Source organism: Mesoplodon bidens (genome assembly GCF_964165515.1).
Source record: "Mesoplodon bidens genome assembly, chromosome: 10".
Classification (NCBI taxonomy): Eukaryota; Metazoa; Chordata; class Mammalia; order Artiodactyla; family Ziphiidae; genus Mesoplodon; species Mesoplodon bidens.
The window spans coordinates 83,623,810-83,695,898 of NC_138172.1; the positions used below are offsets into that span (position 1 = coordinate 83,623,810).

The 72,089-nt window shown below is 41.8% G+C and overlaps 1 protein-coding gene and 1 pseudogene across 2 annotated transcripts; both read left to right on the forward strand.

The window, feature by feature from the left end:
• The first annotated feature begins 7,145 nt into the window (after window positions 1-7,145).
• LOC308624318 (ubiquitin-like FUBI-ribosomal protein eS30 fusion protein) lies at window positions 7,146-7,564 on the forward strand (annotated as a pseudogene). The gene has a single exon. The product of its transcript is annotated as a ubiquitin-like FUBI-ribosomal protein eS30 fusion protein (transcript).
• Window positions 7,565-15,815: 8,251 nt separating this feature from the next.
• TRIM27 (tripartite motif containing 27) lies at window positions 15,816-30,690 on the forward strand. The gene is made up of 8 exons (XM_081245922.1): window positions 15,816-16,585; window positions 17,793-17,888; window positions 19,390-19,620; window positions 23,327-23,349; window positions 25,667-25,782; window positions 25,902-25,934; window positions 27,483-27,509; window positions 29,039-30,690. Exons 1-8 carry the CDS (start codon window positions 16,166-16,168, stop codon window positions 29,632-29,634), a joined length of 1,542 nt encoding a protein of 513 aa, XP_081102048.1. The 5' UTR covers window positions 15,816-16,165; the 3' UTR covers window positions 29,635-30,690.
• Window positions 30,691-72,089: the final 41,399 nt, after the last annotated feature.

The window sequence follows — 72,089 nt, forward strand, 5'->3', positions numbered from 1 at the left end:
TTGACAGAACCTAAGAGAAAGCCAACTGGCAAAGTTTTAGATATGTAATTTGCAGATGGCCAGAGCCAACATCACAGAAGAGGGTGAATTTGAAGCTGAGCGGGAATGGATTAATAGTAAGGGACACAGCTTTGAACAGTGCTTGGCACGTAGTAGGTGCTCAATAAGTATCTGTTCAATACCTCCCACTCAACAAACTGAGATGTTAAGAGCTGGATATTAAATATCAATCTTGCTTTTTTAAAATTAATTTTTATTGGAGTATAGTTGCTTTAAAATGTTATGTCAGTTTTCTGCTGTACAGCAAGGTGAATCAGCTATACATATACATATATTCTCTCTTTTTTGGATTTCCTTCCCGTTTAGGTCACTACAGAGCATCGAGTAGAGTTCTCTGTGCTATACAGTAGGTTCTCATTAGTTACCTATTTTATACATAGTAGTGTATATATACCAATCCCAAGCTCCCAGTTCATCCCGCCCTCCCTTCCCCCCTTGGTATCTATACGTTTGTTTTCTGTGTCTTTATTTCTGCTTTGATTCTTGCTTGTTTTTATTTGAGTCAGGTGCTTATCCTGTCTCTCTAAATGTCACTTCTTCTTTCTTCATTTCCTGTTTCTCTTGTTACTCTTTCCTGTATTTTGCAGTTTGGATGACCTAGAGACCCAGTCAAGAACACTGGAAGCAGGAAAAGAAGTTCAATGCAAAGAGATTGAGGGGGGGGAATGTTTTTTCTTTTTCATGTAGGATGGCGTTTCTGATCTGGTGGTAATTCCAGAAGAATGGCAAAAGATAATCAATAATTAATAGAAATGTTTTGCACATCATACTACATCTTCCACATCCCCAGTGTAACCCTCCATCCCCTTCTCCCTCTCAACCAGTAAGTTTCTTGACCTTAATGTTTTTGTAACAAGTCAGTCTAAGAATCTCCTAGCTCTATCTACAATTGGTATAAAAAGACGTTTGGAGTATTTAATCTTACTGAAAATTACAATTTTGTATCTGAACAGTACATGGTTCTGTTAAACAAAAAAATTCCCGTTTAGTTTCATCAAAGCAATTTCCTCCGAATTTTCCTTTTCTTAAACACAAACGGAAGAAAAACTTACTGTTGCCCCCTCTGAGGTTCGAACTCAGGACCTTCAGATTATGAGACTGACGCGCTGCCTACTGCGCTAAGGAGGCAATTGCTTACCACGCTTATACAACACATCTACCAATTTTATTAAAAGACTCATTTTAGAATTCTCTGAATCCCAGTGCTTCAAAGGAAGGCGGAACCATGGTTTAATTCGCGTCTAAAATATTCGAAGTTTGGATGGCAAAGCCACACAGAACAAGGTAAGGGCCCGACTACCGGCCCAGCCCCGTTTCCCCTGCAAACTTTCCTGCGAAGACTTTAGGGGCGGTGAGGGCAACTGAGTGCGGACTTTGCAGAAGTTCTGTTCGGTATGACCGGGGCCTGTGGAGATGGGCTACCTTCTGAAAGGCAAACAAGACTTAAATAACAAGGACCGTACTCTTTGCCTCCCTCGTGAGGTTCCATGGAGGAGCTTGGTCTCCTGAGATGGATGAAAGAGGGCGAGGAAGGGAGGGGACCTCAAGATTCTTTCCTCATTTCTCCTTGGCAGCTCCCGGGCTCAAACCAAACGCCCAGACTTGCTCACTCCTGAAGTCCGGGGGCTTACTCCCTGAAGTCCAAGTGGATCTGGAACCCACAGCATCCACTGGAACTGTCAGTCTGCGTGAGTCCTTTTTCCTATGCTGATGACAGACGGGGCAGGAGCCTCCTCCCGCGCCACCTGCGCCGTCGCCGTTCACGGTGAACCTGGGAGCTATGAGAAAGGAAAGTGTCAGGGGTCAGGGGGTTCTCGGGTTGTGCTGGGAGTGGAGAGGGGAACGCTGGAGGAAGGGCCCGCGGAGACAGCTCAGAGTGGCGGGGGCACGGGTCGGGTGGGGGAGAGAGAAAAAGGACCTGAAACTGACGCAGTTTGGGTCAGATGGCATGCATGTAAAATCATAACTTGGCGAAGGTAGCGTGGCCGAGCGGTCTAAGGCGCTGGATTAAGGCTCCAGTCTCTTCGGGGGCGTGGGTTCGAATCCCACCGCTGCCAATGTTTTTTTGCCCCTCACCGTTGTCTGAGTAGGTACTCTTTCATGTCCAGTATACACAGTTCGCACAAGCTCCAAGTTCAGGTAGGTCCCTCTCCTACCACTTCTGCTTTTCCCAGAGGCCAGAGATAACACCCATATGCACTGTCCCCCAAAACAGTGTTCATCACATGATAGGCCTTCAACTGATTATTTCAATTAACAAAAAGCTAATGAGCATCTACTGTGCGTGGTACTTACTCCGTTATTGTAGTTTCATCACCCAATAGTTTCGAACGTATAACAGACCTTCATTAAATTCATTCGTTCATGTAAAAAAAAAGAAAAGAAATCAGCGCCTACTATGTGTTACCTACTAGGTACTTAGGCCCCGTAGATACAGTAGTTCTTACTTATTACCTTATTCAATAAATGGTGGACCAGTGAGTAGCTGTCAGTCTCCCTGAATCCACTTGCAACTGGAGACAGGTCCTGCCCGGCCGCGGCTCTCAGCATCCCCGAAGCCTTCTCATTTCACATTTTGAATCCTAATTATGCTGATCTGAGCTGTGGCGACTCTACGCAAGGCGCCTCGCCTTGCCACTCAACTGCCTCTCAGGTCACACGGTCTAGAGGCGCTTCCCCCTTCACTGCGCGCGTCTCTGCGTCTTCCATTGGGCGCCCTCAGTCTCTGCTCCAAGCAATTCTCTCTGCCCTCAAAGCTTCTTATCCTCTACCCCTCAGCAAGGTAGTTGCTCTCTCCTGGAAGCCTCCCTTGATCTCTCCCTCCAGAATTACAATTAGGCACTGAGGATCTGGAAGGAAACAAAGGAGAGGGTCCCTGCCCTGGTGCAGTGTAGAGAAGACAAGCATTAGACGCATAATGGCCCCAAGATGATACAATTTCTACGGTAAAGAATGCAACTGAACTATGAATTACATTGTAGATATATAGTTACCAAAATAAAGGACAGTACAACAGTACAATGTATAGAAGAACACACTTCAACGTTTCCAGTGATAACAGTGTCAGAGGATAGGGAAGGGGGAGATTATAAATTCTACTTTAGGCACTTTTGTTTGAGTTGTTAGGATGAGTAGATATTTATTTCATAAGTCGAATAAGTGAATCCATGAGTCCACAAATGAATTGTTTTAAAAAATCCCAGTCTGATAAATACCGCGAAAGAGAAATGGAATGTGCTGGGGAGCCTGTAGCAGGCCTCAGCTTAGCCATCCCTTCTTTGGCAAGCTTTCCTCATTGCTACCTGCCCTTAATTGGGTATTCCTGTTGGCATGCATTGGCCATGCTCTGTTATTACTTGATCCATCACTTATTTTAGCATTTACCATAACTCAGGGAAATTTTTGTGAAATCATCTGCTTTTCCCCATGCGTCATAAGCTTTGTCAGATATAGAACCATATTTCTCTCACTTCCCCACATCATGAAAACTAAATAGATATTTGTAGTAAGTATCAGTGAATAAATATATAAATACATGAAAGAATATCTTTCTAATTGTGAAATGAGCAAGGTACACAGAGCTGAGGATCCAGGAAGACCTTGAGGTCTTCAGTTTGAGGTAGGGTCATGTGTTCTGAAGCCCCATTTCTACAGGACACTCCAGCTAAACTTGGTTCTTGACTCTGATTACGCCACACTGACTTGCTCTTTCTGGATTCAGCTCTGCTACCAGGTTACTGCAAATCATTCTTGCGCAGATTGCCAGGGATCAGATTGCTTCTGGATTGTGGGTCCCAGTCATCTCTTCCCCCAGTCATCCCCCTCAGCAGTCTTTGTTTGCATTCACCTTGCAGTATTTATGAACCAACCATGAGTGATTCCAAGGGAAAAGTGTAGTCTTCTGAACTCCAAACTCACAAATAAATAAACCAACCCACGGCCATCTGTACTATCTTCCAGCTCTATACTCCCTACCCTTTCCTGGGATATAAATGTGCTAAGACTGAAAAACATTCATTTATACCCCTTCTGCCTTGCTTATCCTCAGAGAGCAGTTTAAAGCTTATAAGTGAATAGTGGGCTTTTGAGGTTCTGGTGTAATTTTAAAACAAATGGACATTTTTCTTTAAGAAATAAGCTTGTGGTTCATGGAATAAAAAGTGTGCCACCTATACTGGGGAAGAAAGACTTGGTCCATTATTCAGCTGGATCTGAGATAACTTAGACCATCTTTTAAGGCTAGGAGACTCAAGAAGATAGAACGGAGAGTTTATGTGCATGGAGGGAAGGAATAGACACTTAGGAGAACTCTATGGTGACCTGGCCAAAAGTCTTTGAATTTCACTGCTTCCTTCTCCACCTTCCAAAAGATATATGCACTTCAACCCATATTTATTGAGTAGCTATTTCTTGACAGGCACCTTGTTTGGATGGAGTTACAACAAAAGGATGAAAGCCAGAATATGATTCAGGGATTCCTAAGCAATTCAGCCTTGGGAGACTACCAGAGGCACATGAAGAATGACTGGCCAGTAATTAATATTTAGACTGACTAAAGTAGTAATTTATACCTGAGTATTTCTTCCAGTGATGCTACCTGTATGATCTCTTTATTATATGTTGTTCTTAGCAGTTAAATAATCATGCTATGTTAATAAAGTTAAAGTTTAGAGAAATAAATGACTATACCCAGCACTATGACGTCCTCTCTTGGCCATCCACACTCGAGGACACATTTGTGTGGCCATATGAATACTGGAATGTCCACCTGGGAGCTAGGACCTGGAAAGGAACCCCTCACCCCCAAAAAAGCAACAGTCATGCCCTTTAGACTTGTCAGATTTAGCCTATGGAGAGAAGGAAAAAGAAACATTCAAAAAAGTCCAGCGCTGGGCTACCTGATTATTTATTTATTCACTCGTTCGTGCATTCATGCATTCATTCATTCATTCAGCCTCTCATCTAGGCGTTCATACAACTAGCCATTGATTAAGCTTCTACTATGTACCAGACCTTAGGGTGTCAAAGAGGAATGAGAACCGGTCCTTCACTTAAGGCATCTCGGAGAGGGAGGACAGATTTTAAAATGGCAAGCCCATGATTACAGCTAAGCAGGAAGCACCAAGAAACTCCAAGTTGCTCTGGAGGCGTCTGCAAGTATCCTAGAATGAATAAGCGAAGCTGTAGAAAAAAGATGTTAATGTTTTTCTCCTTTTTGAACGGCAAGATTAAAATCCAATTTGCCTTTGCGTGGGTCGGAAATGAAGGCAAAATCAAAACCTCCAGAGGTATCCCTCTTCTTGGATCAGGATCCTGCCCTGACCCTGACATCAAGGGATAGAAATCTGGGAAGCAGGCTCAGTGGAAACAATCAGTGAAAGTCCCCTCCCACCTGCCTCCCATCCTTGCTTTTGGCTTCTCCATCGCCCTTCGGCTGAAAGAGCAGAGATTTTCCATCCCTCCAAAAAACGCCCCCGTAAATGAAAACAAACAAATCAATTAGGAAGAAGAGGCAGCGCTTTCGGTTAAAGTGGCACGTTTCATTTTAAATTGTTTTCTATACATCTCTCTCATCAAAAAAATTTTTTAATTAAAAAGCACAAGGGTAAAATAGTTTTAAATGAAGTACAATCTATAAAAATTTTGAATCACTATATTGTATACCTGAAACGAATATAGTATTGTAAATCAACTATACCTCAATTGAAAAAAAATAGAAAGCACAAGGAAAGAGATATCAGGTGGACAGTGTAGAAACCTGTGCGCGAAGGAGGTTCCATGGTGTAATGGTTAGCACTCTGGACTCTGAATCCAGCGATCCGAGTTCAAATCTCGGTGGAACCTTACCTTTTCTTTTCACATCCCAATCCTGTAACAGAGTGGACCACGCTACTTTCAATTTCCGCACTTTTAGTTTTTGATGGGTTCGGGCAGTGAGAAAGGACAGGAGACTACGGTCCTAATGGCCCGTGAGCTCAGGAGCAGCCTATAATCACCGAGTCTGTGTACATGTCTTTCTGTTCCCACCAGACTCATTTTTCTCCCAGGACTCCCCAGGGTTAACGAGCGTTTAGTAAAAGCGCCTTTAATGAACAAACCAGAGTGCAGAGCAAAACTTGATCCGTGATAAGTAGCAACAAAAACGGAAAAGAGTCTTTCTTTTCCTAATTGAGGGTCCGTCGTTAGGACTGTAAAAGGGAAAGTAGAGAGAAGAATGAATGGAAACAAAAAATGGCTGAGAAAGTGGTAGTGGTTGCTTTTAGAGCAGGAGGAAAAACAGTCTGTCAGAAGTGGGATTCGAACCCACGCCCCCATTCGGGGACCAGAAACCTCTCCGCGAAGGAAGCTTCAGAAGACTTCAGCTTGAGTCTGGCGCCTTAGACCACTCGGCCATCCTGACAGCCCGATGTCATTTTCCCAAATGAGTAAAATCTGCAATTGTGCTGAAAGTGCACTCCCCATGAGCTGTTAAATTCTTTTGCAGTCTAGGGTTTATCCGAAAAAACGGGAATGTAAATCCTTAAAAATTAACTGAACCTTCTTTCTCAGTAGAGCCAGCAACTTTGACTGAACTCGCGAGGCTTTCCTCTCAGTCCGGGGTACAATTTGGCATTTCTCTCCTCTCCCTTCTTTCTGCCTTTCCCTGCAAGCCCCGGGGCACTGAGGCTCAAGGATCCTAACAACCCCGAACCGACCCCCGACTGGACAAGAGAGAACTCCCCTTATTCATTCCCAGAAAGGACACAGAGCGCGGGCTCTGTTCCCGAGAAGGTGCCTGGCAAACCAACCGAATTGGCGGGAGCTCAGCGGGGAAGAAGTGAGCGAGCCAGTGTAGACCTGGGGAGAAAACTGGCGAGTTAGTATAGACCAGAAAGGGGCATGGTGAGTGGGGTTTAGGGGCCTAGAGCATGAAGACTGGATGTGGATGTGAGTTGCAGAAAGTAGTAACCAAAAAGAAAAAAAGTTGCTGAAGTGAAATTCATCAAAACTAAAAACTTCTGTTCATCAAAAAACGCCGTTAAAGCTCTTTCTTCACGACTCATTTTCGCGGTAGCGGCAGTGGTGCCCACGGTTCAGTGGCCGACATGCAGTTCTGTGTCTTCGCCCAGGAGCTACACACCCGCGAGGTGACGGGCCAGGAGACGGTCGCCCAAATCAAGGCTCATGCAGCTTCCCTGGAGGGCATCGCTCAAGTCGTGCTCCTGGCAGGAGCATCCTCATCCTAGAGGATGAGGCTACCGTGGGTCAGTGTGGGGTGGAGGCTCTGAGCACTCTGGAAGTAGCCAGCCACGTGCTTAGAGGTGAAGTCCATGGTTCCCTGGCCGGTGCTGGGAAAGTAAGAGGTCAGACTCCCAAGGTGGCCAAACAGGAGAAAAAGAAGATGGGCCGGGCCAAGAGGTGTATGCAGTACAACTAGGGCTTTGTAAATATTGTGCTCACCTTTGGCATGAAGAAGGGCCCCAATACCAACGCTCAAGTCCTTTGTAATCCTGGCTTTCTCTAGTAAAGTCACTTAGCCCAATCAAACAACTACAACAACAAACACTGTTAAAAACGTGTACAGGAAAGGCCCTGTGAGAACACAGAGACAAGGTGGCTGTCTGCACGTCAAGGAGAGAGGCTTCAGGAGCAACCACCCCTGCTGACACCTTGACCTTGGACTTCCAGTCTCCAGAAAATATACTGAAAAAATTAATTTGTGTTGTTTGAGCCACACAGCCTGGTGTTTTGTTATGGCAGCCAGAGCAGACTAATACAAACATCTTCCATGGTGGCTGAGGACTCTTAAGAGTCCAAGGCAAAAGATGTCAGTCCTCTTGTAGGCCAGGCCCAGCATCAGTGTAGAATCATTCTGCCATACTCTCTTGGTCAGAGCATTCTGGGCAAGTCCAGATTCAAGGCAAGAATAGGTTGTACCTCTCAATGATGCATGTCACATGCATATGGAGAGGAAAGAAACTGATGGTGACCATGTTGGAAGTAGCTACCATCCCTGCCCCTACCTAGCCCCAGTGGCCTGTAAACTTCATAAGGGCAGGAAGCAGAGGGTATTTACCAGGCACCCTCTGCTCATATCAAAGTGCTGGTATTCAACGAAATCCCCCAAACTCTTGTTGTTTGAAATAATGGGTCAGATTAGCTTTTCCCCCCACTGTCTCCAAAGATTTTATCCTCAGGAAATGGAAGACAGTTAAATGTCGGTAAGCTAACTGCCAATTCAAAAAGAAATAATATTCAGGGAATTCCCTGGCAGTTCAGTGGTTAGGACTTGGTGCTTTCATTGCTGGGGCCCAGTTTGATCCCTGGTCTTGGAATTAAGATCTTGCAAGTTGCACGGTGCAGCCAAGAAAAAAAAAATTTAACGACTAAAGATAATCACATTTTTCAGAGACAGCATTACCTGAGTATGCCTTGAATTCTTCTATCCTGTATCATGTCTTAGATTGCTCTTTAATCTAGGACTCTTTACATTGGTCACTAAAGTAATAACCTACACCAGGGAATGTTGTTATGAGAATTAAACGAACTCAGCAATACTGGTATCTGATTAAAAAAAAAAGTTATCTAGCAGACACCTGGGTCAGATAGAGAGGCCACTTACTGTAGTGGTTAGAGCTTAGACTCTGGAGTCAGTCTACCTGGATTCTAGTCTTGGCTCTGTCATTCACTGACTCTGTGACCTTAGACAATTTAGTTAACAATTTCCCCAGCCATAAAATAGAGATCATGATACTAGCACTACCTTGTAGGATCTAGAAGGATTTTGTGCTTTAATGAACAGAGCCCAGTATATACTAGCTTCTAAATAGATACTTATTAAATGAAACACCCATCTCTCCTTCTCCATCAACCTGAAAGAATAAAAGGAAGAATATGTGCAAATCAATTATTCTTAAAGTTTCCTGATTTCTTCCCCCTCCTCTTTATTCTCAGTCCTCCTTTAGATCCATAGTAGTCCATTCTGAGAGTTTGCCCTATGGGTTGTTTCAGTGGGGTTGCTGGGAGATGGTCGGAAAACTACAAAGCCACACCTGTTCAGAAGGAGATCTCTTCCCAAAGTGCAAGCAAATTCCTCTCCTTTATCAGACGTCTTACTCTCTCTCTCTGCTTCCTGCTCACTTCATGACTGCACACCTCTTAATTTCTCTGTTTTAAGATGATTCTCTCCTCCTTGCCTGTTTCAGCTTCCTTCTCCATAGAAATAGCTGAGAATGGCACTGAGTATCCTGATTTTTTTCCTGCTTACCTGCCCATTCCTGTGTTTCTATTAGCTCTTAGCCCACTAATGTCCTCTTGTGTCATTATTGCAATAGCCCCCAAATCGGTCCTCCTGATTGGTATTGCCTTTACTATGGCTTGCACCATCAATACGTCACTCCTATGCTCACAAAGCTTCAATGGAACCTCCCTCCTATAAGGGTTCAGGACGCAGAGTCTGTCCTCCACAAGCAACTTTATTGCCATTGCTTTGTTTTCATGAATTTATCTAGCCAAATTTATCAGTACTGCCTGTCCAAATTTTCTTCCACGTAGTCACTCCTAAACTTATTCCAAAACAGATTCTCTCACAGCTTGTCAATATCCTCCCAATAGTTTACTTATTAATGTTCTTATAGGTGCCACAAAGGATTTGAGGTAGTTGAAAAGAGTATTAACCATACAATAAAGTATTAGAGTTTTAAACTTTGAAAGAAAAAAAATGTCAGAGAGCATATGCCTTGAGTTCTTTGCTTGTAACCCTTTGTAGTCTCTTGCCTAGCTCTCTATAACTACCCCTCCTTTTTTGGTAACTTTTAAATTATCTGTACTGTATTTTCTGCTAACAAAATAATATGTGCTTTTAGTAAAAATAAAATATGTATTGCAGAAATGTATAACCTAAAAAGTAGGGAATTCCCTGGTGGTCCATTGGTTAGGACTCCCTAAGATTCCACAAGACGCATGGCGCAGCCAAAAAAAAAAAAACCTAGACAGTAAAAAAGTCACTCATAATCTATCCTCTCCTCCCAGTCTTTCCAGCACACCACACACTTATTAGTTTTGTTTATATTCCTCTGGTATTGTTTCAGTATTTACATTAGTATATTATTATTTTACAAAAAAATTAATTTATTCTACATAATGTACTGCAACTTGTTTTAACATGACAACGTAAGTTGGATATCTTTTCACATCAGTATACACATTTGTTAAAATCACATATAATGACAATAACATTGTAGTATGTACCATACTTTTTTTTCATACTTTTTAAATTAATTTTTTTGACAATTTTTTTCTTTGCTGTTTTCTTTATAACAACTTTGCATCTCACTGCTTGTTTTTCTCACATAGTCTCAACTAGACCAAAACCTAGATTTGAATAGTAAATATGTTTTAAAATAGCAAGATAAATGCTGTCTTAGAATGGAAAATTTCAGAGGATGTGGATTGAACAGACCACTATCTCAAAATGAGATACCTCATGCTTTTTTACTGTTAAAAGAAATTTCAGACCTTATTTATAAATGAGCCAATATTCCTCAAAATCAAAAAGTAAATTTCTGAAACTAAAGTCATTCTTCTGATCAAGCAAAACCATTTTAAAAGTTTAAAATTTAAAACAGAATATCCATTTCTCTGTGCAGAAAAAAGTGATTTAAATACTTGAGAATTCATTTGTGTCCTTATTTCTTAATTTAGTTTGTTTTGCATAATTAAGGCATGCACATGGTATAAACTTCAAAAGGTAGAAAAGATCCACCCACTTTTCACCCCAAAGCAGAAAGTCCTCCATATTACTGGGAGTCCTTTGATCACTTCTCTCCAGGGCTCTTTAATTGTGGATGTAGTGATACCCACCATTTTGCTTTCTGCATCCCCCTCCCCAGCCATCCATCATCTCCAAGTCAATGAGAGAGCAAAAAACAGCAAGACGCTGAAAAGGAAGGGAATATGGTGTTTCTTACTTTTTCTCCTTTCACAAGCTACCCTGAAATGCTCTTCCAAGCTGGGATAAAATGAATGACGAAGAGCAGGTTTTACTTATACTAATGATGAAGTAAAATTCATATTTTATGGCAAGACAAGAAAAATTTAAACATAAAGCTTTTCTTTGCCTGTTTGGGCTTCCTCCCTTCCCTTTAGTGTATATAGTGTGTCTGCATTAACCAGACCTCCTCAGGAGATAAGATTCCTTCTTAATCTTGTAAAGGCTCAAGATGACCCTCTACTCACTTTGTACATGCAGATCTGGATTATGTAAACTGTCAGTATATCATTTGATGTATAACTCTTTGTCTCAAAAATGTATATAACTGTACTTTGACCTCTAACCGTGTTCCTCAGAGCTTTCTGAGAGACTCTGGGGTTATAATCTTCAGGTTGGCTCAAATAAAATTTTCTATTGCTTTCTTAGATTGACTATTAATTTTTTGTCAACACTAAGTTTGAAACAGTTCTAATTTTTTTTTTTTCCTCACTATTGTGTCCTCTCCTGTTGTGGAGCACAGGCTCCAGATGTGCAGGCTCAGCGGCCATGGCTCACGGGCCTAGCCACTCTGCGACATGTGGGATGCCGGACCAGGGCACGAACCCATGTTCCCTACATCGGCAGGCAGACTCTCAACCACTGCGCCACCAGGGAAGCCCAGCAGGAGGATTCTTAATCACTGTGCCACCAGGGAAGTCCAATCAATCATCTTTGTACAGATGGGAGAGAAGAGTAGATGGTTCAAAGAGTATGTGCATTAAAATTGTTTTTTTTTTTTTTTTTTTTTTTTTTTGTGGTACGCGGGCCTCTCACTGTTGTGGCCTCTCCTGTTGTGGAGCACGGGCTCCGGATGCACAGGCTCAGCGGCCATGGCTCACGGGCCCAGCTGCTCCTTGGCATGTGGGATCTTCCCGGACCAGGGCACGAACCCGTGTCCCCTGCATCGGCAGGCGGACTCTCAACCACTGCGCAACAAGGGAAGCCCCTAAAATTGTTTTTTTAAGCTATTACTAAGTTGCTCTCAACAATGTTCTCCAAATTTACCCTCTCATGGTATACTGGAATGCCTATTTCCTCATGTTCTCACCAATAATGAGTATTGTTGAGCTTTTTAGTCTTTACTCATTTCATAAATTAAAAGCAACATCACATTAATTTATTAATAGTGAGTTAAACTTCTTTCCACATGTTTATTAACAACGTGTTCTTTTCCCCTGTGAAACGAGGCAGGACCTGTGGGGCCCTCCCTGGTACAAACCCTTCCTATATCCATAGACTTCATTCAGCCTCCTTGAGCTTCCCTGAGTTCTAAAAAGCAGATTCAAACAGTTGCTAATCAGGAAAGGGAGGGAATGAAGAAGGAAAGGCAGAGCAGTCACGAAACAGTAGTGCACCTTTGGGGCAGGGTCCTGGTTCCTCCTCAAGGAATATACATGACAACATCTTTGAGTTCTTCTGCCAGAACTAAGGTCCTCACCCAGGTGGAGGGTGGTAACTTCAAGCTGAACACAAGATTTCTGGAGCACTGCCTGCCCTGTTACCTCGCCACCAACCAATCAGAAGAAAGTCACACACCCTGCAGGCCTCACCACAAATTTTGCCTATTAAAAACTTCTCCTCTGGGCTTCCCTGGTGGCGCAGTGGTTGAGAGTCCGCCTGCCAATGCAGGGAACACGGGTTCGTGCCCCGGTCCGGGAGGATCCCACATGCCGCGAAGCGGCTGGGCCTGTGAACCATGGCCGTTGAGCCTGCGCGTCCGGAGCCTGTGCTCCGCAATGGGAGAGGCCACAACAGTGAGAGGCCCGCATACCGCAAAAAACAAAAAAACAAAAAACTTCTCCTCCAAAACCATTGGGGAGTTTAGGGGTTTTGAGCACGAGCCACCCGTTCTCCTTGCTTGGGTCCTGCAATATAAACCTTTCTCTGCTCCAAACTCTGACATTTTGGTTTGTTTAGCCTCACTGTTTGTCGGGCACAGGAACTTGGGCTTGAGAACAAGATTTGGGTTTACTTCTTGGTTCCCAGTCTATTCTATTGATCTATCAGCTTATTCTTACTTTAATTATTGTAGCCTTGTATTTTTCCTATTTTTTTATTTTTATATTTCCAGACTAACTTTAGCATCACTTGGTAAAGACAGATAAAAGAGGAGAGAGTGGAAGCAGAAATATCTTAGGTCTTATCAGGTTCTACTCAGTTTGGTGCCTGGAAGAAGAATGGTCCAAGGAGAAAGGGGTCAACAGTGTCAAATGCTTCATGAACATTAAGATAAAGGCTGAAGAGTATCCTCTGGATTTAGCCAATACTAACAGAAACTACTGGCACCCTGAGGGCAGATAGGTTGTGTTGGTAGGGAATTTATTTTTAAATAGGTGGGAATTTATTTTAAAATAAAATACTTTATTAATAAAAATTGTGTTTATTAGTTAGGTTTAGTTTCCGTTGCATATGCAGACAATCCAAATAAGTGGCTTAAACAGGACAGTTGCTTTAGTCTCTCTTACATATATAATTAGATGCAGGCACTCTGCAGTGAATAAGGACCCAGGCTTCTTTACCTTTTACTATATCATCTTAGTGCAGGCTTCCACCCTCAAGATTGTCTCATGGTTCAGGACAGCTGGTCAACCTCCTACCATCATGTGCACATTCCAGGCTGGAAGAATTAGGAAGGGGCAATGTTAAAAGAGTATACTTTCCAGCTGAGTAGTCTTCCTTTAAGAAGCTTTCTCAGAATGACCACCCAAAACCTTCCACATAGATATCACTAGCCACCCACAATCTCAGGGCCATGTTGAAGTATGAAAGAAGTGCTAGGTGAGTTGGTGTTCCTGAGCACATCCATAACCAGCTGGACAAGATTTCATACAGCAGAGCTGCCTTCATGAATATACCACAGTATTGGCAGTAAAAGCACCTGGGAAGTATCTTTCAGCTGGGCATATTGCTACCCGGAATAAAACTTTAAGGAAGGAGTGGAGATTGTCTATAAAGTAGTCAATGACAGTCCCTTCCATGTTGTGTTAAGGTTGAAAAGCACTTATTAAAATAAATAGCTGTACTAGAAGTCCCAAACTGGAGGTGAGGAAGTCAATTTCATCTTGCAGAGATGATTTTTACAATTTTTAGTTAGTTTCCAACACTTGAAAGTCAATCAATTTCACATAAATCTCTAGATTTCTGCTTTCTCTTGAAAATCAAAAATTTGGCAATATGCTGGGCTCACATTCTCAATGAGAAGTAGCTGCCTCACCTGTCCTCCAGTTATTCGCTGTCCCCATCTTTCCCTGTTGTGACCCTGGACTGGCCTGCTCATTTAAATCACCTTCTTGTCTCCAGTAGGCATTTGTGTTTGCACCCTCTACAAATGAATAACTGTGATAAAGATAAGAAGTATGCATAAAATGTGACAGTAGAATCATTAAGTTAATTATTAGTCTAATAATTCAACAAGTGTTGAAGTCCTTTCATATGATTAAATCTATGTGCAAGGCGTAATGGAGATCATAGAAGGTCTGGAGAGAAGTCTCTGTCCTCATGGAGGTACTAAAGTATCTGATCTCAGTTTATTTATGTATACTTTATACTTGACATATAAAGTATGCTGGGCTATGTGAGAGCACACATCACTTCCTATTCTAAAAGTGTGCCCTGAATTAGAATCTTGACAGACATGTAAGAGTTATTGAAGTGTTATGTAAATAGGTTAGAGGAAAAGACTAGAAACAGGGAAACTGGTGGAATTGGTCACATTCAACCAGTTACTAACTCATTTAAAACACATTTGCAAACTGACATTGTTGAAATCATTTAGGTCAAAGTATAGTAATGTAAATTAAATTAACACAGGCAAGTCTGCCCAAATTCAATTAAATCTAGAGGAAGGACAATACTGAGAAAATAGCAAGGGAAACTAGGAAACACCAAGGTAGGGATGAGGGAACAAAGCACAAGTTTTTTAAGTTTACTGGATAATGAAAAGACCCTGTGTCACCCACAGGATTACCAATCTCCCTATACTTCAGGAAGGAGCAAGCATGTTTAGGTTCTATTCAACACAGCTCTATGCAGGGGGTACTTTATTATTTTAATGGATAAACATACTTAGGGTTTAAAAAGTAAAAGTTGTAAGGAAGTCTCCCTCCTTGCTGGGGTATAATTATTCCGATTTTCCTCCCGGAGAGGAAACTGAAGCTCAGAATGGTAAACCACTTTGCTTAGGCACAATAGGAAGCAGCAGAACTGGGCTTGTCAGTTTCTGTCACAGAAATGTTGCCGCCTGATAATTAAGCCTTTCTTTTTCGAAACAGAATTGCGAGCGCCTGTAAATGGGGTTTGTTTGATAAAGCTCCTCACAGGCCGGGTGGGGCTCAGTCTGCAACCCTTATCCCTCGGGCCTCCCGGGGAGGCCAGATGTCTCTTCTTACCACACCAACACAAAGCTAGCTTTCTCTCGCCTTTGCTGAGGCCTGGGCACCAGACAGGAAACCCAACAAAAGACCAGGGATCCAGGCCCAGGGCCGCGGAAGCTCGGCGGCGGGCCCGGAGCGTGCAGGCAGGGTATCCCCTGTCCCCGCCGCACCCCGCGGACACCGCCTGCCTCTGTGACCGGTATCCAAGGCTCCCGCGCCCGCGCGTTCCGCCCCAGGGCGGGCTGCCAGGCCTCCGCGGTCCTCTGCGGAGGAAATCATCCCGGCCTGAGTCCAGGAAATCTTGCCGTGCGCAGGAGGCCTGGGCCAAGCCCCGCCCCCGAGCCGCCCCTTCCGCTCGCGCCGGGGTGAGGTCTGCGGGGCTGCCGGGATCCGCTCGGACGCGGCCACGTTGTCCTGCGCCTTCTGAGCGCCTGGCTCTGCGAGTCCAACCGGCGGCGCCCGACCAGCTGCCCCCTCGCATAGCCGCTGGGCTAGGTGGGGTCGCAGTATCCCCACGCTCCCTCAGCCGGGCGCAGCGGCGCCGGGTTCCAGCGCGCGGGCGCGTCTGGGATCAGGGCCGGGGAGGAGCCGCCCTCCGTCAGCCGGGCTCGCCTCCCGGCGCCGCCCAGAAGGAGCGAACGGGAGGGAGCGCGGTTCAGCTGGGCTCTGCGCAGGGCTGGGCGCCGGGGCCCATGCCCGTGCGCCCCCGCGGGCCCGCGCCATGGCCTCCGGGAGCGTGGCCGAGTGCTTACAGCAGGAGACCACCTGCCCCGTGTGCCTGCAGTACTTTGTCGAGCCCATGATGCTCGACTGCGGCCACAACATCTGTTGCGCCTGCCTCGCCCGCTGCTGGGGCGCGGCGGAGACCAATGTGTCGTGCCCCCAGTGCCGGGAGACCTTCCCGCAGCGGCACATGCGGCCCAACCGGCACCTGGCCAACGTGACCCAGCTGGTGAAGCAGTTGCGCACCGAGCGGCCGTCGGGGCCCGGAGGCGAGATGGGCGTGTGCGAGAAACACCGCGAGCCCCTGAAGCTGTACTGCGAGGAGGACCAGATGCCCATCTGCGTGGTGTGCGACCGCTCCCGCGAGCACCGCGGCCACAGCGTGCTGCCGCTCGAGGAGGCGGTGGAGGGCTTCAAGGTGAGGGCCGGGCGTGCAGGGCGGGGAGGGGCCGGAGCGCGAGTCGGACAAAGGGAGGAGAGAGCCAAAGGGGCTTCCTTTTTTCCGCCTAGAAAATGGCTGAGCCGGACGTGTGGTTCACAGCCGTCATTTCCTCTCTGTCCGCTCCAGAGCCTCGGCACTCAGATTTGGGAGGAAAACCTGTAGCTGGTGAGGAAGCCAGAAGTCTCCCCACCCCCACTCTCATTTCCTTATGTGCCTCTATGTTTACCCGCTCACGGGCACATTATACATAAAGACGGCCCATGGAGACCCCTCTTGAAGGTATAAAAGATATGCGTAAAACCACGTCCACAACGACAAGCTTCAGAGACGCTCGCACTCCTGTCGGCTCCTAGATGATCTGAGACAAAACACAGTCGGACGTTAACTGGCTGTATACACATCAAGCAGAGGCCCATCACCTCTCCATTCCCCAGCACTTCCTTGTGCTCCGTCCTCTTCTAGAAGCTCACGGAAAAGAACGAGCTCCTTACTACCTAAGTCATTTAACCACCGTGAGACTCATAGGAGATAACACAGTTATGAAGATTGAGTGAAATAAAATGATGTGTGGATCCCCTTGTGAACTCTTGAACCAACAGACTGGCACAGCTAAACAATAACGTGGAAACAAAGTATTAAATATAAAACAGTTGTAAGGCAACATTCAAGGAGTGCATGATCTGTGTGTTTGAGGACTGCAGGAATATGTACACAATTATGTACATGTTTAAATGTGAGTACATTCATGCAAAATTATTCACTTAACATTTATGGTGCTTTCAAAAATATTCTTTTACTCACACTGGTGATAACCCTCTAGTAGGTTGAGAAGGTGGTGTTTGCCCATGTCACACCAGAGGAAAATAAGAGAAGTTAAGTCCTTTTCTCAGTACGCGTCTGTGAAAGAGCGACAACTTAAAGCCTCCTAGTCCATTCACCTTTCCACTAAGCCATGCAGTATCCTTCCAAGGGCAGGTAGGTGACCCACCATTTAAGATACAAACTACCAAAGGAGAGGTCTGGTGACCCCTGTGCCCTGGTGATGGCAGTATGGTCCAAGGATAGGCTCTAACCAGGAACTTGGCATCAGGAATGTGGGTTGCACGTGTGATAAGCAGAATAGCCATATTGATGCTATGGTCTGCCTAATCTTGAACTGCCCACCTGTTTTTGCTTTTCTTAGGAGCAAATCCAGAACCAGCTGGACCACCTAAAAAGAGTGAAAGACCTAAAGAAGAGGCGTCGGGCACAGGGGGAACAGGCACGAGCTGAGCTCTTGGTAAGGTTCTTTGGAATTCACAGGTAATATCAGTTCTGCCGGTCACTCTCTTTTTTTTGTGAGGCTGTTAAGCTCCCCTTAACCTTGTGCACTCAGGTCGCCCAGAACTTCTAGGTGTGGGTGGAACAACCTTATATGGCAGTTGGGAATTCACCTGGAGAACCAAGGGATTCCCTCCCACATTTTGGGAGAAAGGATGGAATAGCTGAGTTTAGAACCCCTAGAGATCTGACCTATCAAAAGTTTAATCTGCTAGCTTTGTGCAGATCAAGGTTGATCCCTGACAAAGCTAATACAGGTGAAATTCTTGGGCACAGTTAGCCTCCTTTTGTACCATTCTGCAGACAGTTGCTGACAGTGGCTTTCTGTAAGCCCGCCTGTTGCTTCTTGCTGGAATGTTCCTTTTCTTGACAGTTCAGTTCTGAACTTTTCAGTTTGTTCCCTTCCCCTAGTCTCCCACAAGCCTTAGCAAGTGACTGATGTGCTGATTTGTGATAGGGATATTTGGGGGGGTTTGTTCTGGAAAAAAAAATTGAGACTTTTATAATATATACTTGTATGTCTACCATCTAAGTGTTTAAGCATCTTTTGAACAATAAATAAAATATTACAAGTTCCCATCCATTAGAGGTATTTGCATCTGAAAAGCAAACTCTTAGACTAGTAGTGTCTAGCACCATCTCGTGAGAAATTTTGTCAGTCCTGGCCAGGGTGTAGTAAAGAACTTTTGGACTGGGAACTTATTCCCATGATGCCGTAAGATCTCACCACTTGTTCTGCTCACAAAATCCACTGAGACCTCAGCTCCCTTTGCTTGAAAATAGGTCTGATTGAAGGAGAATCTTCTAGTGAGCCTGAGTGGACTTAAATCATTAAGCACACCACTGTGTCCTCTGTGGGGGGATTGTCAAAGGGGGGAAACAGCCCTTCTTTGAGAATCAGGGCACCTGGACATACTTCTTGGCTCTGTCAGTAGCCAATTGAATAGATGGAGAGAGTAATACAACCTCTCTAGGCCTCAGTTTCCTCATTTGTGAAATAGGTAGGTTGGACTAGACTTTTGGTTCTTCAGCGAGGTGAGTACTGCCCTCTCCTCCTCTCCGGGGTGTGTGGGTGTTTGGTTGGAGTGATTGGGGAGGGTTGGGCAAGGATGCTAAATGTCCTGCAATGCAAAGAACAGTCCCATGCAGGCAGAATTCTCCCCCCCACCAGGGTGCCAATGGCATTCTCTTTGCAAAGCACTGAATTAGTTGAGCTTTAAAGACTCTTTCATTTCTAAGATTATATTGTATTGTTTATGCATTGAAAGACCTGTCCCGCTCAGAAGTATAAGCTCATGAAAAGGATTTATAAACAAGGTGCGTGTGCATCACTGTTGCACAGTAAATAGTATACCTGAATGAAATGATGAGGTCTTGGGGTGGATAGCCAGGGGAGAAATATGAAGGGCTCTAGAAGTAGCCTTTCCTCTCTTCACTGCCCTTGCCTGTCATCCACACAGAGCCTGACCCAGATGGAGAGGGAGAAGATCGTTTGGGAGTTTGAGCAGCTGTATCATTCCTTGAAGGAGCATGAGTATCGCCTCCTGGCCCGTCTCGAGGAGCTAGACTTGGCCATCTACAACAGTATCAATGGTGCCATCACTCAGTTCTCTTGCAACATCTCCCACCTCAGCAACCTGATCGCCCAGCTGGAAGAGAAGCAGCAGCAGCCCACCAGGGAGCTCCTGCAGGTAAGGCTTAGCGCGCCCTGCCGAGACAGCTCCTGCTAAAAGGTCTCCCTTCTCTCTTTGCCAAGCAGTATCCAGGACCCCCTACTGCCTTGCCAACTCTGTGGGAGTAGCAGGGGCTTGCCAAGCTCTATGTTGGGCATGTTGGAGGAGGAAATATACAATAGAGGACCTGGTTGACACAGCTTGGGTCAGTCAGTTGCACTGTCTCATGGAAAGGGCAAAAGGGAGGCCTAATGCCCAGGCCTGTCCTTCACTGTTAAGTGGTCTGATCACAGGCTCTCGACCTCTCTGGGCCTCAGTGACCTCATCTACTCATTATGTAATGAGGGGTTTGGCCCACATGTCATTTAAAGACCCTCCTCACCCCAGTTATCCTGTAATTTTAACACGTATGTGTGCATTACCACAGCCACAAAACAAAGAAACGCTTGAGTGGGAGTGGTCAGCCCAAGCAGTCTTGTGATTTAATCTTGGTAGTGCAGGTGATAAAGCTGCAATACACGCAACCCAGGAAGACCACTGGAAATGAGCTGATGATGCCTGACTGTCATTTGTTCATTCAATGCAGATGAATTGTCTATTCTGGGTCAGGCACTAGTCTAGGCACCGGAATTTAAGTGGTGAATAAGCTCTCCTGAAATTTAAATTCTAATGTTGAGATCATATGATCTCAAGTGAGCAAACAAGTATCATTGGTGTTGATAAATACCATTAAAAAGGGGCTGATAGGATAGGGTTAGGGTTAGCAAATTATGGCCCGCCACCTGTTTTTGTATGTTCTGCAAGCTAAGTATACTTTTTCCAGTTTTGAATGGTTGGGAAAAAATCAGAAGGATGTTACTTCATGATATGTGAAATTATATAAAATTTGAATTTCATTATCCATACTTTTTATTGGAACATAGCCATGCCCATTCATTTACGTATTGTCTGTCGCAGCAGAGTTGAGCAGTTGTGACAGAGACTGTATGGCCTTTTCCTTAGAAGAAGTTCACTGACTCCTGCTTTAGATTAAAACGGAAGTCTTAATCTTGAGCTTTAACTAACACCAATATTTAATTGCCAGGGAGAGAAGGAAGAGCTTGCAAAGGGAACAGTTGACCAGAGAATGTGGCCAGGGAGGAAGAATGTTTCAGGAAGGAGGGAGTGGACAACAGAATCTAATGCAGTTGAGGTGAAATAATATAAGGGCTGAGATCCATTTAGTTTAAAAACATGGGCATCACTGATAATCTTGATAATAATCATTATCATCTCAATGATTTTCATCTCAGATAATCATTGATATTCTGCCACAGTGGAATAATTTGGTCAGGAGCCACATGAGGGAGAGTTGTGGTGACAGAGGGTGAATGGAAACTGGAAGAGTAAATGACTATTTCAAGAAGTAAGACTGTGAAGGAGATATTAAAAAAAATACTCGGAGATGAGGTAGGATTGTGGGGCTTTATGGGGAGGGGATGCTTAAAGAAACTAGCTAAAAACATTATAAAAGAAAATGTGGAAAGGAGCACCTATGTTGTAAGGATTCAGGTGAAGAAAATCACTGAAGCTATAAGGATGAACTAATCGCTAATGTGCTGTTTCTGAGAAGGCAGAAGGGAAAGGTAACTAAAGCATATGTGTGGGACTTAGTTTTGGAAGATCCTCTGTTGTATGGGAAGAAAGGACGGTGGAGGCAGGTAGATGCAGGCAGATTGTGCACTTTGATAGCTAAAACCCGTTGGCTTTTCTTTTTTTTTAATAAATTTTATTTATTTATTTTGGCTGCATTTGTGTCTCCATTGCTGCGTGAGGGCTTTCTCTAGTTGCAGTGAGTGGGGGCTACTCTTCGTTGTGGTGCACGGGCTTCTCATTGTGGTGGCTTCTCTTTGTTGCAGAGCATGGGCTCTAGGTACACGGCTTCAGTAGCTGTGGCTCGTGGGCTGTAGAGCACAGGCTCAGTAGTTGTGGCGCACAGGCTTAGTTGCTCCGTGGCCTGTGGGATCTTCCCGGACCAGGGCTCGAAGCCATGTTCCCTGCATTGGCAGGTGGATTCTTAACCACTGTGCGACCAGTGAAGTCCCTATCATCGAGTTTTGATTTCACGGTCCATGTGTTCAAAAATATTCTCACAAATACCTTCTACCTTAAAAAAATGGGCAAACCCATAAAGATACATAGCAAATTAGTGGTTGCCACTGGGTAGAAAGGAATGAAGAGTGACTGTTTAATGGGTACGAGGTCTCCTTTCAAGGCAATGAAAGTGTTCTGGAATTACATAGCTGTGATGGTTGCACAACACTGAGTTTACTAAATGTACTAAGTTGTACACTTTGAGATGATTAAAATGGTGAATTTAGGTTATGTATATTTTATCACAATCAAAAAACAACAAAACAACAAAACAAAAACCTCAAATCTTGCAAAGCCCTAATCCTGGATGAGCCCAACTACCTTCTCTCCCTATGCCTGGCACCAGAGCAGTCACAGTCTGAAAAAGCAGGGACAAGAAAAAGGTCACACAACTGGGCAGACGAGTCCCAGTATAAACTGACGTTCACTGACCAAGTAATTCTAATACATCTCACAAACCAGATGGCTTTCCCATACTCTGAAACAATAATTTCAGAACCTTCCCACATTCTCCAAAGCTCATATTTTCTCTAACCCCTGCTCAGTGGGAGCAGACAGTCCTGCTTTGCTAACTTCAAAAGAGAATAAGAGCCAACGGGGACTTCCCTGGTGGCGCAGTGGTTAATCCGCCTTCCAATGGCGGGCTCTAGTTGTGGCTCACGGGCTCTAGAGCACAGGCTCAGTAGTTGTGGTGCCCGGGCAACAGAGTAGCCCCCGCTCACCACTACTGAAGAAAGCCCGCGCGCAGCAAAGACCCAACACAGCCAAAAATAAATAATAAATAAATAAATGAAGTAAAAAAAAAAAAAAAAAGATAGTACACTTTAGTTTAATCATGACAGCAATATCTGGGAAACCCAAATGGAGAGATATTCTATAAAATAATTAGCCAGCGTTAAGGCAATGTGTCACAAAAGCCACTCCAGACTATAGACACATGTCATCATAAAAATGCAATGAATGATCCTAGATTACCTGAGTGGGGAGGGGAGGGGAGTAGCTGTGAAGAATATTAATAAGACAATTAAATTAGGTTATGGACTGTCGATTATACAAATGTATCAATATTCAGCTTCCTGAGTTTGATAACTGTACTATAGTTACATAAGAAAATGTACTTGCTCTTAGGAGGTACAGAATCATAAAGGGGTAAAGGGATATAATATAAACAATGACCTCTCAAACGATTCTAAAGATAAATATGTCTGGGAAAAAGAGTATACAGGAGCTCTTTGTACTAGCAGCTTTTCTGTGTATTTGAAATGATTTCACAGTAATAAGTCAAAGAAATCAAGCTAGACAGGCAGGCAGTTGTGGTCCAAGGGTGGGATGCTTGAGTCAGTAAATTTGAAATCTTGAGATCCTTGACCAGTGTGCAGGAGGAGAGCGCAGGAAGTGCTAGAATAGCGAATAGTGTGCATCCCAGTTCCCTCTGCCCAGTTTTTAGCTCCTGGACTGTGAGTTGTGCTCCTTGTCTCCCTGGTTTCTCCCAGGAGAGCCACCCCATAGTTGGGTTTTCAACAAACATCTGTGAGAGAAAATGGAAGTTAGGAATGATTTCTTATGCTTATCCTTTTCCTTTCTCTTACAGGACATCGGAGACACGTTGAACAGGTACAGTTTTCTCTCTCCCCTGTGCTAAATCAAGCCTGAAAAGATTTTCCCTCATACTTAGAAATTCTGGAAGGAGCCCAGAGCCTGAGGATATCTTACCAAGTTGACACACGTCCCGCCTGTCCCTGAACCGAGTCACTAGTGTGCAAAGAACTAGATGGAGTGCAGCTCTTCTCAGTAAAACTCAGGAATTATTGACAAATTATGAGGGTAAGGGGTGGAGTAGGGGGTCCATTTGGGAGGTTGCTGGCGGTTTATGAGGACACTTCTATGGAGAGGGTAGAGACTGACAGGGACTTGGGCAAAGTGCAAGGGTATTTTATAGTTTTTGTTTCCTAAACATTTCAGAATCCTTTCTTTTTTGTTATCTCTGTCTCTCTGTGTCTCTGTTTCTGACTCTCTCTTTTTTCTGTAATGGGGAAAATATGGTCTAAGAAAAGTGAGACCCGCTCAGTTATATAATGAGTGATGAGTTACCTGGATTCTGGCTCCTGTTCTCATTATTTCTCTACTGTTATCATCAGATGGAAAGTGAGGAAGAGCTACCTGGGAATTGGGACATGACCGAGCAGGAGAAGCCCAGAATGTGCAAGAAGCCAAGATTAAATTATGTTTTCAGGGTTGGATGGCAAGGACAAATGGGATAGGCCTTAGGGGCATAATGTTTGGTACCTACTGGGGCAGAGCCTGACTTTGAGGGAACTGAACTTTGAAGCTAATAAAAACCCTGAAGGCTGAAAACCCTCCAGAGGAAATGCAGCTTGATTATGCGGGAGCATCGGAGGAGATATGGGGTGGGTGGCACATAGATGGGGTAGGATGGCTGCGAGGGCTATGTGGACAGAACTGTTGATAGAACTGAGCTTTTTGAGGGCCGCTGAGATGGGATGCTGATGAGCTGGAACTCGTACTAGTCCCTGCCAAGTGACCCCAACAAATACTCCCTTCACTTTTACTACTATGTTTACTTTTTGGTACCAGTCTAGCTCTGAACTAACAGGGAGATAGATCCTTTAGATTCTAGCATTTTGGGATGTTAAGGTCTGGGTTTGGCTCTCTGAGTTAGGAAACCCAAAATTTCATTGGCTTAAGGCTTAAACATAATTTTAAAATTTTGTCACCATTAAAAAATGTGCAAGTAGGTAGCCCAGGGCTGGTTTGGTGGCTCCAGTGATCATTAGACTCTGAGGTTTCTTTCCATTTACCCTTCTGCCATCTGTAAGATACAGTCCTCATTCTTACAGTCCAAGATAGTTCCTAGAATGCTAACCAGCAGGAAGAAGATAAGTCACATCACATACCTTTTTATTTTATTATTTTATATAACCAGAAACCTTTCTTTAAAAAAATAATAAATTTATTTATTTATTTTTGGCTGCACTGGGTCTTTGTTGCTGTGCGCGGGCTTTCTCTAGTTGCGGCGAGCAGGGGCTACTCTTTGTTGTGGTGCACGGGCTTCTCATTGTGGTGGCTTCTCTTGTTGCAGAGCACGGGATCTAGGCACGCGGGCTTCAGTAGTTGCAGCACATGGGTGCAGTAGTTGTGACTCACGGGCTCTAGAGTGCAGGCTCAGTAGTTGTGGCGCATGGGCTTAGTTGCTCCGTGGCATGTGGGATCTTCCCGGACCAGGGCTCGACCCCATGTCCCCTAGCAGTGGCAGGTGGATTCTTAACCGCTGAGCCGCCAGGGAAGCCCCGCATTCCTTTTTAAGCAGACTTCTCAAATTGCCACAAGATACTTCTTACCTCTCATTGGCCAGAACTCAGTCACAAGGTCAAATTTAGACCAGTCAGGCATGAACCCAGTAAAATTTGGAAGATGGGAGAAGGCATATTGGGTGGGCAACTAGCAGTCAGTCTTTGCCATAGACCCCTTGAGGGGGGTGGTGGGTAACTGGGTATTGTCCAGAGAGTACCTGTCTGTCTGAAGATGTCATTCTCGCCATATTTGGGAACCTGAGGATTACGGGTCATTGCCCACCACAAATATCAAGGACTTTATCATGGAATCTAGTGCTTTCTGGCAAGGTCAGGCTTATATTCAGTTTAATTCAGTAAATCTTTGAGGACATGCCATGTGAAAAGCCAGAAGCTAGTACTGTGGGGGAATAAGAAGGTGAATAAGATGTCTCTCCTATTCTGGTCCAGAGGATCATAGTCTAGAAGGAGAATAGGAAAAAGGCTAGAGTGGCTGCTTTTAAAGACTGTCCACCTGTGTTGGCCAGTTTAGCCCAGGTTTGTCCTGGACCCTGAAAGGTTGTGGAGTTGGGGGAGGGATTCACTTGTTTTTTTGTTTTTTTGTTTTTTTTTAAACTTAGGGCTGAAAGAATCAGGATCCCTGAACCCTGGATCACACCTCCAGATCTGCAAGAGAAAATCCACATTTTTGCCCAGAAGTGTCTGTTCTTGACTGAGAGTCTAAAGCAGTTCACAGGTAATGTAAGAAGAGGGATCCATGAGGGTTTATGCTCTCAATAACTATATTGCCTGAGAGGATGTATTTTCCAGCCAGATAATGGGATGCAAACTAAACATCTTCTTTTCTCCCCTTAGAAAAAATGCAGTCAGATATGGAGAAAATCCAAGGTAAATTTATCTACTTAATGGGCTTTTGACGTTGAAGTTTCCTGGGAAGATGAACATCTGCACTAAAGTGTGGGAAAATGGGAAATGCGCGATACCCGCTGGCCGGCCTCCCCTGATATTTTACATCTTCCTTTTTGTTTTGTTAATTTTTTCAATTAATAGCCTCTTCAATTTGAAGCCTTTTAACTCTATGCACTCATTTCTTAATCTACAATAATGGAGGAGAAAAATATGCAATCCAATAATTAATCCAGAACTAGTTTGATTATTTAAAATTATTTTAAATTGAGATAGAGAATCAACAGAAACTATCCTAGCTACATTTCATTTGAGCTAGTATTTGTAGTTACAATTTATAGAGTTTCTGCTGCATGTGGGCACTGGTGCTGACCAGGACAGGAGGAATCAAGCCGCACTGATTGAGGCAGAACCTCGAGGGAAGTGGTTAGGAACAGGGATTCAGGAGTCCGGCTGCCTGGGTCCTGCACCCAGCTCTGCCACTTGATAAGGATTCTACACTATAATTTCCTCATCTGTAAAAATGAGGAGGTTAGTAGCTCTTACCTCACAAGGTAGTAAGGATTAAGTTAAATTAGTTACCATTTCTAAAGCCTTTTAGAATGGAGTCTGACACATAATAAATGCTACATTTATGTTTATTAAATAAAATGTTCAAGGTATTTAAGGGATTCTCTTCCTAATACAAAATTTTCTGCTCGTGATCACATATGAGCATACAGCACATATGGCTATATACTAAATGTTAAAATTCTAGGCAGCCTGGTAGAATCTGAAATCCTTATATGTAGGTAATCCCTTTTCTCATTTAGTACAAATTACAAATCCCCATAATTCTGATAATTTCCTGTATATGCTAAAACTTTATTTGCATTGTATCTTTTCAGATACATACTTTTTTCACATCTAGCAATGTAGACTTAGGGAATGCTCACAAGCAAAACAGGGAGAAACTCCACTTAATACCAGAAGCTCAGACATGACGTTCCTTGATCTGACTCTCATTTATTTTTCCTACTCTTCTCCTGTCACTTAAAAGGCTCACTGAGAGCGTATCTGTGAAAATGCTTTTTCAACTGTGAAAGCATTTTACTGCAAATGGTCTTGTTTGCTCCAGCTTGGTAGTGGATGTCACTTGAACCACTCATCCCCTAGAACAGGTTGCTTATGAAAGCCAACAGTTACGTATGATGTGGACTTAGAACCTCCATCTCCCCCTGCAGAGCCAGCTGGCCCACTGGAGGGTGGAATCCTTAATCTTGGCTCAGTTTGGCCCCATATGCTACCAATCTCGGGCATGTGGTTATCCTTCTGCCCAAAGTTTCCAATCCCTCTTCCCTTTGAGCTCGAGGCTGGAAGATGGAGTCATACACTGTATGAAGAAATCAGTGCATGACTGACAACAGGGGTTCTGGGGTGTCTAATGGAAACCATTGCTTTATGATGACTCTAACCAAAGCTCTGTCTCTTAGGTATTTCCTGGAAATATTCAGATGACTTCTGTAACTTCTTTTCTCTTTTGTTTTTTAGAATTGAGAGAGGCCCAGTTATACTCAGGTGGGTGATAGGAGACAAAACCATTTGGAAAAAGGAGTAAAAATCCTTATCAACGTAACTACTATTGTGAATGATTTTGGAAAGTGCCTAAATTAGGATCCTTTAGGTTACATGTATGAAAAATGATAATAATCACAAAAATACATCAGTTGTTTCTATGTGTTTAGAATATCTTTGCCTCCTAAAATGCCTCAGAGCTGAAGCCATGGACCTTTGAATAGGAGGAAATCAAACTCAGGTGCTATGAAGGATTATAGAGGTGAAACTACAGTTTCCAAAGAGTAGGGCACTGCCACTGCTAGTACACTGGTATGCTGCTCTACCCACTTAGCCTTGGGCAGTGTGTGGTTTACAAAAGGCAGTCATCCTTACAAAGCTACTGAGCTCACCTCTTATTCTGAGTGCTAGGGACAGTCTAAGAGGAATCTGCTGTCATCCCTCCTCTGTGCCTCAGAGCAAGAGTTGAAACTCTCCCTCTCCTTGACCGTCACCTTCACCTCAGGTTCAGAGACACTGGGTAAATCTATGACCTCATAGGTACTCAGAACTGAGGTTTGTACTTTCCACAGTCACAGGACCGCCTTCTGTTCCATGAGATCCTCCTCATGAACAGAGGGACTCTACATACAACGGGTTTTCTTTCATTGATATCCCCTGGCTGTAATCCATATTTAATTCTTTCAACAAGGACTAATTGAATACTCGGCTTATGTCTTACATTTCCTAATGTTGCGCAGGGTACTGCAGAGGGAACAAAAGAGCATAAGACACTGACCTATCCTTGGAGTTAAATGTCTAGTTGGAAGTATGAGGTATACCCATGACATGAGGCAAAAAATGGGCAACTGTTGTGAACAGATTTTTGAACCAGAAACCAAGCCTCTGGGGTTCTTGGTCACCTCCACCAGTTGCCTGCCATCAACCTTTTGTGGGTATCAGTCAACCTAGCTGAGCTTTGGTTCAGAGAGAGAATGTTTGGGAATCTTCCTCCTGAACCAGGTATGAAGAGCAAACGAGAGGATATATGCCAGTGATTTTAAAACAGGAAACCACCACGTGATTGTAAGATGCATGTGGGACTAGTGTCTTTATCCGATGTAATGTGAACATTCGTATGTTTCACAGATCTGTTGATATTTGGTTGTAGAGTGCTGTACCACACCCTGTCTATCTAAATTCTGTATTCTGTGAAACTTCTGGTCCCCAAGACTTAGATTAAGGGATTGGACGTACATGTAAGAAAACCTCAAATTCAGCTTAATAATGGGTATTGTGGTTTAAGATGTGAAAAAGCAAATGGAGGTAAAAATTTCAGTACTTTCAATATATCCTAGCTAAAAGAAGTAACTAGCTAATCCAAACAGTAATTTTTGGAATGTCAATTTCAGGGTGTAATTGAGTGTAAGATGAATGTGCCTTTGTTGGAGAGCTCATATTCTCTTCTTAGGGGGTAGGAGAAAAGCTGGGTGTTCAGAGTGGGCTTTCCTGGCGCTCGCCTGACCTTCCTCTGCCCTTCTGTTCCTCTGCAGTGGATGTGACTCTGGATCCAGACACGGCCTACCCCAGCCTGATCCTCTCTGATAACCTGCGACAAGTGCGGTACAGTTACCTCCAGCAGGACCTGCCTGACAACCCTGAGCGGTTCAATCTGTTTCCCTGTGTCTTGGGCTCTCCATGCTTCATCGCTGGGAGACATTATTGGGAGGTAGAGGTGGGAGATAAAGCCAAGTGGACCATAGGTGTCTGTGAAGACTCAGTGTGCAGAAAAGGCGGAGTAACCTCGGCCCCCCAGAATGGATTCTGGGCAGTGTCCTTGTGGTATGGGAAAGAGTACTGGGCTCTTACCTCCCCAATGACTGCCCTCCCCCTGCGGACCCCTCTCCAACGGGTGGGGATTTTCTTGGACTATGATGCTGGCGAGGTCTCCTTCTACAATGTGACAGAGAGGTGTCACACCTTTACTTTCTCTCATGCTACCTTCTGTGGGCCTGTCCGGCCCTACTTCAGTCTGAGTTACTCGGGAGGGAAGAGCGCAGCTCCTCTGATCATCTGCCCCATGAGTGGGATCGATGGGTTTTCTGGCCATGTTGGGAATCATGGTCATTCCATGGAGACCTCCCCTTGAGGAGGTGAACTCAGGCCAAAAGGGCCATTGACCATACTCCTACCCCAGGCATAAGGCATCCTGTTGCCTTGACACTTCCTGCCCATCACAGCTGGATGTCCTTACCACTTTCCGAGCCCTGCAGTGCAAGACAGGATGTCCATGTTCTCTGCCATCCCCTCCCTTCCCACGAAAATTGTGAGATGTAATGAGAAGTATTAAGATTGCCCAGAAATAAAAACCACATGTCCGCCTCCAGTGTTCCACACTTCTTGGTCTTACACATTACTGGAGGGGATCAAGAATATGGATAACCTTGGGTTCGGAGAGCCATTCAAGGTATGTAACACCTTGGCTCAGCCCCACATAGTGATCGTGGGTATTTGCTGTCATTTCTGAACTAGGGCTTCTTTCTAAGAACCTAGAGCTGGACTAGAAAGTCCTGTCAGCATGGCTCCCTTTTGTCCCAGTTTTTCCTCCTGGGAATAGTACCTCTACCCCTGATTCCCAATTGGCCGTAGTTTTATTAACTCCATTAAAGAGGTCTATATGTGTTTTGATTAGTTACCGTTATTTTACAATAATGGTGGGAAATGGTCCCACCTCTGTTATGAGATAATGTTCTAATCAATGTGCTCTTTTCTGTCTTTTTGAGGGCTTTGTCAGCTCCCTTCATTCTAATGAAAAGTGTATCCTGGTGCTGGATGCACGTCATCCAGGATAATTTTCTGCCCAGCACCATCCATTGTTCCTACATGCCCTCGCACTCACATTTGTGGACTGATGGTCAGTCATACACTATCCCTGGAAGGATTCCAGGGCAGTATGCCAGGGATTCATTGACTTTTGTCTCCTTTTCTCCCATCTCCTTTGAGGGATGGGGGGATTTACCTTTCTAATATGTGTACCATCAAGGGGCACTTCCATCCCCATGGCCATTGGATCACGAGGTGTTCTGAGGTCAGAAGACCAAGGCAGATCACTTTGAGCAAAAGCTCCCACAGTGGCTCTAAGTCCTGCTTCTCTTTGGGTACATGCTCCTCTGTTTGAAAATAAAGTGAGTATGGATGTTGTTTACACTGTTGTTGTCTTCTGGGTCTTGGTAGGATTGGGTTCATATGGGTCCAGAATCCCATTCTGGCCAACATTTTACTTCCAACTGGATGATAAAAACAGTACCATGTTACTACTTTCTAATGGTGCTGGGAAAGTAGTGTTGGACATCCACAGCCTACAGCTTTGTTAATCCTGTCACTTCACTGGGAAAGTGTTCTTTCAAGTCCTTTTTTATAACAGTGGGGTAATACAGCAATGCTTGGTGTAGATCAAAGAGCCCAGAACTTGCTTCCCAACTCAGAAGCAGCAGCCTAAGCCCTTGGGGACATGGAGGTCACCACGTCCTAAGGAGGAAAGATAGGCTGAGAGAACAGCTCCTTTCCAGGGTATTTGGATCTTTCCTGCTTCTGGACATGGCCTCAGAAGACAAGATTTTGTGGTCTTACTTAGTCCTGTACCCAGCATTGTGGTTCATGGCTGAAGATCATGAGTTGGTGGTATGTCCTAATTCACTCATTTATTCATCAGGTTTTAAGAGAAATAACCAGGAGCTAAAGAGAGGGGCCTCCATGAGGCTAGGTTAGCTTTGGCTGAATGCTCTCAATAGATATAAATACATATGATAACATATATTATGTATGTATATAAAATACTACACAGATACAGAGCAGTGCTTAGCACATAATATGAAGTGCTTTATGCACAAGGGCTTATTGCTCATAACAACCCTGCAAAGTGGGTACTATTGCCTTTATTTTACACAAGGAAACTGAAGCACAGAGAGGGTAGTAATTTATCCAAGGTGCACAGCTAGGAAGCAGCAGGGCCAGAATTCATACTGAGGTGGAACACATGACCATATACCTCATATCCTGCCTCGCAATATCTATGGATTATGCTTTTCCACATGGGAAGGCAGAGCAGAAACTGAAGGCTTGGAGTGCCAGTCTGTTGACCTGGGATGTTAACAATAACTCTTGTCTACTCTAGACTCAGGATTTGCGACTGGAAAACTAGGTGAAGAGACCCAGTCAGAATCGCATTCCAGTTTCACTTAATGTAGTACATTGGGGCAGGGAGGAAAAATAAGAGCCCACAAAGAGGGCACTTTGCTTGTACCAGTCCAAGAAAATGTGCCCCTAGGATAGACTCCCTGGGCCTTGCTGCTGGACTGAGGGAGCTGTCTCCAGGCTAACTTAAAGCGTCTCACATTGGGTCTGCTTTATCTCCAGTAGACCCAGTGCTTTAGGAGCAGCATCTTGAATTTTTATTAACAGCAGCACCTGGAGCAGTGATAAGCAGCCTTGTTGGATTCAGCAAAGCTACTTCCAGTTTGAACTGGGGTCTACTACAATAGTGAATCTTAACAATGCTGAGTGAAAAAAGAAGTCTTTTAAAACTCTACCTTGGGCTTCCCTGGTGGCGCAGTGGTTGAGAGTCCGCCTGCCGATGTAGGGAACACGGGTTCGTTCCCCGGTCCGGGAAGATCCCACAATCCGCGGAGCGGCTGGGCCCATGAGCCATGGCCGCTGAGCCTGCGCGTCCGGAGCCTGTGCTCCGCAACGGGAGAGGCCACAACAGTGAGTAGGCCCGCGTACCGCAAAAAAAAAAACAAAACCCCAAAACAAACCAAAAAAACTCTACCTTATGATACCCTTTTTATAATATGGATAAAAGGACTGTAGTTACCAATGGGGTGTGTGGGAGGATGGGATAGAGGAGGAGGATGTGTGTGGATGTGTTTCGTACTGTTTATCATCTGATTCTTTTGGGTGCTGTGTTTAGAGTTATTAAAAACAATTTTTTTAACCTGCCATTTTGAATGAAGTTAAATGAACCTTGTAAATGATTCTAAATTTACTCATCTGCAGAAAGGTAAGCATTTGAGTTCGTTGAGTCACAATATGGACCCCTTTAGGCAAACATGGGCCCAGTAGCATTCTTTGGCTCCTCTCTGGTTCTTTCCTCAGAACATTTGAAGTTGTTAATTACACATTAGGCCTTCAACAGCTCATTCTTTTGTTCTTTTGCGGCCCGGGAAAACTGTGTTTGTCTTCAGCTGCTCTAGTTTTTTCTGATACTGACCCAGCCGGTACAGAAGAGCATCTTCCCCAAGAGCAGACAAGGCCTAGAAGGGACAGGTTCAGAGAATGAAAGGGAACTGGGCATGGCCCCTGCCATCCAGGATATGCAGTTGAGAAGATGAGAGAATACACATGACAAAGGCAACACTTAAAAGCACTAAGAAATTAAGAGCAAAGCTAGCATATAGTAAATAGATCCATTTGTTAATACCTTCAGTTATCTGTGATCCTGACCGAAGTATGGATGGAAGTCACACATCTCTCAGCAAAATAAAAAACAAAACTTGAAAATTTAATGTACCAATGGTGGGTGGATTGCTTCTTCACAAATGCGAGACAATGATTCTTTGATTCAAATACACAATTAACCAGTGTTAATTGTGCCCCGGCTGAACTTGACTATTGAGAATACAAGAGAACATGACCCTGTCCTTGGAAAAGTTAATAAAGTCAATTAAGAGGAGAAAAAATAATATGAAAAAGTGGAGATCGACAAGACCATTTGCAGATAAGTAAAACATTGTGTGCTGTAGGAGACCTCATTGTGGACCATGGTAGTGGGAAGAAGCTGAACACTTAGTTCTAATTTCTTCTTCAGTGCGCTTTTTCTTGAGGCTGAGAGGCTGGTACCTAGTAACTTGGTCCTGCAATAAATTTTGACTTGATCATGTAATTAAATCACTACACTCCTGAACCTCCTTTAACCCAGTAATTTCTTTTTGTTTTTCTTTTGACAATCCATTTGTTTAATTTTTAAAAACATCTTTATTGGAGTATAACTGCTTTACAATGGTGTGTTAGTTTCTGCTGTATAACAAAGTGAATCAGCTATACATATACATATATCCCCATAGCCCCTCCCTCTTGCGTCTCCCTCCCACCCTTCCTATCCCACCCCTCTAGGTCACAAAGCACCGAGGTGATATCCCTGTGCTATGTGGCTGCTTCCCACTATTTTACATTTGGTAGTGTATATATGTCCATGCCACCCTCTCACTTCGTCCCAGCTTACCCTTTCCCCTCTCCATGTCCTCAAGTCCATTCTCTACGTCTGCGTCGTTATTCCTGTCCTGCCCCTAGGTTCTTCAGAACCATTTTTTTTGTTTTGTTTTGTTTTCAGATTCCATCTATATGTGTTAGCATATGGTATTTGTTTTTCTCTTTCTGACTCACTTCACTCTGTATGACAGGCTCTAGGTCCATCCACCTCACTACAAATAACTCAATTTCGGTTTTTTATGGCTGAGTAATATTCCATTTTATGGCTGAGTAATTTCTATATGAGGTCTTTGTGAAGAATAATGAGAAAGCTCAACCAAACCAGGGTAGATTATTCTAGGGGAACTGACTTTGCTAGGATATTAACAAAGTAGCTTAGATTTCATATTGTGCAAATACATGAATATGACAATACATGAATATGACAGTATTGCCCCAGGTACATTTCCGCATAAAACAGTCAAGAGATTCATTTCAAGGTTGGAAATTAAAGCCTGTTATTTGGGACTTCCCTGGTGCGCAGTGGTTAAGAATCCGTCTGCTAATGCAAGGATACACGGGTTCGAGCCCTAGTTCGGGAAGATCCCATATGCCCACCACCAGTACTGAGCCTGCACTCTAGATGGAGCCCATGAGCTACAACTACTCAGCCTGCGTGCTGCGACTACTGAAGCCGGAGTGCCTAGAGCCCGTGCTCCGCAACAAGAGGAAACACCGCAATAGGAAGTCCGCGCACTGCCAAGAAGAGTAGCCCCACGCAGGCAACAACAAAGACCCAGTGCAGCCAAAAATAAATAAATAAACTGCACTTACCAAAATTGAAAAAATAAATAATTCTTAAAAACTAGATAAACTGATCTAGTGATTCCACTTCTAGAAATGATTATGGATATTTGAAAATATTTATTCAAGGATGTTCTTTAGAGTATGTCTCATGAAAATGAAAAAAAACCCGTATGTTCAACAATATCCATTCGGTATGGGATAATTGCAGTACTTTGCAATTTAAAAAATTATGAATTTTTAAGAAGTTACAGTCGTCTCGTTGGGAATCACTTCCGGGACAATTATAGCTTATGAAAGAAAATAGAGCAAATCTCAAATCTTGAGGGGAGGGAAATTAGGAAACTATTTTCCCCTATACTTCTCACTCCCCATTTTCTCTATCAAAAATAGCATATGAAACCAAGGGAGTCTAGAAATCTCAGGTTCTACCGAAATTAAAACTATTTCTCTTTATGCAGAAAACAGAACTAAACTTTGCCATACATAAAGAAAAAGGAAAACCTTTGTGTATCAATAAATACAAAAGGTAACCTATCGGGACAAAATCTACTTAAAATTCCCAAATCTATGTTTCTACTGTCTGAACTTCACAGCCCAAACACAACAGTTGAAACAAGTGAGTCAAATATACTTGTTGAGTTCCTACCATGTATGCCAGGCACGGTCCTGGGCAGGCACTGGGCCTACAAAGGTTATTTTCGCAGTTTCCCTGACCCCTAAGGACTCTCAATCTAGTTGGAGGAATGATTTCTTATTTTTTAGTCTCAGGATTTCATTAAAATATGTGACCTTCCAGACACAGCGCTCAGATTACTTTGCACAAAGCTGAGAAAGCTGGAAAAGTCTGAGTCAGGATATGTGGCACGTCCCTCATTTTCCCCCTGCTATCCCCCTTAAAAATCGCCATTTTATCCACGACCTGGCAATGGACGCCATGGAGACTTTCACTCCGGAATATCTGTGACTGACCAGGAAGGTCAGGAAGCAAGCGTGTCGCTCCCAGAGTTTCTCTGGACCTGGGACAGGTCAATCCCTTGGGGCAGAAACTGGCCTTGTCAAGTCTACACCGGCGGGAGCTGTCGCGCCCTACAAGGATTTTCTCAGGCTCTTCCTCGGCTGTCACTTTCGGAGCCCCAAACAAACACTTCTCGAGTGGCAAGGCAGATCTGGGGACGAAAAGGAACCTAATAGAGAAGATAAAATGGTTCATGCTATAGAATCGGGGTCTTTTGCTACATTTTTGGTGATGTTCCTCACTGCCTTCAAAAGAAAGCAAGCCTAGGGCGAGGCTAACTACGCTCAAGATTTCGGTAAAGATTAGAGGCTGGAAAACCCACCAAGCGACCTGAGCTAAATGATGTTCTTTTCTCCCTTCCCTCCCGAAGTATGAGCTGTCTTCCTTTTCAGACCACAGGTGGCCTTTTATTCTCGGACCATTACCCGGCGACTCGGACGTAAACCCCTCTCTGGACTATACGTCACAGAGACGCTACTCTTTGTGTCTATTTCAAGGCAAAATCTCACTGATTCCTTAAGGTGTCAGGATGGCCGAGTGGTCTAAGGCGCCAGACTCAAGCGAAGCTTCCTCTAGGTTGAGGATTCTGGTCTCCGTATGGAGGCGTGGGTTCGAATCCCACTTCTGACACACCGTTTTCTCCCTTCCCCTAATTTCCAAAACAAAAATATTGACAAGAGCAATATGCATAAGCAATTTATCAACTCAGTGTGTTAAAAACTGACTTTTAAAATTTTCTCACAGGGACTGTTAACGCCAAAAATATTAAAAGCTGAAGCATCGCGATATTGTTTGGAAGCCACGATATTTGGAGCGAAAAGGCTTAATAAAGACAGGAGAGTACTACAAGAGGTTGGTTTTTTCTGAGGCATCGCGAGATAATCTAGAAACAGCGAGTTTTGGGAACCCAGATAGTTCCCTTCGCTTTGGTGCCGGAGGAGAAAGGGGGCGATGGTCCGGTACCCTGCCTGCTTATCTATCCGGCTCATCCACTTTGTTGCAGACCCAGGCCCTGCCCTGAATACTTCCTGTAGCACTTTCCTACCAACCCCACTCCCCTCTGGCTCATGGCAGTGCTGTCTGCAAAGAAATCTTATATAGATCCTCCGGTCTCTTCTCCATTTTCAAAAGTCATGTACTAGTTCTCAAACATTTCCTTTGTAAATTATGCACATTCACACTCACGTTGGCGTCTGATAATTATTTTGTTTCCTCGGTCAAAACTGAGTGCCGTTGTAACTCTTGAATTAAATGTGGAAGTTATACTTTTCCTCCTCCAAATCTAACCACCATCAGTACTTTACTATATTTCTTACACTCCTGTTTTCTCTGCATTCGTGTATATATATATTCATAAATATTTTGTTCGTTTTTACAGAAATGCAGTCACACGAAACATACCATTCTCTTACACATTATTTCGCTTAATAGATCTTGAGCTCTTTCCACGTGAACACTTAATCTTTTTCCTTACAAAGGAAATGTTGCAAATCATTCCACAGGATAGGTAGATCCTGTTTCATTTATCTACTTTTTTTTTCTGAACATTCACTGTATTTATAATTACCATTCTTTCAACAAATATTTAATGAGTGCTTATTATGTACCAGGGGATGCAGCCCTGGCGCTGTGGCAGTAGAATAGAATAGGGTAGGATAGGATAGAATTAAATTTTAATTTAATTTTAAAAACAGTAAAATAAGATTATACCCTGTGTTGCTTATATTCCAGTCAAATGACTGATTCTGCCTCAGGAACACCACATTCCAAGATTCCCTTATCTCTCAGGAGAAGAATATACACATCCTGGATCTTGAGACTAAGTATTTAATGCCAGCTATTGAAGATTCATATATACATGACCATGTATTTCTCTGTCATTATGACCACTCATGACTACTCATTTGATCTTTGATTTTTATCCTAATAGTCAAAATGCAAGAGACTAGGCAGGTGAAAAGAAAACCTGCTTTATTTGACAATTAAATTCTCCAGAGACATTCATCAGAGACAGATCCAATTGTTTGATCTGACAGGTCACATTCTGAATTCAGATGGCTGGAACCAAATGGTTTCAAGTACTACCAAACATGCTCAGCTCCCTGCAGTTCTTAAATTAACTGTGGTTAACTGAAATATGAAATGAAATATAAAGGCTTAAGGAGGGGAAATCGATTCTCACAAGACTTCTATTATTTTTATTAAACACATAACTGTACAGGGCATAATATATCATATACATGTATATCCACTGCCTAATAAAATCATTTTCAGAGGAGCAGACAAGTGTATCTGAATACTCTGGAAGAATGTGTATTTTCTTTGGAGAACTGGGTGAATTGAAAAAAGTCAGGAAGATAGTTGAGGTGAAGAGATAGCAGCTGTTTCTCCTGGAGAGTTCTAGAAGAAAAAAAGCAAGGATGCTATCATAAATGGCTTTTCATATGACTGTGATATTGGATTTTTAAAAGGTTGATTTTAGTTTAAAAAGAGCACACAATTACAGAATTTTAACAAAACTACTTTTTAAGAGGAAATTTCCCGTTTCACTTGCAAGTGCCTCCTGGAATTATTGAGAAGATACTCCACCACTTCATTAATCCTCTTCTTTGCCCTCCCCATGGGAAGAGAAAACTGAGTAAGAGTCAATAAGGGTTTTTACCTTCTTTGACCCACATTTATCTTTTGGGTGGCATTAATGTTCAGCTGTCCTTTTGTGGTCTCCCTCAGCCCTTTGCTTTGGTGGTTTCTAGGGGTACCTGTGTCTTCACGAGCTGCCGGGTGAGTGTGTCTTCTGAGTTCCAGGTGTAGGCATGGTAAGAGGGAGTAGAGAAAGACTTTTCTAGCTTCAGATCCAAACCATGTTTTTCAATCTACATTTACCCCCCACAAAGTTGATATTTTATTTCTTCCACTAGTGAATATACCTCAATTCTTTCCAAATTGTTAAATGATACTTTTTTAAAAAGGTAAAATTATGACTTTCACACTAATAAAAACAAATATATGTCAAAGACTACTTAATTCATGAAAAATGTAACAACCAGTAAGATGTTATAACTGGTTCAAAAGAAAATTCAAAGTATCACATATTTATAGACAATCTGTAATGTTGGAATAAATTTACAAATGGATTTTTTTAACCTGTCAATTTCAGGGCAATGATCAATTGCATTCCACTAAACACAGTTCACTTGCATTTCTGTGGATGAAAATCATTTGCACTATTATCAGTTTTCTACAACTTAGTGTTGTAAGACACCTCAAATCTATGATAGTTGTTCTTATGGACTGAATATGCTCCCTCCCCCATCCCCCAATTTGTTTGCTGAAACCCTACCGGCTAATGTGATGGTATTTGGAGATGGGGTCTTTGGAAAGTAATGAGGATTAGATGAGGTCTACCCTCATGAAAGGAATTAGTGTCCTGAGAGAGCTTACTCCTCACTCTGCTCTAAGAAGACAGCCTTTTACAACCAAGAAGAGGTTCCTCACTGGAACCCTGACCTCTTGGACCATGCTGATCTCAGACTTTCTAGCTTCTAGAACTGTAAGAAAGAAATTTCTGTTATTTAAGCCATCCAGTTTATGATATTTTGTTATAGCAGCCCAATCTAAGACAGTTGCCCTAGACAAAATATTGAGTATAGTTGCCTGTGCTATACAGTAGGTCCTTGTTGGTTATATATTTTATATATGGTAGAACATTCAAGTGCTTTATATGTACGTTTTTCAGGTATTTTTATTTTCATTAACATCAGGGTAGTGATGACAAGAGAGAAAAGGAAAAATAGGAGAGGGGAAAATGACTAAAATTTCTATCTAATTCAATCACTTATGGTTTGAAGTATTAGCCTTTGAACGTTGACCCTTGACCTATTAGCGTCTTCTGTGAAAACTTCCTATTTCTTACTTCCTTTCCTCCTTTTCTCATTTTCTCTCCTCCCCTTTTCCCGGTCACCTCCTCATAACCGACCTCCCCCACACCCTGACTCTTTTATCTTTAGCTGAAGATGGTAGTTAAGAATTCTAAGCCACCTCTGAGAGTTACTCATTTTCCCTTGGGTATCTCCCATGTATATATATATACACATGTTAATAAACTTCTGTTTGTTTTTCTCTTGTTTATCTGACTTTCATTACAGGGGACCCAGTCAAGAACTTAGAAGAATAGAGGGAAAATTATTTCTTCCTCCACTACAAATTTTAAAATTCTACAAGGCTTTTCTGGGAGAGTCTCAACCATTGTTTCATCCGTAAAAGAAGTAGGAAAGCAAAGCTAGACTGGGACCTGGTTACAGATTGCGCTGAAGAGGAAAGCAATGAACATTTGTTACAGGTTTTAGAGCCCAAGTTAATCTAGAGAGGTTGTAGGATATGAGTTAAATACAATCAAGTGATGACTTTTCACAAGCGTCAAACTGTTGAATTCTCCTGTCATAGAAGTTGAGGAAGCAACACAGTCTTCATGCTTTACTTCCAGGATTAAATGAGACAATGTGTGCAAAGTGCATAACTCTTCCTAGCACAAAGAAAGGGGTCTGTAAATGCTATGTGTAGTGCTGGTAGAGAGGCAAACAGCCAGTTAACTCTGGTGGTGTCAGGGAGTAAGTTCGAAAGTTTTAGCTGCTTCTCTGCTTTCGATGCCGGAAACTGGAGCTGGAGGAACCACTGAGAAGGCGAAACAGCCAACGTCCTAGAGAGGACCGGGAAGTAACCTTGGTTTTTGTAGGCTAGGCTCGCGTTAGGAGTGTCCTCTTTAGGATAAGTTACTTTTTACCATCCCCATCTGGAGCTGCGGGGAGGAGGTCGGATTCACTGGCCGGAAGGGTGGGGTGAGTCAGGGGTGAGGTGGTTCCCGGCTGTGTGGACAGCTTGGAAGTCCAGTTGGGGCCCCCTTTTCTGCTCTGGCGCTTTCGGACGTTTCAAACTTGGGACTTCTTTGTGGTCCTCCGCGTAGGTCAGACTCGGGTCCAGGGACCACCTGCTTTAAGGCTGGTCTGCACACTTTTTGCATATCCTCAGCCCCTCTTCCCCTTCTCAGAGGTGGGTGGGTGGGACTGAAAGTGCCAAGCGTCTAATCTCTTGGTCTTTCTGGTGACCAGCCTTATTCTGAGGCTATCTAAGGGCACCACCCTAAGTTACCTCATTAGGATAAGAGCAAGGATAAGGATAAGATAAGGATGTGACTGACAAACCACACTCCTATCACTATGAAATCCCAAGAGTTTGAGGAGCTTTGTGCCAGGAACCAGGGACAAAGACCACATATATTTATTATACCACACTCACTTAACATTAGCAAATCCATCAGGGCATGCCCAGGCATGAGTTGGCTGGAGCTTGGTTTAGCAGAGATAAAAGTTTTCAGTCATACTCCTTCAGGAAAGAGTCTCACCCAGTGACCAGTTCCAAGGTCCAGCCTGACTCTTAGGCAGGAATGAAGAATATATCATTTGAGCCCATAGATATTTGAAAACTTTGAAACTCAGAAGGTAGGTGAAATATTGGAAGGGTTCACTCACTCTGAGACTTGCCTTGTAAAAATAGTGTTTTGTAATATTCATGATTCCCTGCTTTCTGTCTCAGGAAGAGATGCTCATTATATCCAGAAAGGTTTATAAAACACATGATTGTGTACTAGCTAAAAATTGATTGGAGGGTAAGGGAATGAGTACCTGACTTGTTTGGCTTTTAAAGTGTGAGTAAATAATGCAGAGTCATGCTCGCATCAACAGCACATATACTAAAGTTGGAAATGATACAGAGATTAGCATGGCCCTTGCTCAAGGATGACACACAAATTTGTGAAGCGCTGCATAATTTTAAAAGAAGTTAAAAGTGAAAATATCAGTAAATGAGAGTTTGACTAAGCTATCCTCAGAATGATAAATTTCATCCTAGCCACTGAGTTCATATGATGCACCTAACCAATACTAACCAGGGTAAAGCATGTCTAAGATTTAAAAGGTGAAGTTAAAATTCAAATTGTGGATAGCTCCAGCTCAAATTTAAAAAGATACTTTAAAAAAATGTGGAATATCCAGCATAGAAATTAGGTTCAGAGAGGACCAAACTATAACCACTACAACACAGGCCCAATATCTCCACTGATGAGTAGATATACAGTTGTCCCCTGCTATCCATGGAGGATTGGTTCCAGGACCCCAGTGGATACCAAAATCGATGGACACTCAAGTTCCGTATATAAAATGGCATAGTTATTTGCTTATAACCTATACACATTCTCTTATACACTTTAAATCATCTCTAGATTACTCATAATACCTAATAGAGAGTAAATGCTATGTAAATAGTTGCTGGTGCATGGCAAATTCAAGTTTTGCTGTTTGGAACTTTCTGGAATTTTTTTCTGAATATTTTTGATATGGAGTTGGTTTAATCCATGGTTGCAGAACCTGCAGATATGGAGGTCTGACTGTAAATGAGATGAGTGTGGTACACCATCAGAGTGTTCCTAGGAAAGCAGTAGTACAAGTCGCCAAATCTGATTTCTCTTTGAAATTTAGTAGAGAATTCAGTTAACTCATCAGCTCTAGTATCATTCAATTTCTTATAAATTTGTTGTAGAACGGTAGCACTTTGTTGAAATGACACATTGAAAATTCCTATTTTAGCCCCATTTCATCCATTTTTATTACAGAAATCTCCCTTTCATGGAACATGAGATGAGAAAGAGACTGTATTTCACCACTTAAAATAGCATGCCTGTACTTCTCTGGTGGCGCAGTGGTTAAGAATCCACCTGCCAATGCAGGGGACACGGCTTCGAGCCCTGGTCTGAGAAGATCCCACATGCCATGGAGCAACTAAGCCATGTAGATCTGGACTATGTATCTTTGGTGAGCTTTATGTAACTTGTCATTGTGTCATTTTGATAAATGATCCTTTGTCTTGAAAATGTGTATAACTGTATCACTGACCTCTAACAAGCAGAACAGTCCTCAGAATTTTCTGAAAGACTGTCTCCCAGGTTATAATCCTTATGTTGGCCTGAATAAAATTCTCTCTTTCTTCTTTAGATGGACTGTTGATTAATTTTTCATCTACATTTGTGTAAGTGGAATCATACAGTATTTGTCTTTTTGTGACTCCTGATTTCACTTAGCATAATGTCTCCAAGGTCTATCCATGTAGTAGCATGTGACAGAATTTCCTTCCCTTTTAAGACAATAATATTCCATGGTATATACCGTATTTTGTTTATCCACTTATCCTTCTAAGGCTGTTTGGGTTTAATTCCACCTCTTGGCTATTGCAAATAATGCTGCTATGAACATGGGTGCAAATATCTCTTTGAGACTCTGCTTTCAATTCTTTTGGATAGAATACCCAGAAGTGGAGTTGCTTGCCGGATCATACCATAGTTCTATTTTTAAGTTATTTGAGGAACCTCCCTGCTGTTCAGATCCATTTATGGCATTTGCACTCTTGCTAAAACTAAACCTATCATGGCTACATAGAAGTTGCTCCAGAGGACAGTTCAATTGGAATAAAAGCCTTTGGTGGCTTTTGCCTTTAGGCTTCTCTCTGAGATTGCTATTTGGGAGGTAGAGGCCGTTATATTTATGGTAGCTAACGAAAATCTGGAGAACACCTATTTCAAACCATTCAGAGCCACAGTAGTAGAGAATCCTAGCAGACACCTTGTTTCCAGAAATTTAACTCACCATTACCCCATTTAATTGATTCTTTTAGTGACCCCTTCCCTCCACCCCACCACGAAAAAAGTTCAGTATTTTAACTTTGAAAAGACCAAGTGCCTTCATATTCTCAGCGAGTTGGCACTATTATTCCTTATGCCAGGAATAATAAAACTCTGTTTAAAGGAGCCCCCATCCCTTATTTTTGATCTCAGCCCGTTGCTTATTTCTTTGATAGGACGTGAAACAAATTTTAGTTATTTTGTTTCTGTTTACTTGATATCATTTGTTGGGTCCGGTAGAAAGTAAGCTCCTTGAGGACACGTGGTATTTCCTCCTTGTTCATTTGTAAAGTACTCGTCACACACCAGACCTCCAATATCTAAATGTTATATAAGAGTTTATTTATTAAACTCACATCAGCAACAAGAAGGGAAAGGAAGCAAATCAGATTTTAAATATCTTCCAAGCTTTATCCAACCGGGCAGTGAATGAGACCAGCAAGGGGAAAAAAGGACGACCACGAAGGGACTCGAACCCTCAATCTTCTGATCCGGAATCAGACGCCTTATCCATTAGGCCACGCGGCCAGCTCGTAAGACACTTTTCTCACGTAGTGTACAAAAGGTATGTAAACAGGAGGGGGAGGGGGCTTTTCGACCGCGGATTCTGAAGATCTAGCTAAACAAGAGTTCTCAAAATTCACCAACAGTTAAACTATTTCCAACATCGTCTAAAAGTTGTAAAAACTAATACATAAATGTCAAGAACTGTTAGACGGTTCATCGTTGTGGACCCTGTTGAAGTCTTTGATTAATGACTTCGAGAGGTGGGGTAGAGAGGAAGACTTTGAGTCTAGAGCTGATGCTGCATCCCTTATGGAAAACAGCAAAGAGGAAGGAGTGAGCACAGATGGTGCATTCGGAGGGCGGGAGTCTGAAGGGAATAATGGAGGTGCTGGAGGAAGGGCAGAGATAGCCTGGAAGCTTCATAGAAGGTTCTCCTGTAAGTGCAAGGTTAGCTTAAGCCTAGAAAAGAATAGTTTATTCAGTATATATATATACATATATATATATATACACACACACACACACACACACACACACACATACACTTGTAGGTTTAAAAAGAACGGAGTGAATGGACGCTGTCAAGGAACTTGGTGATTTCCATGCTTGACTTGGATACGTCCCAAATTTGACTAGCTTTTGACAAGAAGATGTCCACTGGTTCGTTTATGGGTTAAGCCACAGAGCAATAGGGTTTTTTGAAAGAACCATGCTCATCAAAAATGTGGGTGGAATAGGAAAGGTGTGAAATGTCCAACCCTAGAAGTAAAGCAGTAACACTCATGTATCCATTTACTCAGTGGTTTTGGTTTCTCGAAAATGGCCAGCTATTTGAAACAAAACCAAATCAAAGAGAAATTTCTCCCCTCCTTTATCTTACACTCTTTCACAAAAAGACTTTTCCCCACCAACGTCTCCCATCCCTCCCACTGTTTTCTCCTACGGTATCTTCTCTTGGGGTTAACACAAAACTCAAATCATCGCCTAACCTGTCCATCAAGATTTTTGGAGTGCCTACTGTAGACTTTGACATCTAGCTCAGGGCTGGAATCTAGGGACATTGATGAGGGAGAGACTACTGAGGGTGGGGTGGAGGGTGTCCCAGAATGAGCACGAGATTTGGAGTAATAACAAGTGTGCTTCCCTGTCTTTCCAACATAAGATTATATAAACTGTTGCAGAGCAAAAAAAGTGACAAATATTTGCACTGCTGTAAAAGTAACTTTAGGATTAAAAACCTTAGAATTTACATTTCAGAGAGGAAAAGAAGAAATGAGGGAAGATATAAAGCTCAACGAACTACAGACCTGCCGTTTTCAGTTCTATTATGGACCATATTGCAGAAATGAAACCATTTGGGCACATAATTTTAAGAAAAGAACATTCTAGAGTTAGTGATTTTATTAATAATCCTTTGGCCAAGAGCGAAAATACAGACTGAAAGAATCTTAATACCCTCTACTAAACAAATTTAGAAAATTGAAGGCGGACTAGGGATACTAGCTGGGAATGAGTTTTGCATAGCAATTAAGTTGCACTCTTTGGAAACTGGTGGTTACATTCCAGAGGAGAAAACAAACTTTTGAAGTCTAAACTCTTTAATGGATTCTCTTGGATTTTCATCTTAGCAGCCATACCATTTGCAAATAAAAATTGGTCTCTCCAACCCAGTTTTGTACTTTTTATTTCTTTTGCCTCTTCTTTGCCTCTTGTTCAGGTCTTTAATCTATTTTTTAATATTAAAAAAATGGAAGTATAGTTGATTTACAATTTAATCTATTTGAGTTAATTTCTGTGTATGATGTAAAATAGTGCTCCAGTTTCATTCTTTTGCATGTGGCTGTCCAGTTTTCCCAACACCATTTATTGAATAGACTATCCTTTCCCCATTATGTATTCTTGACTCCTTTGTGTGGGTTTACTTCTGGGCTTTCTATTCTGTTCCACTGATCTAGGTGTCTTTTTTTTATACCTTACGGTTTTGGTTACCATAGCTTTGTAATATAGTGTGAAGGCAGGAAATGGATGCATCTAGCTTTTTTCTTTTTTCTCAAGGTTGCTTTGGCTATTCAGAATCTTTTGTGGTTCCATAAAAATTTTAGGATTGTTTGTTCTTTTTCTGTGAAAAGCACCATTGGAATTTTGATAGGGATTGCTTTGGGTAGTATGGACATTTTAACAATATTCATTCTTCCAAACCACAAGCATGGCATATCTTTCCATTTATTTGTGTCTTCTTCAATTTCTTTCATCAGGGTCTTATAGTTTTCAGGGTACAGGTCTTTCACCTCCTAGGTTAAATTTATTCTGAGGTATTTTCTTGATTGGTTTTTTAAAGAGTGAGTAAAAGTGAAGGTCCAAAAATAATAATATAACTTCAAATATTTTGCTTTAACTGAAATATCACCAATCTTTTGAAAAGAGAGAGGAGAAATTCCTTATAAGTTTCTTTCATCATATAAGTTTCTTTCACACTTAAAATGTGTCTGGTATGGATTCCAGTTTCTATTTATTTCAAGGGAGTGAGAACTTCAAGACGTTTTGAATCTCAGTGGAGAATCCTCTTAGATTTTTATATTTCCTCCCTTCTTTGTTCATGGTGATATTGCATTTTATTAATAATTGCTGCCTTTTTATGCAATCTTTGCAGCTTTAAAAATTAAGGTTAAGCCACTAACGGGGTTCAGGACATGCTACCTCAAAATGTGGTACCTTGGTATATTGAATATTTAAGCTGAAGGAGTTTGAGAAAACAGGTTATAAAACTCTCAGGTGGAGGTGCCTTCCCTATACCTGGAGGGAAAGAGCATACTTACTTCACATCCCCTACAGATAGAACAGTGATTTCTCTGCACTTTCTCTGTAATTCTGACCTTTCACCTGTTTGTTCCATTTAATCTAAACTCTCTTTCCCTTTCAAGAGCAGTTACATTTTTATTCTTCCAAATACATGTCTTTTCTGTCATTTCCATGGTTCCTTGGGAGGGCAAGAGATAGTACCTAACTGCCAATCCCCTTGCCCTAGCCCATGCCTTCCCTGCTCTCTTTTACTTTCTCTCCATCCTTCTTATCCCCCAGTTTTAATTTCTTAAAAAATTGAAGACATTTTAAGGGGTTATTGTAATAGTTCTTTGGCTGATGAATTCACAAGCAACAATTGTTGGGTGGAGTATCGGTTGTGAAAGCATGTGCTGGCATGGGACATTGACACACGGTGGGGGCGTCCTATTTTCAGCACTCTGGAAGACTTATTTTCCCAGCATGGGCTGGCAGCATGGAGAGGTTGATTTTTTACCCAAAATGATTCTAAGCAGGGAAATAATTTTAAGTTAATCACTTTAAGCTCTGTCCAGCAGCTCTACGTAAGGATCATCACTAGAGATTACTTGAGGGTGGAAGATATGACTTCTGTTTCTGTGAGCTGCGTACCCCTTGTTTCATGGCGGAGGTGATTCCATGCATTCCACCACATCTACAGTTACTTCCTCCACTGAAGTCTTGAATTCCTCAAAGTCATCCATGAGGGTTGCATCAACTTCTTCCAAAGTCCTGTTAATGTTGATCTTCTGACCTCCTCCTATGCCATGAATTTTCTTAATGGCATTTAGAATGGTGAATCCTTTCCAGAAGATTTTCAATTGACTTTGCCCAGATCCATCAGAGAAATCACTATCTATGGAGTGGAATCTTAAACCAGTCAATCTGGAATCACCTAGGCAGCACTAGTGAGATAATCTGCCTGATAGACCCCCCCATCCTCCAAAGGAAGGTGACCTTGCCACAAACAATCCACTCTTTGCTAGTAACATCCTTGTCCTGCCCCCCTCCTGTCTGTAAAAGTCTTTCACTTTGTACAGCACTTTGGAGCTTCTTTCTATCTGCTAGATGGGATGCTGCCTGATTCATTAATTGTTGAACAAAGCCAATAAGATCTTTTAAATTTATGCAGTTGAATTTTGATTTTTAACAATGTCTAAATTCAGAATTTTTGTTTTTTCTGAAAACCTTGTAAAGCATAAGCATTTTTCTACAGTCTGTCTTCTCACCCTCTGCCTGGGAATCCCAACCAAACATAAAAACAAGCAAGCAAGCAAAGTCAGTGTTTCCCACTGCTGTCCTAGCAACCAGGTCTAAGCAGACAGCATCCTTCTTTAACACTCAACACTGTTCCCTGACAACCACATAGATTGGTTTCCCTGCTGCACTTTAGAAAGACACCTATATTCGGTTACATAACTTCCAACAGTAGGGGATGAAAAATAACTTTTCCTCTACCTTCTAAGGTCTCAGCTGAGCCCCTGTAATAAAAGACAGATTAAGGAAAGAGCAGACATATTTATTAACGTGTGTATCTCATATACACATGGGAGACACCCAGGGAAATGAGCAACTCTCAAAGAAGCAGCTTAGAATACATGCTTAACTATGATCTTCAGCCAAAAACAAAGAAAGAAGTACGTGAGGAGTTGACCTAGAAAAGCACTGTAAAGGAGGGTATGGTTTGTTATGCAGATTTAAGCCAGGGCCTTCTCCACTGATGAGATTCTCTTATGATTTAGATTCTACAGAGGTTGTGAATTTTGGTCCCAGGAACCATCAGCAAAATCTGAAGACCTGTTAGAACTGCAAATTCTCAGGCCCTACCCCAGACCCACTGAATCAAATTCTGGGGATGATGTCCTCAATTTATATTTCAATGAGCCCTTCAGATGATTCTGATGCACCTGAAGTTTGTGAATGACTGGACTAGTAGGACCAATGCCTTCTGCTCTCTCACCTTAGAGCAAGGGGCCTTTTTTCTCTCCTGCCTAGAGAAAGCGCAGGAGCAATAGGGATCTGGGACACTTCTACTGTTCTGCGCATCCAAATCCCCAGCGTCTTGAGGAACCCTCTCTGCTGCACTCTTCCTCCCACCTTTCTGCCTCCTGTTCCTCATTTCCCTTCTTGTCTTTCTCCTCCTTCTGTGTTAACTTTCCCAGGATCCTAGTTCATTCCAGTTTCTGTCCCTAGATTTTCAGGCCCAGTTGTTCCCAAACTGGTCTATCTGATTCAACTGAGGGATATTTATTATTTTTTTTAACATTTATTTGTTGAAGTATAGTTGATTTACAATGTTGTGTTAATTTCTCCTGTACAGCAAAATGATTCAGTTATACGCATGTATATATACATAGATATACATTCTTTTTTCATATTCTTGTACATTATGGTTTATTACAGAATATTGAATGTAGTTCTCTGTGCTATACAGTAGGACCTTGTTGTTTATCCATTCTATATATAATAGTCTGCATCTGCAAATCCCAAACTCCCAATCCTTCCCTCCCCCCTTCCCACAAGTCTGTGAGTCTGTTTCTGTTTCACAGATAAGTTCATTTGTGTCATACTTTAGATTCCACATATAAGTGATATCATATGGTATTTATCTTTCTCTTTCTGACTTACCTCACTTAGTATGATAACCTCTAGGTCCATCCATGTAGCTGCAAATGGCATTATTTCATTTCTTTTTTTATGGCTGAGTAGTATTCCATTGTGTATATGTACCACATCTTTATCCATTCCTTTGTCGATGGACATTTAGATGGCTCCCATTTCTTGGCTATTGTAAATAGTGTGCAATGAACATAGGGGTGCATGTATCTTTTCCAATTACAGTTTTGTCCGGATATATGCCCAGGAGTGGGATTGCTGGATCATACAGCAACTCTTATTTTTAGTTTTTTGAGGAACAAATGTTCTGTTTTCCATAGTGGCTGCACCAATTTACATTCCCACCAACAGTGTAGGAGGTTCCCTTTTCCAATTGAGGGACATTTAAATAACATAAGATTCCCGAGCAGAGCCGGAGATTCTGAGCACACTCAGCGTCTAGGGAGTGGGGACGGAAGTCCGTAGTTTTATTAAGCTCCTTCAGGTGATGTTCCATCTTTAGGGACCGCAGAAGTGTTGTATAAAAAACACTTATATATCCCTTTAACCTCTGGGTCTGAAGGTCGCCTGTGGCCCATGCTTTGTATACCCCATTTCCCCTTGTCTATCCGACACCCCCCGCCCCGCGTGCAAATCCCCTGGGTCTCGACAGGGTCTGATCCGCCGGGATGACCAGGTCCGGAGCTGGGGAGGAGCCGAAAGGGAGATCGTGATTTCAGGTCTTTAAGAGTCCCACAGGGGTGAGAGAGAATCAGAAGAAAACTTAGGAAAAGGATTTAGGATTTACCCCAAATACTCATTTCTGGGTTGACCCTCGTACCCAAAGCCAGAGAATGGCGAGAAGCGCCTGATGGTTGAACCTCGGAGAGTAAGGGGTCTAACGACTGCAGGCGCACGGACAAGCCTACTCCTTCAAACGCCTTCCTTCTGCGTACTTTTCACTCCGTGGAGGATTCGGCCCGAAAGGGGGCGCTATAAGGCTGCTCGGTTTCTTTCGCTCCTCTTCCCGGCGCGCGCTTCTCGGTGGTGCTCGCGATCCCAGGCTCAGAACCCGGGAGACGCAGCCGCCATGCGTTTTCCCGCCTCCGAGGCTGGACGCGGGAACCTACCGGAGTCGGGGGCTGCGACCGACGCGGGCCTGTCTACAATGCCCTTTCAGTCTTCTCTCCTACCTGGACCTGAATCCCCATGACACCATTTAGACTTTCTTCTTTTTATCTTCCTGCGTCGTACTCGGTTTTCTGACAACCTTTTAAAGCAGAGGTCTTATTCCAGACCTTTCCCTGGGGGCGGCCAGTCAGAACTGCTCCCTTCTCCACCGGCAGGTGGCCGTCGAGCTGGCGTCCGAGAGGGTGACCAGTAGTGGGAGAGCTCAGGACCAGACGGGACTTTCGGTAAAATGTTTAGTTTGCCTTCTCACAGCCTAGCTACAAGACAGTATCCAGTATAGAAAATTCAAAGATTGAATTTGATGAAGTAAAATTTCGTCGAAAATATAATAACGGGTCATAGGAACATTTCTGAGCTTCTTTTAGAGGAAGGGGGTGTAGCTCAGTGGTAGAGCGCGTGCTTAGCATGCACGAGGCCCCGGGTTCAATCCCCGGCACCTCCAGGTTTTTCTCTTTAAAATTATTTTTAGTACTGAATCATTCCTGGGCACATTCTCGTTTGCTGAGAATGTCCGCCGTCTGGCCTCTCTTCTAATTCTTTTGTTCCCTTCAGGTCTTTAAAATCACAGAAAAAACAAGGAAAACAAACCGACTCTATTTTATTTTTAATATGGATGCATTTTTGCTCTAGGGCCGTGGCACCACCCTGGGTAGCTGAGTCAACTAGCGAAGGACACAATTAAAGAGGCTGGGGGAGCACCAAACCGCTCAGGACTCCAGAAACCGAAAAACAAGCGAGGTACCAAATTAACAAGCACAATTACATAGTTACGTTTCGCAGTATCATCTAAGGGCAAGAAACACAGAAAGGAGAAAAAACAAGAATAAATGTGAAGTCCATTTGAACTTTTGAAAATGTGAAGGAAATTTTCTTTAGATTCCTTCGTTTTCTGAGCTGTTCCTGGATGGAGGAATAGATCCTCGGAGAGGGAAGCTTTCCTATGGGTTTCCCTACCACTCTCTTCCCATTACAGCCTCTTTCTTCTTTTCTCCATCTCTCCGTTTTTATACATTATATGCATTTCTTTGACTTATTGTTCCTGACTTTTTTTTTTCATTGTTCCTGACTTTAGAGTAACTTTTAAAGTATAATGTAAGCTTTGGATCTAGATAGAAGTTCTTTATTGCGTTAAATAAGTTCTCCCGTTTTTACCTGACTTGAAGTAGCATGTGATTGGCTAATTGTAAAAGATGAGTTAAGGAGGGGAATCAATCAGAAAATAAAGATATACACTCCTACCCCCTATTCTTACCACTCCTGTCTCCATCCCACATTTTGAAGGACCTCACACATGGCACGTGTGAACATCTCACACACACTTCCAAGATTCATACATACCCTTGGCCCTTCCAGGGCCACCTCCTAGGCCTAGGACCATGCACATTAATGTCATAGTCTGCCCCCAGGAGGATAGATTCAGAAGGAGGCCTGTGCAGGGCCTGGAAGAAGGGAGGATCAGAGCTGTTTGAGCAGAGAATTCTAGGAACCCTGGTATCATTAGGGAGATACTTGGCCAGGAGAGGCCCCAGGGCATAAGCACTTTTTGCCCAGGCTAAACCTGCCACTGAGTGTTTGCTCCAGAGTTTAAGGGTATATTTGTGTTTAACAATACCTGAGGGACTTCCCTGGCTGTCCAGTGACCCAGGCTCCTTGCCTCCATTGCCAGGGGCATGGGTTCGATTCCTGGTCGGAGAACTAATATCCCGCATGCTGCAAGACCTGGACAAAACAAACAAAAACAATACCTGAAACAGTCCTTTCCCAATGTAGTTCTAAGATTAACCTTTCATGCTGTCTTTTCCAAAATTCTCAGTTTCCTGACCCATGTATGTGTGGGTCTGGTAGTATCTTTTGCAACTTGTACCTGCTGGACTGTATACTTGACAATACTTGCAAAATTGGAATGTAATGTAGGGGAGGAAAACATTTTCCTCGACCCTTTTAGGGTCCCTGACTAGGTCTGAAAATTGAAACAATAAAGACATTAACAGGAGAAAAGCATGCAAATTTATTTAGTATAAGTTTTATTATGACATGGGAACCCTCATAAGAAAATGAAAACCCAGAGAAGAAGTTAGACCTGTGTATTTTATGCTAGGTTTGAGGCATAGTGGAGAGTCATGGAAGAATATGATAGATGATGAAATAAAATTCATATTTTATGATAAGACAAGAAAAATGTAAACATGGATTTTTTCTCTGCCCTTTTGGGTGTCTTCTCTCCCCTTTAGTGTGTATCGTGCATCTGCATTAACCAGACCTCCTTAGGAGATAACATTCCTTCTTAAACTTGTAAGGGGTCAGGATGACCCACAACTTGCTTTGTATATGCAGATCTGGATTGTGTAAACTGTCACTATGTCATTTGACGTATTTATCAATGACATATTGTCTCAAAAACTTATGTAATTGTACTTTGACCTCTAACGGGTGGAACAGTACTCAGAGCTTTTTTTTTATTATTTTATAAGTTTACTTATTTTATTTATTTATTATTTTTGGCTGCATTGGGTCTTCGTTGCTGCGCGCGGGCTTTCTCTAGTTGCAGAGAGCGGGGGCTACTCTTCCTTGTGGTGCGTGGGCTTCTCATTGTGGTGGCTTCTCTTGTGGAGCACAGGCTCTAGGCACACAGGCTTCAGTAGTTGTGGCATGCGGGCTCAGTAGTTGTGGCTTGCGGGCTCTAGAGCGAAGGCTCAGCAGTTGTGGTGCAGGGGCTTAATTGCTCTGTGGCATGTGGGATCTTACTGGACCAGGGCTCAAACCCATGTCCCCTGCATTGGCAGGCAGATTCTTAACCACTGTGCCACCAGGGAAGTCCCTCCTCAGAGCTTTCTGAAAGACTGTCTCCCAGGTTATAATCCTCAGGTTGGCTCAAATAATATTTTCCATTTCTTTCTTAGATCATCTATAGATTAATTTTTCATCGACATAGGTTAAGGACATTGTGGTAAATGGGGGAAATTTAGCAAGGCTTGTCTTTTAGTGGTCTTCTTTCTTCTTGGCATCCCTTTGTCTTTGGAGATAAGGGTGTTTCTTTCCTGCATACGGAGAGTACCTGTCACAGGTCACCTTTTATGACCTGTTTCAGGAAAGAAAGGTAATGGAGGGAGGTCAGAGTGCCCTTTCTGTTTCTCAAATTCCTTCAGCTTAAAGTATTCAATACGCTAAAGTGTCATATTTAGGGGTTGTATGTCCGGAACCCTGTCAGTAACAAGATAGAATCTGTCAAAGGAAGAATTGATCTAAACTTTATAGATTTCTCTAACAATGTTATATGTTAAAGGTTTATGGGGATTTTGTGAAATAGATCATATTATCTTAGTGTTACCTGACAACTGAGTTCACCTCTTGGTGAGTGTTGAGCCAAAAGACACAACCAAGCCAAAGAGTGGGAGAAGGAAGGATTTACTACTTGCAGTAAGTAGGGAGAACACTGGGGATATTTCTCAGAGCCGTGTCTCCCTGAACGGCAAAATTGGTGAAGTTTTAAGCCAAGGGTACATGCATATTCATGAAGGGGCTCAAGCAGAGGAGAATTCAGCATAGAATCGGGGCAAAGGTTGACAGAGTCCAGGCTCTAGTTGATTGAAGTCACAAGCGTCACCAAAAGTCAGCATTATCGTTCCTTAGGTTCCAGTTAGTCTGGTGGTTGAGTGCTAGAGAAGGTTTGGATCCGCACAACAGTTCAAGAATGTGCTTCAGGCTAATCTTTACCTTTGAAACAAAACTGGGAGTCTTTACAACTGATATATTGCCTCTGATATGGTTATTTCCCTGTTCTGATAATAGCTGTTGGTTCTTATATTCTTTTGTTCCCCTTAAAGTCATTAACTACTGTGACTTCTTCTTCTGCAAGGGCAAGCACTGTGGCCAGGCTTAGGTCACAAAATGTCTTAGGCCTAAAATGGCTTCTCTTATGTCAAGAAAGCCATGCCTGGTTCTCTTTCTCCGTGGACCCCCTACTGAATCTGCCTACGTTAGGGCTGTTAAATTAATCGAACAAGGAGGCCAATAGACTGAGGTGGCTCTAATGTCCACATAAGCAAACTAAAACTAAGGCTGTAAATGCTTCAAGGTTACAAAATAGAAACCGTAAGGACACCAGTCAGAAACAGCCAACTAGGCTTTGAGCTGTAGCTAATCGAATAATTTTCTTTCTCTGCTTCTGCACCTTCTTTATATAAGTCTTCCCCTAGCTCTTGTCAGAAGGTATGTTAAAGAAAGCTCTTCTGAAAACTTGAAAATGTTGATTTAAAAAAAACATGAATTTATACTACTTTCTCAAAGTTCTGAGAATCATAAGAACAATGAAATGTATGTCTTAACGGGAGAATCTTAAGAAGCTCACCTCTAAAGTGAATTTCTCTGTCAATTAAAGAGTGCTAAAGGTATTTCCCAAGTAGAGAAATAAACTCTGTAAACTGTAAAAGATACTATATATTGGTAACAGAGCTGTTGCCCTAGTCACACTTCAAGTTCTCAATAGCCACATGTGGCTAATAGCTACCATTTGGACAGCACAGATACACAACATTTCCATTGTTGTAAAAAGTTCTGTTGGACAACACTAAGTTAAAATATTAGACTTTTGGAAGAGAAAGCTTCACTCCAACCAAAAATCATACAATTTTACTTTTGAAGATATTATTGAAACATATTAAAATTTTAAAACATTTGGACAACTGAATGAAATCTATTTGTAAATACCTAGATGGTCTTTGAGATAAAGGATTGAAGCCTTGCCATAACTTTAGTTCTTTTCTTTTTGGAAGGGGAGGTATGATAAATACAGATAGAAAAGATTCAGCTACCCAGAGAGCTTCTTGGGTAAAGTTTCCCTAACCATAACTTTGGAAAGTTTGGAGGAATTTGTCCTCACCATTATAAGTGCTTTTATGTATTGGTAATTTAAGCATCCAAGTTCTGGAGAATGACTTAGGCGCCACCAGATGGTCATCTTGGGAACACCAAAATCCTTTGCTAAGTATGAGAGTTTTGAGATGACGAATATCTTTCTGTAATGGTAGATTGTTGTTTTTGAATATGTCCTTCTGGATTCTTAAAATCATATTGAGAAGCTGTTTTTACAATACATTTTAATTTAGTTTCAAAGTTCTACCTTTAGAATAGTATTCACTATTCATAATTGAGCTATTTTTCAGATGCTATTTTTCTCTAATAAATCATTAACATTTTCCAATTTTTAATTGAGGTTCCCAAGGCAGATAAAAATTTCTGTGTTTCCATATTATAGCATTCCAAAATCACAAAAACTCGAAGTCATATGTGCTCTCAGTATAGATGATAACTCTTAAATCTTTAGCAAAGACGCTCACATTAGAACTATTAGTCCAGTCATCTGAGTAGATGTTGGCAAAGGGGTGGCTTCCTTTACAGTGCTAAGAAGTTGCAGTGTCTCCAGCACAAAGTATACCTTGAAATTTTAAAGATATGAACCATTGACAATGAGTTGTCTGGGGGAATATCAATCAGCACATGGAGGTCAGGGTATACTCCCCCTTTCTCTATCTGACAAAAGGATCAAAGGAGGATCATTAATATAGTCATATCAATAGATAATTCTGGTCACCTCAGTCTTCTTCATCAGCCTTTAAATACACTCATATCTGACCTCACCAGACCTCTTGCCTCTGAAGCGCTTGGCAGTCAGCACAGTCAACAGCCTCTTCCAGCCTGCATCTTAATAGGATTCTGTTTTAGAATTTCCACTTTTGAATATTCTTGCTCATATGATCCATGTCTTTTCATAGCCTACAAAAACTGGTGAATCAGAGGAAGCTTTTTTCTCTGCTTGGGTATTTCTCTTGTCATTTCCTCTGGACTATGTTTAAACACTAAGCTTTCCTTAGGGAGAACCACCATGTACACCATCCTTGCCATGAAGGAGAGTGAGGTGCTGCAGCAGCACAGAGGGACAACTGCTGAGACTAACAAATGTGCCAACGTGAGAAGAACCATCAGTTCTAAGTGAATATGACTGCTTGGTCTCAGGGACAGTGAAGCGAGAGGGGCCTAGTGTATTAAAGCAGTTCCCCACTTACTTTAAATCATGCTTCAGGTCAAAAGCCTAAAGAGGACCAACTGGGATTGAAATCAGAATCTTCTATCAGTCTTTTAACCAGAAAATAAAAAGGCAACAAAACTCTTGTCATCTATGAATACATTTTTCTTCCATTTTTTGATTGAAAACAGCTGTATAGAACCAAGTACAGTATATGGAATCAATGGCTTTTCTCTCCTCAACCAAATTATTTTACCTTCTACTCTCATTCCTGATTTTTAGTACAGGCCCAGAGACATGGAGGCTCAGACTCAGAGGAAAAAGACCCTTGAATTTCGGGCTCCCATATTATCAAACTCTCTTATCTGTTCCATGCCATTATTTTGTTTCTGATAACTTCAGAGTCCCCTGAAGCCAACAGATTCAATGTAAAGTGTAATGAAAGAGGCTTATTTTTTTAAAATTTATTTTATTTTTGGCTGCGTTGGGTCCTTGTTGCTGTGCACGGGCTTTCTCTAGTTGCAGCGAGCGGGGGCTGCTCTTCATTGCAGTGCGTGGGCTTCTCATTGCAATGGCTTCTCTTGTTGTGGAGCACGGGCTCTAAGTGCACAGGCTCAGTAGTTGTGGTGCACGGGCTTAGTTGCTCTGTGGCGTGTGGGATCTTCCCGAACTAGGGCTTGAACCCATGTGCCCTGAATTGGCAGGCGGATTCTTAACCACTGCGCCACCAGGGAAGCCCCCTACTTTGTTATTGATGACACAAATAATCTTTTTATATGGTGTAACTATTAACTTAGAGTTATAATTAGTTTTTATGCTTTTGTTTTTTAAATTCCATGCCAGATTTAAAAGTGACTTGTACACCTACATCATAAATTTTACAGGATTCTATATTTATCTATATGTTTACCTTTACCAGGGGGTTGTATACTTTCATTCAGTTTTGTATTCTGTTTATCACCTTGCTCCAACTTGAAGGATTCCCTTCAGCATTTCAGCTGGGAGCAGGGACAGTGGCATACTTCTTTATGACTGGCACTCCTGTTATAGTAGCTGGATGCTGGGCAAGAAGCAATAGCCTCAGGTCTTCTTGGCATCTCTCTCCTGGCCTGGAACCTCTGTCTCATGCTGGGCATAAAGGGGCCCCAGTATTTTCAGGCCTCCAATAAAATAGAACCTCTTTTCCATGAGTGGGGACTCGGTGAAAGACAGGAGCCCTCACCTCTTGGCTTCACTTGTCCAGAACTTAAGCTCTGCAAGAAGGAGCTGAGGGCAGGATTAGAAATGGAGGGAAGATATTATAGTTCTCCAAGTGGAAACCGGGTGAGGGGTAGGGGGCATGGAGCCCTGTTTTCTTGGCTGTATAGTTTGGAGTACAGGTTCCATCAGGCTGGCCTGGGGAGGGAGTAGGCTGTGACTGAAATGCCACAGATCCTCATTGTTATAACTGAATTTTAATATATTTTCTTTCTTTTTTGTTTTTGAATTTTATTTATCTTTTTATACAGCAGGTTCTTATTAGTTATCCATTTTATACATATCAGTGTGTACATGTCAATCCCAGTCTCCCAATTCATCCCACCACCACCACCCCCCTGCCACTTTTGCCCCTTGGTGTCCATAAGTTTGTTCTCTACATCTGTGTCTCTATTTCTGCCTTGCAAACCGGTTCATCTGTACCATTTTCCTAGATTCCACATATATGCGTTAATATATGACATTTGCTTTTCTCTTTCTGATTTACTTTACTCTGTATGACAGTCTCTAGGTACGTCCACATCTCTACAAATGATCCAATTTCGTTCCTTTTTATGGCTGAGCAATATTTCATTGTCTACATGTACCACATCTTCTTTATCCATTCGTCTGTCGATGGGCATTTAGGTTGCTTCCATGACCTGGCTATTGTAAATAGTGCTGCAATGAACATTGGGGTGCATATGTCTTTTTGAATTATGGTTTTCTCTGGGTATATGCCCACTAGTGGGATTGCTGGGTCATACGGTAATTCTATTTTTAGTTGTTTTTTTTTAACATCTTTATTGGAGTATAATTGCTTTACAATGGTGTGTTAGTTTCTGCTTTATAACAAAGTGAATCAGTTATACATATGTCCCCATATCTCTTCCCTCTTGCGTCTCCCTACCTCCCTATTCCACCCTTTAGGTGGTCACAAAGCACCGAGCTGATCTCCCTGTACTATGCGGCTGCTTCCCACTAGCTATCTATTTTACGTTTGGTAGTGTATATATGTCCATGCCACTCTCTCACTTTGTCCCAGCTTACCCTTCCCCCTCCCCGTATCCTCAAGTCCATTCTCTAGTAGGTCTGTGTCTTTATTCCTGTCTTGCCCCTAGGTTCTTCATGACCTTTTTTTTTTCTCCAGAGTTTGTTGTTTGTAGATTTTCTGATGATGCCCATTCTAACTGGTGTGAGATGATACCTCATTGTAGTTTTGATTTGCATTTCTCTAATAATTAGTGATGTTGAGCAGCTTTTCATATGCTTCTTGGCCATCTGTATGTCTTCTTTGGAAAAATGTCTATTTACGTCTTCTGCCCAATTTTTGACTGGGTTGTTTTTTTTTTTTTTTTTTTTTTTGCTGTAGACGGGCCTCTCACTGTTGTGGCCTCTCCCGTTGCGGAGCACAGGCTCCGGATGCGCAGGCTCAGCGGCCATGGCTCACGGGCCCAGCCGCTCCGCGGCATGCGGGATCTTCCCGGACCGGGGCACGAACCCGTGTCCCCTGCATCGGCAGGCGGACTCTCAACCACTGCGCCACCAGGGAAGCCCTGTTTTTTTAATATTGAGCTGCATGAGCTGTTTATGCATTTTGGAGATTAATCCTTTGTCTGTTGATTCATTTGCAAATATTTTCTCCCATTCTGAGGATTGTCTTTTTGTCTTGTTTGTAGTTTCCTTTGCTGTACAACAGCTTTTAAGTTTCATTAGGTCCCACTTGTTTATTTTTGTTTTTATTTCCATTACTCTAGGAGGTGGATCAAAAAAGATCTTGCTATGATTTATGTCAGAGTGTTCTTACTATGTTTTCCTCTAAGAGTTTTATAGTGTCCAGTCTTACATTTATGTATTTAATCCATTTTGAGTTTATTTTTGTGTATGGTGTTAGGGAGTGTTCTAATTTCATTCTTTTACATGTAGCTGTCCAGTTTTCCCAGCACCACTGATTGAAGAGACTGTCTTTTCTCCATTGTATATCCTTGCCTCCTTTGTCATAGATTAGTTGACCATAGGTGCATGGGTTTATCTCTGGACTTTCTATCCTGTTCCATTGATCTATATTTCTGTTTTTGTGCCAGTACCCTATTGTCTTGATTACTGTGCTTTGTAGTATAGTCTGAAGTCAAGGTGTCTGATTCCTCCAGCTCCATTTTTTTCCCTCAAGACTGCTTTGGCTATTCAGGGTCTTTTGTGTCTCCATACAAATTTTAAGATATTTTGTTCTAGCTCTGTAAAAAATGCCATTGGTAATTTGATAGGGATTGTGTTGAATCTGTAGATTGCTTTGGGTAGTACAGTGATTTTCACAATATTGATTCTTCCAATCCAAGAACATGGTATATCTCTCCACTGTTTGTGTCCTCTTTGATTTCTTTCATCAGTGTCTTACAGTTTTCTGAGTACAGGTCTTTTACCTCTTTAGGAAGATTTATTCCTAGGTATTTTATTCTTTTTGTTGCAGTGGTGAATGGGATTGTTTCCTTAATTTCTCTTTCTGGTCTTTTATTGTTAGTGTATAGGAGTGCAAGAGATTTCTGTGCATTAATTTTGTATCCTGCAACTTTACCAAATTCATTGATTAGCTCTAGTAGTTTTCTGGTGGCATCTTTAGGATTCTCTATGTATAGTATCATGTCATCTGCAAACAGTGAGAGTTTTACTTCTTCTTTTCCAATTTGTATTCCTTTTATTTCTTTTTCTTCTCTGATTACCGTGGCTAGGACTTCCAAAACTATGCTGAATCATAGTGGTGAGAGTGGACATCCTTGTCTTGTTCCTGATCTTAGAGGAAATGCTTTCAGTTTTTCACCATTGAGAATGATGTTTGCTGTGGGTTTGTCATATATGGCCTTTATTATGTTGAGGTAGGTTCCCTCTATGCCTACTTTCTGGAGGGTATTTATCATAGATGGGTGTTGACTTTTGTCAAAAGCTTTTTCAGCATCTATTGAGATGATCATATGGTTTTTATTCTTCAATTTGTTAATATGGTGTATCACATTGATTGATTTGCATATATTGAAGAATCCTTGCATCCCTGGGATAAATCCCACTTGATCATGGTGTATGATCCTTTTAATGTGTTGTTGGATTCTGTTTGCTAGTAGTTTTTGAGGATTTTTGCATCTATATTCATCAGTGATATTGGTCTGTAATTTTCTTTCTTTGTAGTACCTCTGTCTGGTTTTGGTATCAGGGTGATGGTGGCCTCATAGAATGAGTTTGGGAGTGTTTCTTCCTCTGCAATTTTTTGGAAGAGTTTGAGAAGGATGGGTGTTAGCTCTTCTCTAAATGTTTGATAGAGTTCACCTGTGAAGCCATCTGGTCCTGGACTTTTGTTTGTTGGAAGATTTTTAATTACAGTTTCAATTTCAGTGCTTGTGATTGGTCTGTTTATATTTTCTATTTCCTTCTGGTTCAGTCTTGGAAGTCTGTATCTTTCTAAGAATTTGGCCATTTCTTCCATGTTGTCCTTTTTATTGGCATAGAGTTGCTTGTAGTAGTCTCTTATGATGCTTTGTATTTCTGCGGTGTCTGTTGTAACTTCTCCTTTTTCATTTCTAATTTTATTGATTTGAGTCCTCTCCCTCTTTTTCTTGATGAGTCTGGCTAAAGGTTTATCAATTTTGTTTATCTTCTCAAAGAACCAGCTTTTAGTTTTATTGACCTTTGCTCTTGTTTTCTTTGTTTCTATTTCATTTATTTCTGCTCTGATCTTTATGATTTCTTTCCTTCTACTAACTTTGGGTTTTGTTTCTTCTTCTTTCTCTAGTTCCTTTAGATGTAAGGTTAGATTGTTTATTTGAGATTTTTCTTGTTTCTTGAGGTAGGCTTGTATTGCTATAAACTTCCCTCTTGGAACTGCTTTGGTACATCTCATAGGTTTTGGATCATCGTGTTTTTGTTGTCATTTGTCTCTAGGTATTTTTTGATTTCCTCTTTGATTTCTTCAGTGATCTCTTGGTTATTTAGTCATGTATTGTTTAGCCTCCATGTGTTTGTGTTTTTTATGTTTTCCCCCCGTAACTGAGTTCTAATCTCATAGCGTTGTGGTCGGAAAAGATGCTTGATATGATTTCAGTTTTCTTAAATTTACCGAGGTTTGATTTGTGACCCAAGATGTGATCTATCCTGGAGAATGTTCCGTGTGCACTTGAGAAGGAAGTGTATTCTGCTGTTTTTGGATGGAATGTCCTGTAAATATCAATTAACTCGATCTGGTCTTTTATGTCATTTAAAGCTTGTGTTTCCTTATAAATTTTCTGTCTGGATGATCTGTTCATTGGTGTAAGTGAGCTGTTAAAAGTCCCCCACTATTATTGTGTTACTGTCGAATTCCTCTTTCATAGCTGTTAGCATTTGCCTTATGTATTGAGGTGCTCCTGTGTTGGGTGCATATATATTTATAATTGTTATATCTTCTTCTTGGATTGATCCCTTGATCATTATGTAGTGTCCTTCCTTCTCTCTTGTATCATTCTTTATTTTAAAGTCTATTTTTTTTTTTTTTTTTGCGGTACGCGGGCCTCTCCCGCCGTGCAGCACAGGCTCCAGATGCGCAGGCTCAGCGGCCACGGCTCACGGGCCCAGCTGCTCCGCGGCACACGGGATTCTCCCGGACTGGGGCACGAACCCGCGTCCCCTGCATCGGCAGGCGGACCCTCAGCCACTGCGCCACCAGGGAAGCCCTTAAAGTCTATTTTATCTGATATGAGTATTGCTACTCCAGCTTTCTTTTTTTTTTTTTTTTTTTTTTGCGGTACGTGGGCCTCTCACTGTTGTGGCCTCTCCCTTTGCGGAGCACAGGCTCCGGACGCGCAGGCTCAGCGGCCATGGCTCACGGGCCCAGCCGCTCCGCGGCATGTGGGATCTTCCCGGACCGGGACACGAACCCATGTCCCCTGCATCGGCAGGCGGACTCTCAGCCACTGCGCCACCAGGGAAGCCCTCCAGCTTTCTTTTGATTTCCATTTGCATGGAATATCTTTTTCCATCCCCTCACTTTCAGTCTGAATGTGTCCGTAGGTCTGAAGTGGGTCTCTTGTAGACAGCATATATAGGGGTCTTGTTTTTGTATCCACTCAGCAAGCCTGTGTCTTTTGGTTGGAGCATTTAATCCATTCACGTTTAAGGCAATTATCTATATGTATGTTCCTATGACCATTTTCTGAATTGTTTTGCGTTCGGTTTTGTAGGTCCTTTTCTTCTCTCGTGTTTCCCACTTAGAGAAGTTCCTTTAGCATTTGTTGTAGAGCTGGTTTTGTGGTGCTGAATTCTCTTAGCTTTTGCTTGTCTGTAAAGCTTTTGATTTCTCCATCGAATCTGAATGAGATCCTTGCTGGGTAGAGTAATCTTGGTTGTAGGTTCTTTCCTTTCATCACTTTAAATATATTGTGCCACTCCCTTCTGGCTTGTAGAATTTCTGCTGAGAAATCAGCTGTTAACCTTATGGGAGTTTCTTTGTATGTTATTTGTCATTTTTCCTTGTTGCTTTTAATAATTTTTCTTTGTCTCTAATTTTTGTCAATTTGATTTCTATGTGTCTCTGCGTGTTTCTCCTTGGGTTTATCCTGCCTGGTACTCTCTGTGCTTCCTGGACCTGGCTGGCTATTTCCTTTCCCATGTTAGGGATGTTTTTGACTATAGTCTCTTCAAATATTATCTCAGGTCCTTTCTCTCTCTCTCCTCCTTCTGGGACGCCTATAATGTGAATGTTGGTGCGTTTAACATTGTCCCAGAGGTCTCTTAGGCTGTCTTCATTTCTTTTCATTCTTTTTTCTTTATTCTGTTCCACAGCAGTGAATTCCACCATTCTGTCTTCCAGGTCACTTATCCGTTCTTCCACCTCAGTTATTCTGCTATTGATTCCTTCTAGTGTATTAATGACAGCAACATAACTACTTATTTGATTAATTACATAAACACAAAGAGGTCATAATTACAATACCAAAATCACAATTAACAAATGATTACTTAAAATAGTGTAGTCATCTTTTTTTTTCACTTCTTTTTGTCCTTAAGGTATTACCTTTCTCTCCATATAAGTAAGGTTTTTTTTGGTTGCTTTTTGTTTGTTTGATTGTTTGTTTTGAGAAACAAAATTTAGTTTATCCTTCTGTGTTCCATTTTACAGTGGCATTATATTGATGTGCCATAGTTGTCTCAGTTTTTCCTTTTGATGGATATTTGGATCATTTCTCATCTGCTTTATAAATAGTGATGTGATAAATAGTCCTATGCATCTACTTACCTTTTTATTTTTTATTTTTGCCAATATATCTTTGGATAGCTTCCTAGAAGAGATTTATGGGTCAAAGGGTAAATAAATATGTAATTTTTCTAGATACTGCAAATCTCCTTCCCTTAGGATTGTATTCCTACCAGCAATCCACAGATGGACTAATGTCTCTGCAACCTTGAACAACAGAATATGCTATCCAACCTGTAGATTTTTGCCAATCTGATAGGCGAAAAAATTGTATCATAGTGTTAACTTAGTTGTATCTCCCTTATTATGAGTGAAATTGAGCATTTTTTTCATATAGTTAAGAACCATTTGTATTTCCTCCTCTTAACTCTTTATTCATATCTCTAAACTATTTTTTCTATGGATTTGTTGGCCTTTTACTCCTTTTCAAAATTTTATTTATGTAGAAGGAATAGTAACCATTTATGATATAAATTGCTAATAATTTTTTCAGCCTATTATTATTTGTTTCTTTGATTATGGTGTTTTTTGCAACGCAAAAATTTTTCCTTTAATGTTTGTATAATCATATTTATAAATATTTAGAATATTGCTTTTAGATTTGGGGCCATATTAGGTAATTTTGCTACTCACATATGTTTTCTTTTTGTATTTGTATAGTTTCATTTTTTTAACATTAAAAATTTTAATACATATGGAATTTATCCTGGTATGCAAGGTGAGAAATGTATTCATTTTAATCCTTATTCATGTGACTGTTCAATTATCTCAGTGCTACATATTTAGAAGTTCATCTTTCCTTTGTTGATATGAGTTACTGCTTTTATTGTAAACTAATTTTTATTTGCAACTGGTTTTGTTATAGGATTTTCTATTCTCTGTATCAATAACAAACAATTCCAGTTACAGAGGTTTTATGGTATGTTTTAAGCCTGTTGGGCTAGCTCTCCCTCCTTGCTTTTGCTCATTATTTTAGGGATTTCCTGGCTATTATTGATGGCTTGTTTTTCTAAGTAAACTTTATAAAAATTACTCAGTTCCAGAAAAAAAGTGATGGCATTTTTATTGGGATTGCATTAAGTTAATAAATTATCTTAGGAATAAATGACAATTATATGAAGTTGTGTCTTTTTCTATTAGAATATTATATCTTTTTACAATGTTCAAGTATATTTTTGTGACTTCAAGGAGTATATTAGAGTTTTATTCATATAGATTTTGGAAATTTTTAAAGTTTATACCCAGGAATTTTTTTCTTTTAAAATTTTATTTCCTTTTCCCTTTTCTCCTCGCCCCACCCTCCCTGCTTCCTTCCTCCCTCCCCCTTTTCCCTTTCTTTGCTGTTGTTAATGGCTTCCTCTATTGTGTTTTATATATATATATATTTGTATATGTGAAGGGTATTGATTTTTGTGTGTTATTTTTCTAACCTACCACTTCACTAAAATCTCTTATTGTTTCATAGTTTTTCTCTTTTTTTTTTGATTTTTCAGATACATAATTATAACTGAATCATAACATCATTTTACCTACTTCTTTCAATTCTTATGCCCTTAACTGTCTTGTTAATTGCTTTGACAACTGTCTCCAACTTAATATTAAATAGCAGTAGAAATACTGAATATTATTTTTTCCTGCCTGCAAAGCCTCTAGTGTTGCTCAGTTAACTAAAATGCTAGTTTGGGGCCTGAAGTATTTTATCATGTTGAGAAATGTCCATCAATTCTTATTTTATTGAGTGCTTTTGGCACATCTGTATTAATTTCTTAAGGCTGTCGTAACAAGGTACCACTAACTGGGTGGCTTAGAACAATAGGAATTTATTCTCTCATAGTTCTCTAGCCCAGAAGTCCAAAAGCAAGGTGTCAGCAGGGCCATGCTCCCTCTGAGGTCTCTAGTGAAGAATGCTTTTTTGCCTCATGTTAGTTTCTGGTGGCTCCTGGCAATCCTTGGATTGTAGCTGCATCACTCTAATCCCTGCCTCCATCGTCACATGGCCTTTTCCCCTTTGTATATCTCTGTCTCTGCATGTTCTCCTCTCGTAAGGACGTCAGTCATTGGATTTAGGGCTCACCCTAATCCAATACGATGTCTTTTTAACTAATTACATCTTCAAAGACCGTATTACTAAATAAGGTCACATTTTCAGGCTCTGAGTCCACATGAATTTTTGGAGGACACTATTCAACCCACTACAATGTGAAATATATGTTGGCTTTTGTCAGTATCTATTGTGCAGCTCTTGGAGATGATCATGTATGGTTTTTCTCCTTACCTTTATCAATTTGATGGATTATATTAATGTTGTTAAAGATAAACCAGAGCTGGACAGTAGATAGAGTGGTAAAAACAGATTTCATTCAGGAGTATTGCAATGGGCAAAAGGCCTCAATATGGAACCAGGATCAATTCCAAATACAGCGTAGCCAAGTGGGAATTTATAACTAAGGAGAACGGTGGAGTGGGGGTGAGGGTCAGTGGATAGAAAATTACTAAGAAGAAACATCAGAGGTAAGGAAGAATTCTGGCTAAACCAACCAAACAGGATTCTTGTTGAAAGTAGGCCAAGGTGATCAGACATCACCCAGGGGATGGCATCGGATGAGGAACACAATTAGATATCAAGGGTGACCAGACATGGAGGATAGAGGATTCTATCCAAACCAACCTAACAGGATTCTTGCTAAAATTGGACAACACAGAGATGAAAACAGAAATCCAAAAGTCAAGGCCTATTTGAAAAAGAGTTCAGGAAACCCTGAGTAGAGATTGGTAGAGGAGAGAATCTTTGTTACTGTCTTCCTTACTAATGAGTGATCTTTGCATTTCTGGAATAAACCCCACTTGGATATTCTGTATTGTGTGAAATTAGACTATAGTTTTCATTTTCTGTGTGAACTTAAAAAGTTTGTGATGAACGCTATACTCACTTTATAAAATGAATTGGAAGGGCTCCTTTTTCTGTGCTTTGAAAATTTAAGTTGCATCATGATTCTCTGATATTTAACAGTTTGGTAACATTTCTTTGTGAAAGTATTTGTGCTTGGTGCCCTTTTGGGGGACATACCTACTCAACTGTTTTTCTATTTTTCTCTAGTAATGGTCTGTTTAGACTTTCTGTCTCTACAAGAAGTAATTTGGGTATAATGCATTTATAAAATCCACTTCATGTAAAGTTTTAAAATAATTTGCTGAGTTGTGTCTTATGATTTTTAAAAAGTTTTTCTGTTTTGATAGTCATTTTCTCCCGTGAGTTCTAATTTTGTGTATTTGCACTTATTTTCACTCTTCTTGATTAGGATGGTTAGAGGTTTGTCTATTCTGTTGACTTTTCAAATAACCAGCTTTTTTCTTTATTAGTTCTACTTAAAAAACTCATTTTCTGAGTTTGTCTTTATGAACCCTTCCTTCTTCATTCTTTTTGGCTTATTTTGTTCATTTTCTAACATCTTGAACTGAGTGTTTGATTCGTTGTCATTTTATTAACGTCCTTTTCATCTCTGATTGGAGAAGTATTATTTACCGCATTACCTTATTATGTCTTTTGCCCATATAAGCGACTTCTCCAATCTTATCTGAGGCTCTGTCGGTTTGTGGGGCTGAAAGCGAGAGGCTCAGAGCCTCAGAGAAGGATGTGGTTAGTGAACCAGTCCCACCGTGCGGAGGGTTTTACAAAGGGTTAATGTGCATCACAGGTGTAGCCTTCTTAATGCCCTTCAATTCCATCCCCAAGGGGGGCGCGATCATAGCCCATGCGCCCTCTCTCCTCGGCGACCAAAACAAACAGCTCTCCATTTGTTCTACCGTCTTCTCTCCCCTCTGGAGCTCATATGGTCTCTATTTTTGCATCCCCCGCATTATACTTTGTGGCTTTCTGGCAGCCCTTTCAAGCGGCAAGGAAAGAGGAAAGGAGGGAATGAAAAAAGGAGAGAAAATATTTCATACCGTGGTTTTCTAGAGGCGTCAAGGAAATGACTCCAGACTGGAGCGAAAAGGTCCCAGGACCACCAATAAGGGCTTTCCGTCTAGAATGCAACTTACTCTTCTTTTAGCAAAGCATGTCATAGGACCTAGATTTAGGTTCCAAATATAAGATTTCGGAAATAAGCGAAATTAGGTAGATTGCACTTTAGCTTGATATTAATTCTTGTAAAACCTACTCAAAATGGCTATGTTGTGTTTTGTATATATTCCCGAGGGCGCGGGTGGAGCGAGGGGGTGTAGCTCAGTGGTAGAGCGCGTGCTTAGCATGCACGAGGCCCCGGGTTCAATCCCCGGCACCTCCACTTTTGGAAGTCCTTGTTTCTTTCCCCATATTACTTTTTTCCCCTGCTCAAAAAGAAAGTAAACCGATTTCACAACTATTTGCTATCAGTATTGGCGCTGCCCTGTTTTTACTTCTCGGGTTTGGCAACACCCAGGGTGGCTGCGAAAGGAGGAAAAGATGGAACGAGAAGACAAGAGTCTGGGCTCATCCAGCAGCTCGAGATTCCGGAACAAAAAGCACGTCACAGTATTATTAATAAAGCAGGAAAGAAGAGATAAGGATGGGAAAATTTAACAAAGGAAACACATGGTCGCAAACCAATTTTTCTTAGTTTCTTTTGTTTTCTGAGCCGTTTTGGCCATGATCAGACTGAAGGTTGAGCAAGAAGAGAGCGTTCCAAAATGGGAAATCGAGAAATTTATTTTCATCAGTGGATGTGGGGAAGTCACACTTAGGCAGCAATAGCTCCATTGGGAATATCTTGAGCAATACCTTGGGCTGAAGATTTCAGAAGTCACAGATTAATTTCCAGTTTTGTTCTGTCTTTACTCTTACCTGAGAATAGGATTTAACTAGATAATGTAGATGATATACAGAAGTAATTTTATCTGAGACTGTTGCACCCTCTATCGGAAAGGAATTTTCTAGACCCAGGGTCAGTGTGGTCCTTGGACCAAAGGAGTTGGTGGTACCTGAGAGCTTGTTAGAAATGCAGGATGTCAGTTCCACCCCAGACTTACTGAACTAGAATCAACATTTCGACAGGATCCCCAAGTGTGTCCTTTGCACGTGAAAGTTTGAGAATCACTGGTTTGAGTGCTATGATGCGGATTTAAAGGGTATATATTATAAATATATGGCTGTATTATAATTTTTTGCAACTTCCTACTCTAATGTAGAAAAAACAATTGCAAAAAATGTATTTCTATTGTTGAACAATTTTTGTATTCTAATAATTGACAATTTCCCCTCTCATGGTAATATGATAGTTATTAATATTAATTTTTTGAATCAATGTACATAATTGAATTAGGTGTGAAGTTTCTTTTTAAAGAAGTTTTGCAAGTTTTGCAATCAAGACGGTGCTAACTTCCAGTATAAACTAGGAAGTTTGTATCTTTGTTTCTGCTCGGCAACATCTTAAATAGGATAAGATCTTTCTCAAGTTAAAATACCTTCACTCTGGAATTTACCTCTTCAAAGGAAGAATAAGAGCTAGCACTCAGGAGCCAGATTTTCTTTAACAGGAGTGATAGGTCATTTTCGGTTCTGCTGACATATTTTTCTCTCTTGTTTTCAAAGTACAATTTTACAATGTCTTTTTGCCACTTGTATCTACTGTGTCAGGAGAAATGTATTCACATGCTCCAGCCATAGGAATTCATCAAGTTGCAAGAGGCAAATAGACTAAACTTGAAAAAGAATATCATGAATTCTTACCATTGATTTTATGTATTATATTAGGGCTCAGGTCCAAATGGAATTTTTTTTTCCCTTCCAGCCATAGACTTCTCCAAGGAAGTTCACCTCTGAAATTTAAGGGAGAAGAGGATAGAGTGGAAAAGCCAAGAACTTAGTATGAGAAAACCATAGGAAATATAGAGTGGAAATTTCAAAAAAATTATATGCCAATAAAAGCAACATGTGACAAATGGAGGTACTTCTTTGAAGGCTAGCTGTGTCTAACTTTGGCCCAGGACAAAAAGGGCTCATTTTAAAGTACATTGTAGATGAATTCTGGAAATTCAACTATGTTTTATTTGGGGGCTCTATCCTTCAACAAGCTTTTGTTTAGCTTTCTTCGGGGAAGAATTAAGATTGAGGACCTCTGAGAGGAAAGGGGAGGTGGCCATGTGTGTGACATCCTCTGTGAATGTGTGAGAGGTCACAGTTGGGCAGGACCATTGGCTGCATAGAAATATGGAAGCAGGCAATATCCACTAGGCCATGCAGTCACTCTGACTCAAAAGGCAGTGATCTATTTTTTTCAAAGACATATTTAATAGGAGAAAAAAGAATACTTAATCCTTTACTGCCTACTCTAGGAACATCTTCTTCATATTCAATCAAGGTGGGAAACTTAGAGCAATATGACTAAACCTCTCTGTCCAGGTCAACAATCGAGATGTTGTAAACACCAAACATCATGAGTGTTAATTCAAATTCCAGAGCATTACATAAAACCTTTTTACATGAATACTTTATCCCTTTTGGTCTGTCAACTATGTGTGTGTGTGTGTTAGCTAACACCTCTACTGTGTCACATAATTATTCTTCTAGTGGTGGGAACAATTAAGATCTAGTCTCTTAGCAAGTTAAATGTTTACAACACAGTTTTGTGTCTGTAATCTCTGGACTGTGTATTAGATCTCCAGGACTTATTTGTCTACTAGTTGCAAGTATGTACCGTTAAACAACATCTCTCCAATTCCCCACCCCTCAGGCTTTGGTAACCACCATTCTATGCTGTTTTTTGTTTTGTTTTGTTTTGTTTTGTTTTTAAGATTCCACATATAAGGGCTATCATATAGTATTTGTCTTTCTCTGTCTGACATCTGGCTTAACACAATGTCTTCAAGACCCATCCATGTTTCTCATATATAACATCTTCTTTACCCTTTCATCCTGGTCTGTCATTAAAAAATGGCACCCAACCAGTTACAATTTTCTCCCTGGTTTTAGATGCATTAGAAAAGCACTTCATACATCTGCTAATTGCTGATTATTTTCACAGAAAATTGATAAACAATTTTGGTGTTCAGTGTACGTTGGAGTAAACAGAAAAAACCAAAATGAAGCCAAAACTCCTTGTGAGGAACTTCTGGTAATGTAACTGGTAGTTAGCCTTCTCCAATTTCAATGACTCTGGAAACTTTCATATTTGTGCTTTCACACTCAAACAGCCTACTGTAATAATTTCCTACTCATCCTCCTGGACTCTCTCTCTCTCTCTCTCTCTCTCTCTCACACACACACACACACACACACACACACTCATATACTAGAGCTTGCAGAATTTTGTGGATGCCTCTTCTCTAGTGCTCAATTTCAGCGAAACCTGCCACTTCTGTCTCCTCCTATCTATTCTACCAGCCCCATGAGCCAACTGAGAGAGAAATTCTGCCAAACCAATAATGTCCTCTCAATTCCAAAAGATATTCAATGATATATTTACTAATATAGGCAAAGACATAAGATGAATGAGGAAGATATAACACATACTAGGAGTCGTACCAGAAAACGAGTCTTTCTGGGTCTTCTATGGAAATTTCAAGGCCATGATGCTAACCAGTGTGACTGCTAGGGTTCAAGATCAGACTAAGAAGCATTTTTGTTTGTTTGTTTGCTTTTGTTTTTGTTTTTTGGCTTTGTACAACTATCAGTAAAAGAGTTCCTGATCGCTGAATCTCAAAGGACGTTTTCAGTTCTCATTCTGCTCCCTCTCTGTATGCTGTGCCTTCTGAGCACTCCCACTCCTGTGTATTCGTATCAGAGCGCTGACTTGAGTTCACTGCGCTACACTGACAGGCGGGAACCTATGGATCGATCTGTTAAATTCAGCATGTCCAAAACCAACGCCATCTCCTCCGCATAATCTCTCTTCCATTCTGAAGAAGGAGGAGGAGGAGGAGGAAGAGGAGGGGAGGAGGAGGAGGGGGAGGGGGAGAAGGGAGAGGAGGGGGAGGGGAGGGGGAGGGGAGGGGGAGGGGGAGGGGGAGGGGGAGGAGGAGCTCCCCAGGGTAATGGCCTGGCCCGGTGGTTAGGACTCCAAGCTTTTGCTGCCGAGGGCGCAAAAGAACAATAGATCTCTTTTTTGCTTTTCTTCCTGTTTCTTGGATGACTGGGTTCTCTTTTATGTGCCTCCCACTTTGTTTCTTGCTCTGTAAACCCAGTAGGTGTCTCCAACCTGTGTCTAGATACCTATTAACTTGCTTTTAATCAACACTTCTTTCCATCCCTG

What these genes read in the sequence shown, in the direction of transcription:
- TRIM27 (XM_081245922.1), top strand. Translation starts at nt 16,166, where the DNA reads ATGGCCTCCGGGAGCGTGGCCGAGTGCTTACAGCAGGAGACCACCTGC. An exon ending in AGGCGGTGGAGGGCTTCAAG is followed by an intron (nt 16,586 to 17,792) that starts GTGAGGGCCGGG and finishes TGCTTTTCTTAG; the next exon opens with GAGCAAATCCAGAACCAGCT. An exon ending in ATCGGAGACACGTTGAACAG is followed by an intron (nt 23,350 to 25,666) that starts GTACAGTTTTCT and finishes TTTTAAACTTAG; the next exon opens with GGCTGAAAGAATCAGGATCC.